This window comes from Haemorhous mexicanus, chromosome 8 (genome assembly GCF_027477595.1).
Source record: "Haemorhous mexicanus isolate bHaeMex1 chromosome 8, bHaeMex1.pri, whole genome shotgun sequence".
Classification (NCBI taxonomy): Eukaryota; Metazoa; Chordata; class Aves; order Passeriformes; family Fringillidae; genus Haemorhous; species Haemorhous mexicanus.
This window is the reverse complement of record NC_082348.1, coordinates 16,677,748-16,749,836: the sequence shown is the minus strand read 5'-3', so window position 1 is coordinate 16,749,836 and position 72,089 is coordinate 16,677,748. Positions and strand designations below refer to the sequence as shown.

The 72,089-nt window shown below is 39.4% G+C and overlaps 2 protein-coding genes across 3 annotated transcripts; both read right to left on the bottom strand.

Annotated features, from left to right (window-relative positions):
- Positions 1 to 13,572: 13,572 nt before the first annotated feature.
- TBR1 (T-box brain transcription factor 1) lies at positions 13,573 to 19,770 on the bottom strand. Its single transcript, XM_059852328.1, has 6 exons — positions 18,986 to 19,770; positions 18,400 to 18,554; positions 17,940 to 18,061; positions 17,433 to 17,591; positions 16,512 to 16,573; positions 13,573 to 14,416 (listed from the first exon to the last, which is right to left on the bottom strand). Exons 1-6 carry the CDS (start codon positions 19,675 to 19,677, stop codon positions 13,573 to 13,575), a joined length of 2,034 nt encoding a protein of 677 aa, XP_059708311.1. The 5' UTR covers positions 19,678 to 19,770.
- A 4,042-nt stretch (positions 19,771 to 23,812) lies between these two features.
- On the bottom strand, positions 23,813 to 70,391 carry PSMD14 (proteasome 26S subunit, non-ATPase 14). Of its 2 annotated transcripts, XM_059852945.1 has the most exons (13): positions 70,258 to 70,391; positions 66,966 to 67,015; positions 65,312 to 65,399; positions 62,417 to 62,468; positions 47,974 to 48,045; positions 47,533 to 47,652; positions 46,350 to 46,420; positions 45,227 to 45,377; positions 33,264 to 33,371; positions 30,125 to 30,199; positions 27,653 to 27,778; positions 26,447 to 26,509; positions 23,813 to 24,235 (listed from the first exon to the last, which is right to left on the bottom strand). In XM_059852945.1, the coding sequence occupies exons 4-13, from the start codon at positions 62,462 to 62,464 to the stop codon at positions 24,137 to 24,139; spliced, it is 933 nt and encodes a 310-aa protein (XP_059708928.1). In that variant the 5' UTR covers positions 62,465 to 62,468; positions 65,312 to 65,399; positions 66,966 to 67,015; positions 70,258 to 70,391; the 3' UTR covers positions 23,813 to 24,136. The 2 variants fall into 2 exon arrangements, with proteins under 2 accessions (XP_059708928.1, XP_059708930.1); XM_059852947.1 differs by lacking the exon at positions 70,258 to 70,391 and having other exon boundaries at positions 65,312 to 65,434; positions 66,966 to 67,012.
- Positions 70,392 to 72,089: the final 1,698 nt, after the last annotated feature.

Genomic DNA, 72,089 nt, shown 5'->3' with positions numbered 1-72,089 from the left:
CAAAAATAGAAATATCTTTTCAAGGTTAAAGTTGTTGTGTAATGACCACCTGGTTTTATTATTATTATTGGGCTAAAACCTGACTTTAGGAGCACACATAAAATCAGAGCAGCTCACAAGGTTCTCAGATTACTCAAGACCAGAACTAGATTAGACTGCGCTAATCAGGGTTTTGAATAACACAAAAATACAAATATATGACAGTTGTAATTCATTAACTTTGGTACAGAAGTTAATTAGAATTTGTGAAAACAATTTTGTGGGTTTTTTTCACCAATGCTTTGTCAAAGGTGTCTTAAGGCTGCTGCCCATTATAAGGTATATATACTCAAGCAAAGCTGGCTGCCACAAACTCTAAAGGAGCATTGCTGATCAGGTACCAGAACAAGGGCATTTAGGCCCTGGAAGCAACAAAAAAGTGCCTGGTTTGATTTCCCAAAGTTAGGGTACCTGCCTGCTCTCTAGCTGCATAAATGCTTTCAAATCTTTTAAATTCTAATGGACTAATGCAAGGCACAGAGTAGCTGGTGCCTACATTTGAAATCTGCTCTCAAACCTCATTTGCAGATTGGCCAGATGGTCATTAGTGTGGAGGTGTTCTCCAGGCAGACTTGCTTTCAGGGCAGGGTTTTTTAAATTTTGGAGGGGGTTGGGGAAGCAGAAAAGGAAATCTTTTTTGGGGTTTGGATTTATTTTTTTATAATTTGGGGGAAAGGGTTGTTGGGTTTTTTTGTTTTTTGGTTGAGATTAGTAACAGCTAGGAAAGGGTGAATAAAAGCTGAACTACAACAGAATATTCTCTGGTTTGGTGTACTTAAGAAAGTGCTTGCAATTTAATCCAGAGAGACCAATAAACAGAAGACTAAAATAAAAAGGCAGAAGGCTGCAGTGTCAAAGTGCTGTTAAAGTACATGAGAAAAGCAATTCACTTGGGGTTCAATGTAACACTTCTAATAATGAGCTTCCCATATTTAGACACAAGAGATAGCAAAATCAAACCCCCTGGAAAGGATACAATACAGTTATACAACAACATAGCAAACTGTATTTGTTTTGTTATTACTACCTATGCACCCTATGGTTTCTTTAGGGAAGATGATATGATATCTTTATACCACAGTGTGTAAAACAGTCTGAAATCTCTCTTTGACACCAGTAATGCACTAAAATCCTTCCTAAATATTGAAAGACCTCCAACTTGATGCTAAGCTTGATCTTACTCATCACTAAAAAAAATAAATGTTTTGTTACTGCATTTCTCTCTGAGAGGTTTTCAAAATCCTTCCAGTCAGTACATGAGATAGGATACATATTGTCGGGGATAAGTTGTTAAAGTGAATTTGAAATGTGCTTCTCAAAATATCGTTTACACATTTACCAGATGGTAAAATAAACATGTAAATTGTTATCGAGTATACACCAACTTTATACTACAATTTTACCCACTGTAGAAATGGTGTAAAAATGTTGAATATAGTGTTACTTGTTCATTTAATAGTTTATTAACATTTTAAATACATTTGGAGGATAGGTTTGCTTTCAAAGAAAAAAATACTTACAAAAGCAATATTTCAAGCCATTAATCAGACCAAATTAATGTACTGACTTCTGCATTTATCATTTACCTTATCAATAACATAATTAACATAATTATAGTTGGTTTCTAAGTATTTACATATGCATAGATGTTGCACATGTTTAATGGTATGGGTTTTAAAAGATAAATTTAAGTTGAACAGAGGGCTAAAAAAGGAATCGTAAGAAGTGTAGTTACCGACATCTTAGTTAAATTATGTGTGTTTTGGGGTTGTCCTGGGTTTGGGATTTGGGTTCAAGAGTTGTTGTGGGTTGCCTCCAACTGAGGATGTTCTATGTGATTCATAAGTAGCTGCTATTAGACCAACAGATCACTGTCACTGGAATTTCCTCTTTCAAGACCCACCATAGGCATTCAGAAATAGAAAGATGTGCATACTTTACATATGACAAAGTAGAAGGCGTGTGCTAACAAACCCTCAAAGAAGAGAGAAATGCAACTGTTTAGCAGTATTCAGGAATTAAAATTTTCAGCTCAAGGAGTAACCCTTGTCTTTCTCTAAAATATGAGGTCCCATGCACGTAATCACTAGCTAATGACCCTGGTAGAAGACAGCAGACAAAGGATTTTGATGGAAGACTGTGGCTTGTACTGGTTATGATTGGTCTCTCCTTTTGTAATTCTGTTTCTACTAACCCAGCACATCAATTACATTGTGCTGTAGCATTTTCTTTCTCACATTGCAGACTATGCCAGCTTCTTTTTTTAGAAAAAGAATTTTATTATTTTGCTGTGCTAGATTTAGGATCTTTCCTCACCTATGACGACATGTATTGACTCAGCATATTTTCAGTCTTTTGCCCCCAGCAGACTCTGATATGCTCATATCTACTCCTTAGATATGAGCATATCAATAAGTCTTCAAAATAGCTAATGACTTCTTTGGTCAATCCACAGAAGGGGCTTGGCTTCTCCCACATCTTGTTGGAATTATTTTTTTTCAGGGGCTTTTCACAGCACCTAAAATCAGTCTGACACCAGCCACGAAGCTCCTGTTTACTGTTGCATAGTGGCTTTACTATCATATGCCCTCAGAAGTAAGGTGTTTTCACATAAATGCGAAAGATACATAATTCTCAGAAGTACTAGCACAGAGCTAACATAAGAGATAAGTTGACCTTATTAATGAATTCTGGAGGAATGTGCATATCTAACAAATATCCTCTATTAGTAGGCGCCACAACATGAAGTCTTAACCAAAATTATCTTTAAATAGTATCGCCCCTATACAAGGAGCTACCAGAAAAGTGACAGACAATAGACTTTAACAAACCTGTCTGGTTTTCTGACTCATATTAAGAAAGTCTGTGATTTAAGATCCGGAGGTCAAAATCTGCTACACACTGGGTGCTTTATCAGTGCTCCAGAAGTCTTCCAGAGACAGCCAATTGCATGTGAGCACTTTTTAAACACCACTTGGAACATCCTGCTCTACAGAATCACAGAATCATCAAGGTTGTAATCATCATCTTCTGGAACCACCAACCCAGCACCACCATAATCACCCCTAAACCATATCCCACATCCAGACTCCCCTTGAACATTTCCAAAAAGAATTCCACCACCTCCCTGGGAAACTTATTCCAATGACTAATCACTCTTTCAGTGATTTTTTCTTTTCCAATATCTAATCTGGACTTTCCCCAGTACAAAGGAAGGCCATTTCCACTCATCCTTTTGCTTGGGACATGATAAAAGAGGCCAGTCCCCATCTCACTACCACCTCCTTTCAGGCAGTTGTAGAGAGCAACCTACCTTTTTTATTATACTCTTCACACAAAGTATTTTGCAAATATAAACAAAAACGTTTGATGATATTGAAAAGACAGCAAATAATAAGGGTTTCATACGGGAATAAATTATAATTTAACTTCATTAAATACCCCAGAATCTCTGGAAGGGTCTGGTTTAGAAATCATTAAGCAGAAACATAAGTTCAAACCTGAAGAAATAGTCTAAGTGGGATAGGGAGAAGATGGATGTACACGGACAGGAGGTGTTCAAAAGCACACAATAACCAGCATACCTCTATTGTGAATTAAGAAAAATATGGGGAAGCTTAAAAGCCTGACTTCCAAACTCCCTTGTGCATTCAAGGCATGCATTGGCTTTGGTGCACACACAGGTACTGTAGACTGAAACACTAAACATGAGAGGGAGCTGCCGAAGACAGCAATGTCTTCAAAGCCTGAGCCATGGAGAACCAAACACCTCTGCCAACTAACTTCGAAGCAGAGCCTGAGCCAACACTTCTGTAAAGACAGGGTGAGCACTGAAAACTTGTAGCATATGCTGCTATTTACATAACTAATTGTAGCATGCACAGTCAAAAAACAGCCTCTAGCTTTAGCATATACATGCAAAATAATTGATTTTATTATGTACAGAAAATTAGAAGCTGTCAGAAACAAAGCCACTAGTAACAGCCGCGAGGAAGAATTTCGAATTTTCATCGCCTAGATTGCAGAGGCTAGTCTTCACACAGTTGTGAGGTTTACAGCTAGAATATAAATCTAGACAAGATTCAGTGACAGCTGATACCCTATCCAAGCTTTCGGTAAAACTGACATACACACACCATAGACTGATGGTGGAGACACTCAGGAAAAATATTCCCAGTCTCCGACTAGCTGTGGTTTGTCATTGCAGGCATTGTAATACAAGATTAAACTTTGCAGAGGGTATTGCAAATGTAATAATAACAACCTAATCTTGCACAAAATAAAATGGAAGAAAAATATGATAGCATGGTATAAAAGCACTAGCTGAGTTGCTCCTAAATCTCTGATGAATAATAAGAGGACACCAAGATGGGAAAAATACAGAAGAAAAACCTGCATTACGCAATTTTTCTATGGGAAAAAAAAAACAAACCAGAAAACCTCAGTGTTTCTCGGGCAAAACAGCGCATATGTGTAACCAAAAAAATATGCATCATAGTTATAGAATGTTCTTCTATCATTCAGAAATAATATTATTTGAGACAATATTTAATCCTATAGATTAGTTCTATATTGGCTTAACATGATGCGCTTTTCTTGCAATTACAGACTGGATGACAATTTTTCACAAGTTTAAACATTTTTACAAAACAATAAATTTTAAGTAGATTATTTTAAGATATCCTCTTGCCATTAACCTTTTTGAAAATGGTGTTAAAATTCTATTTTTTTTTTTTAGTCAAAAAGCTATTACAAATCAAAGTTAGATCAGCAGAGGCCTCATAAATTATAATGCAACACCCATAAAAATAGGACTTCACCTGTTACATGCTGCTGAAGAAAAACCTCAGAAACGGACATTGATAATACAACTAAAAATGCTAAAAATATTTTGCATTGTAGATTCTTATTAAATATGTCGTGTTAAATGTCTTATATGAGGTAAACCCTTCACAAACACCAAAAAAAATGTATGTAAATGTAAATTTAGAAGTTTGGGTATACAAGAAAGCAGCCTTGCATGGATCTCCTCCTCTTCAGTAATCCTGAGCAAGGCTTTCCTGCTTTGAGCATTCTCCACAGAAGGAGCTGCAGGAGAAAGCACTTGTCTCCATGCCCTGGTTCTAAACACACCAAGCCACGGAAGAGCCAGTGCAGTGCCCCCCAGTAAGCCAAAGGATGGTGGAGAGAAAGGCAGGGTCTGGAGCTCCTGGGAAGCTTTGGAGATCGAGCAGGGGAAGAGACCAGAGGCTGCCTGGGGACTACTGGTGTATGTGCATCAGCTTGGAGCTCTGCTGCTTCCCCGCGCAGGAATTCAGCGATCGCATGCATTATCCTGAGCAACTCTGGGAGAGCAGGTTTGGGTTAGCGATAGGCCCGTCTCCTACCTGCCTGTGAAAGGGATCACCAGCTTCCTGCTGTCCTGCCCTTGCACCCACCAGCCTGGCAGCCTTTCCCATGCAATAGCACCGTCATCATCCAAGTGACTTCAGAGAGCTGAGCTGACAGCAAAACAACCCTCGTGAAAAGGGTTGAGTACACAGAACTACACTTGAAATCTCCTAGATCCTTATCCTGAGGCAACTGTAGATATTAAAACAAAGTCAAAATTAAATATAGCTACTGTTTAGCACATTGTGTATTTAGCACAGGCATTGCCCTTGTCCCTCTATAATTGGGAAATGTGACCGCAGTGACAGAACTGCATTTTAATTACCAGGAGGGAAAAAAAAGCCCCAAAACCCACAACAGAGAGTACTGCCAAAGCAGAAGAGACTTGGGCCCTGATCCTACAAAGACTTATGTGCACATATACACTAAACTTTTTACTGTTATAGGACAATCATTTGTGTTGTTTCTCCAGTTACAGTGTATTTGAAAAATAAACATATATCAGTAATGGACTGCTTTGGGATTTGGCCTTTTAGGTTGCATCTGGCTAAATGGCTTATGGGGAAATATAGTTCTGAAGAAATCTTGCCTGCACATGTCACTAAAATGAATTATATTAATTTTATAGGCACATATTTTATTTCTGCCATTACATTTCACATTACTTCAGTTTATATCTGCTTATACAAATGAATCCATTTGCAATTTTAAAAAAAACATTATTTTAAAATAATTTTTATTTATATAGTGATGAGAAACAAGTTTTAAGTGAATGGTGTATAGAAATTCAGCAACTGAAACACTGAAATATTTAAAAATACAATGCTAAATATTAACATCAGAAGATTTTTTAGTATTAAACGCGAAGGAAAAATGAACTGCACTAGAAAACACTTCAAAGAAGGTGAAAAGGATATGGGCATTACAAAATCCTAAACACTTAGAAGAAGAATTGAAATATCTGGTTAACTCCTTTCCACTCAATTTCTGAGCAACACTTTTAAATTAAAAGAATATAGCTGGCCTAAATATTGCCCCCAAAAGGGGGGAAGTTCTTGTATTACACACACCAAATAATTTGCTTTTGATCCAATCATTAAGACAATTAAATTATCAGAATCAGCCTTGGCAATAAGCAGAAAGGAAGCTGCAATTATTCTTACAACCTAAACAGTGAAAAACAAAAATGTAAGTAGAGTAAGAGGATTTCATAGTTATGTTACCACGGGAGAAACAAATTTGTATATCAGTTTGTATATCAATTAGTACTTGCTCCTATTCTTTCCATCAAGCAGCACCTGCTTTGGTTAGTGTCTAAACCACAAGAGAAGACAATCAGATTGTTTCAATACAAAGCAGTATTGAACCACTGAAGCCCACGAAACGACATAACTATACACCAGATGAGGATTTAATCCATGCTATTCTGACCTTAACTCTGCAGCAAATGCCACGCTCAATGCTTAACTGAAATAACTGCTCAATATGTGCTCAAGAATAGTCATTTAGAACGAGCACTGGAGATTTTTCTGTGAGATTTTCATAATTTCTAAACACAGGTGACTATACCACTTGGAGATTTTTGAAAATGTCCCTACCCTCATTATTCATGCATGATAGGTTCCATAGGAAAGTCAGGAACCAATAATAGAAAGTAAATCCCTTTACCTCTTCCTCAATACCCTGCATCTAATTCAAGGGAAAGGTTCCTTCTCCTAATGTAAGAGTAAACTGAGCTTCCAGGAGAGAGTTCACACAAAGCTTAAAGTAACAGCTATCTACAAGCCCCTCATGCTTTAGAAGCCTAGTGGGAAAGCAGTGGGAATGTGGGCAGAGGGGAGATGCCTCGAGGGTTTGCCAAGGGGGGCTGCAGTGAGAGGAGCGGCGCTTTCTCTGTCGCTCAGCTGGTGATGTGCAGGCACCGATCGCAGAGCAAGAGGCAAAACAGGAGCTGCTCCTCCCAGGCCCTCGAGTGGACTTCCCAGGCAATGCAGGATGAGCCACAACTTTCCCCAGGGCCAGAAAGCAGCCACCATATTTCTGCAGTGTCTCAAGCAGGAGGTCTGGGACTGAAGGGTGAGAGAGCAACACCGATATTTTGAGTTGGAAGTCAAAAATGTGACAGCAAACATTTCCACAAAGGAAAATAAGCTTTAATCAGGGTGTTGATCAATCATAAAATACATATTTTAGCTTACATTTATGATTTCAGTTTAATTCTTAGAGGGTGGGTGGGTGTCTTCATCTAAACTAGGACACCTCGCAGCAGCATAAAATTTCTCTCAACTCAAAATATCCGTGTTGCTCTTTCACCCTTCAGCCCCAGACCACTATCTGCTTTTTGGATAAACAAAGCAGCCAATGTGTAACCAAATATGGTTAAAGAAAGAAGCTTACTTACAAAACTCAATTCCATAGCATGGCCCACAGAAATTGACATGACTTTTAGAAAGTTTAATTTTTGTGCCAGTGCCATCAGTTTAAAAAAAATTACCCAAAGAAGCCAAAAAATTATATTTCAAATGACTGAAGTGGGAGCTTGGATGATGTGCTTTGGTAACTCATCAATGTTTCTACTCTATTAAAAAAAAAGATCAAATTATTTAGTGTATCTTAAATCAGTCAGTCACTTCAAGGTACACGACTATCACAATTATTGAAAAAGGCCTTGATCCTGAAAACATTTATGTCTGTGAATTTTTAGACAAGTGAATAGTCTTTGTAGGACTGACCTCTTACTTTACGTTGTTCACACATATGAACTTGTATGCACGATCAGAGACTAAGGCAGAAATACACATTTACAAGCTATCAACATTTTACCTAAAATGTCTCTTAAAACAGATTCAAAGTCATTACCAGCTGTTTCTTATTTAAAGCTTAATATCCGTGTAATAGTATAGACAGTTTAACACAGAAGTATCTGAAGTTTTTCATCCTTTTTGCCTTTGGTTTCAAAAAAAAAAAAAAAAAAAATTGGCCTAAAAACTTATCTTAAGACCAAGAAGATCATTCATACTCATATCAGCCTCTTAGAATTAGAAACACTCCAACTATGAAAAATCACAGTGATAGCATGAATAAAACATCGCTGGTTTTATTGTGTAATATATTTTATAAGGTCAAATGTTACATCTAATCAGCAATGGCAGCCTTGGATTCTAATGGATTCATAATTATCCTACATCCAAGAAGTAAAATATTACATATGCTCAAAATTTTAGGAGTTAAATATATATATTTAAAACAATATCTTGCTTTTTCAGGCATAAATATTTGAACAAATGGGCTTCAAGGGACCACACTCTGAAATAAGAGATGCTTTTGTTTGCATTTCCAGATTAATACCCATTCTGATAAAAGCATGAAACGTTACCAGTAATCTGTGTGGCTCTCCAGACCTACCACAAATATATTATCTGGAAAGAGCTGGGTACTGAATGCAAACAGTCTGCTGCCTTCCCTCTACTTATCACTCTGCTGTTTCAATATTTTTTCTTTGACTTTGCCTCCGTATCTTAGCGAGTGACACATTCGCTACTGAAAACTACATTTTTATTTATTTAATACTTGGAAAGAAAACTTGTGTCCATTCTGCACAGAAAGTACCTGGAAAGTGTACTTTCGTGCAAAATCCTTTCTTTCTGCTTTTCCCAATACACACACAATCTTTTTATGTATCACAGAGATTTTTAAATTGTCTTATGCAATTTAAATAAGATTTCCAAAAACAGTAACCTTTTTACAGGGAAAAATCAGAGCATTTCCAGTTGACAAAGTAATTTTTGAGGGCCATGCAAAGCACCTGAAAAAACAGACTGCAAAGAAAACCATTTTAACTATAGCAACAGCACTCACTGCATAATGTTAAAAGGAAAATTATGCAATTAGGTCTCTTATCAGACATACAAAAATTCAGATTATGCCATTTGGGGGAAAAAGAAAGAAAAATCATTGTTCGCCACATCTCCTTTCAGCACTACCTAGAGGAGGGAAGTGATGACCAGACAGTGAAAATTAAGAAGAACGTGTCCCACCTTACGCCTATTCTGCCAATCTGTCTCAGTTGTTCTTCTAGCTCCATAGGTTTACATGATTTTTTTTCCCTAATTTTTTTTTTTTTTTTTTTTTTTTTTTTTTTTATGCTGACAAGTAATACAAGACAGATTCTTGCCTTCTTAGGATCTTGCAATCTAGTTTAGACATAGCACGTCAAGTGGTGATGAAAGAAGGTTAGGGTGGGTTTGAAAAGATGAGGATTCCAACAGTAAACGATGCAGAGACATCAGTTTGGTAATGTACACATGTTTTGCATGATTCATTGGACCAAAATGGCCAAAGGAACTTAAAAAGCTGTCAAAGGCATCTTTACCTCTGACCTACCTAGTCATCCATCTGCTTCCTCATACTGTCAATCAAAACCCTCCCATCCTTATCACTATTCTATTACACACATTTTCCACAAGCATTTCTCCTCCAGCTCTTAAAAAATATCTTAGCAAACATTTCAATCAGTCATTAAAAACCTTGTTAAAATATGCAATGTGTCATCAAATATGCATAGCGTACTCGTGCAAAATCTGTAGAGCGTAAATCACTGTATTACATTTGATATAGTATTAATGTGAAACATCATAGAAAGTATTATCAATAGGAACTTTGAATTACTTTTTACAGATTGAAGCTTGATTTTGTGTTATATTAAATAAAGGAAGGGCAATTGAATAGATTATTTCACACAATAATTAAATTAAAACCCATTCAACATGCCTAGAATAATAATACAAACTACACGTAAAATTCGTACAATTAATTGCTGTTCTAACAAATTCATACACGGGAGTTTGCTTCAACCAAACTGCACACGCTTCAATTTAAACATGCCGGGTCAGAACCCGTGCATTCGCTCCTCAGTGAACGCAAACAATTTAACGGGTTGGTAAACATGTTTAGCCGATATACAGGTGTGCCTCTAAAAATGTTATTCTAAAAAAATTATAATAGTAATAAAGTGACCTACCGACAGGAAATAGCCTGTTTAACTTCTGCAGCCCTTATCTCTTCCAGTCTCTTGCACAAATAGTTATGGAATTACCCTGTCGAAATAGTTATGGAATAACATCAGCCACTCAGGCACAGGAGAGAATTTTGTTCAGACCTGTCACACGTTACGTATTTAATCCAGACCTGCTGGATAACCCCAGCTAAATAAAACCTGGCGGAGGCTCCCTGAAGAGCGGTCTGTCCGGGTGACTGCCCAGCGGGCAGCAGCCCCGGCACGGCGGCGGCAGAGGGGAAGCGGGCGGGGAACGCCGCGGTGCCTCGGGCCGCTCCCTCTGCCCTCTCGGGGGCAGCGCAGCGGGACAGGCAGCGGCCGGGGGAGAAGGGGCGGCTTTTGCTGGCCGAGAGCGGGGAAGGAGGGTCGGAAGCATGCCATGGGTTATTTAGGGTGCGGGAAGCCCCGGGGAGGGCGCCGGGACGGCCCCTCACGGCGCTGCTGAGGGGGCAGCGGGGGCCCGCCGGAGGCGGAGAGGTGCGGGCGCTGCGCGGGGGGACGCGTGCGGCGCCCCGGCCCCCGCCGCTTGGGAAGAGGCGGCCGGGGAAAGGCGCGCACCGCCCGCACTTCTCCGAGGGGAGGTCCTGGGGGCAGTGCCCCCACGGCCCCTCTCCGGGTGGGGTCCCGGGGCAGGGCCTTGAGCCCCACGGCACCGCGGGGCAGGCATCGCTCCCCGCAGCTGGCACAGGTCGGTGCCCGCCCGGGCCCTCGAGGGCGGCGGAGGCGCTGGGCGCGCAGGGCCCCGCTCGGGGCCCTCACCTTGGCGGGCGTGGAGGGGAGGAAAGCAATTGGGGTGCTCAGGTGGCCCCCGTCAATACCGCGGCAGGACAGAATACCGCTGACAGCTCCACACCGCGCTTAACCCACCGCGGAACCAAGAGTTAGCCCGGCCTGTTACCCCCCCAGCCCCTGCGGACTCGGTCCACCCAGATGCCGGGCCGGCGCCTGTCCTAAAGTCCGCAGGTGGGTGTCTCTGCAGGGGGCAGGGTCCCGGGAAGGTCGCAGAGGGAGAGGTAGTGCTGCAGGAGAGGGGGCTCCGCTCCTGCGCATAGGGCAAGCTGCTCCCCCGAAAGGGGCCCCGCCTTGGGGGCACTGTGGGGCTCCGCCAGGGCAGCCCCCGACCTGGGAAGGCGAGGGGAGGCTGCAGGCGGGCAGCATTGCGTCCCTCGCCTCTGCTCCGCCAGCGATGGCACCCCCGCCCCGCGCCAGGCACCTCTCCCGCCTGCAAAGTGCTGTCAGGGTTTTTAAGCGTCAAACACAGGGATAATTATAAACCTCTAAAAACCGACGGGGTTTCATCTCCCTCTTTCACCCACTGCAAACCTCCACGCTTGGCCACGCGGTATAAGCGCTGTCCCCTACGCTCTTCCACAACCCCCAAAAAAGGACAAACGCGGGGCAAGCGCACCGGCTCCGTCAGGGAGAGCAGCGGCGGGAGTCCCGCTCCAGAGCCTCGCCGTGGGCCCAGAGCGAGCGAGCCCGCCAGCCTCTTCCCCGTGGTCCCACCCGATCCCTGACTTGCAAATCGGCGAAGCGCTTTTTCCAACACGACGTTAACGTTTTGCCAGGTTTATTTTACTTGTTATACACAGACGATACAAACGGGCAAAAACCGAAACATTTCTCAATGGAGCATGTACTGGTATAAATTATTCAGTTCCACAGACGTAACAGAACAAATATAAAAATCACAACATTCGATTTACAGAAGAGTCAAAAATATACACACGTTTATGACCCTGAATTTCTATTAGGAAATTTCCCCGTCGAGTGTAATCTAGACTGAATATTTAGCCCGATGCATATTTCAGTTCGTAATTGGTTTTTTTTTTTCTTCCATATAAAAATGCGTTAATTGTATAGATCTGCTACTCAAAATTCGAAGACTTATTATTCTGCTTCGCCGGGGAGGGAGTCCTGGAGGGATATTACTTCTCCTTCAGTAGTATAATAAGAGATTTACAAGAATGATCACTCTTTCGATGTGCATTTGATTCCCCAGGAAGTCAGATCTCGGTTAGCTACTTTATGAAAAAGTCAATTCCAAAACTAAATGCAGTAAAATATACAACTCACAACTCATCTTCACTGGACTACACTATGGTTACCAACAATTCAGTCGTCTATATCTTTTTTTCTTTTTTTTTCTTTTTTTTTTTTTTTTTTTTAGATTATTCATTACAAAGATTTACAGCAATATAAAGAAAGACGGGGGAACTGCAAAGAAATTTGAAAATAGTTTGTTAGCATATTTGGCACCTGCAGGGACCAGTAATGGATTTGGCACTTGGGGAAGGGGGATTCCACAAAAATAATAATATTGCTGATCTCAAGCTATTCCTTTCAAAGAAAAAATAAGAGGCAGTTAATTTTGGTTCCGGAAGGCGTTATGCTCCTTTAATCGACTTTCCTATGAGACGTATTTCTGTTCTTTTGAAGGGAAAGCTGAGCTATTCTTTAGCTGTGTTAGCCCAGGGCACCACGTAATTATTTCATGCGAGGAATTGGAGAGAAAGTGAGAAACCCATTACCCGCTGCTACAGCTATGGACCACTGACATTTCCAGAGGCATTTAGGAAGAGTGTTTACCTGGGGAGGGGCACGAGGAAGAGGGAGCAAAGAGCAGGGAATGGGGTAAAGAAATTTAAACAGGATCTAAGTTTTGTGACTTAACGATGAAAACAAAACAAAAAAAATCCAAACAAATAAATAAACCGAATCAAAGAAAAGTAATCTGTTACAATAAAATAAATACTATGTACAGGCATTTCACAGGCTGTTTTCCCCACTATTACTGTTTCCCCTAGAATCCATCCGTGGTAAAAGGAAGGAAGCGCTGTACGGTTTGAGAGTCTAAGCATCCTACTGATCAGTGGGTTTCGGTGCGGCAGTGCCCCCCGCGCCCCCGGGGCGCCACCGGACCGGGCCGGGCGGGGAGCGGGGCGGGAAGGCGGCGGCGGCGGCCGCGGCTCAGCCTGCCTGCCTCCCTGCCGGGCCGGGGCACGGATGGGGCAGCTAGGGGCGGGGGTCAGTGCGCTAACGCGGAGGAGTTATTGTGCAAAAGGACGGCGGGCCGGCGGCCGCGCCTAGCTGTGCGAGTAGAAGCCGTAATAGCCGATGTCCTTGGCGCAGGTCTTTTCGCAGTCCCGCTGGGTAAGCACCTCGCTCTTGAGGGGCGAGGAGCTCTCAGACACCGGGGTGTCCGAGGGGGAGATCCGCCTCCTTTTGGCCTGCTCGTAAATCCCAGAATCGGAGGAGTCGATGGACTTAATGGACGACGGCGTCTCGATCCAGCTGGAGTCGGACAAATCTTTGGGCTTGGAGTCCTCGGCGCCCGGCAAGGGGGACCGCTCGGGGGCCAGGCTCTCCGCCTCCTCCCCCAGGTAGGGGTTGCCGGCGGCCATGCGCGCCGCCGCCGCGCTGTTGGGCCAGCAGGAGAGCACGGAGCCCGACTTGCTGCAGTACTGCGGGGGGCTGCGGGCCCCCCAGCCCGAGGGGTCGGCGTAGTAGCCCAGCGGCCGCCCGGCGCAGCCGGCCGCCTGCAGCGGCAGCGCCTTGACGCCCGCGGCCGCGTATGAGAGCAGCGTGGCCGCGTTGCCGGCGAAGTCGGTGGCCGTGTCGTAGGCGGAGGCGGCGAAGTCGAGGCGGTTGTTGGCGGGGGCGACGAACCAGCGCTGCGGCGAGGGGGCCCCCGGGTCCTCGGCTTGCTGTGGGGAGAGCAGCCCGTTGGTGTGGGGCACGCTGCGGTCGGCGCCGGGCCCCGGGCCGGCTCCTGCCCCGGGATGGAAGCGGGACTTGGCGTAGTTACTCACGAACTGGTCCTGGAGGAAAGAGCCGGCCATGGCGTAGCGGGCCCCGGGCACGATCTGCGAGCGGGGCGAGTCGTTGGGGGAAGGCGTCAGTCGGTCCATGTCACAGCCCGTGTAGATCCTGCCCAAGAGAAGGGGAGAGAGCTGGGTGTCCGCCGCAGTCCGGCGCCCTCCTCGGCGCGGCACCCGGCCGAACGCGGCCCTCGGGGGACGAACGGGGGACGGGGCGCCGTCCCAGCGCGCTCCGGCCCTGCCCGGGAGCCTGAGCTCCTCTCCGGCTTGGCCTCTGGCATCAGCAGCGCCGAGGGCCTTTAACGGGGAAGAGGAAAGACGGGGGCAAGCATGGAGAACAAATCTTTCGGAACCGGTCGGCCATTCCTTGACGGGGCTGAGACCCCTCTCTCCTGTCCGAACCCACAACCCAAAAGCGTGGAATCACGCGCGGTGACACGATGACCGGTCCCACCACACGTGCAACAGGCAGCCAGGCCGGTCATTTGCCGCGAGCAGCGTGAGTGGCAGACTACGGAATTCTATCGGCTGTTTAACACTTATTATTGGGAGTCACAGACGAACCATCAACATTTTACTGAGTTTAAATTAAGCTAATCTTTAAACACCTACTGTAGGAAATGTAAAGCCAGACACTTCCAGTGTTCCCTGCTTGGCCTATATATAATTCTCCCATGCTGGGCTGCAATTTGCGATTATAAAAACTTTAATGGATGAATAACTACTATCTGTATTTAATTCAGGCTAAAACTGTGCTTTAATTAACCCTCCACGCCTCCTGGAATTTCTTATCCAAAATAAACTTGGCCCTTAAACAAATTCAACGTGCTAGACAACATTGAAGCTTCCCCCTCCCCCCCGTCTCCTTTCAAGTGACGCCCTATAAAGTTTTTTTCCTATCAAAAAGGGAAAAGCACTTTTGGCTGGGGCCGAAGGCCTTTCCCAAGGCCGCGCATACTCTCGCAGAGCTCCCGGAGAGCAGGCAGGCTCGGCTGCCGCCCTCTGTGGCACCAGGGACCGCCGCTACCCTCCCGGTGGCGGACCTGCTCCCCGCCACAGCCTCGGCGACCCCCGCCCCTTGGGGAAAGAGACCGCACCACAAGCTGCTCCCTGGGGAGAGCTGGAGCTCGGCCCCGGGCCCCTCTCGCCCCAGTTCAGCTCTGGGCACCGTTTCCACCCTTGCCCTGCAAGCCTGCTGCTGGTGGCTGCTGGACCGCGGTCCAGCGCAGAGGCTGAAGTAGGCGCTTAAGATACGCCCGGGTGAGGCGCTCGAGGCCAAGTGAGGCCGCTCCCCGCCACAATTTAGAGAGGAAAATGGTTTTCCTCCTCAAAGCCGGGGGCCCGTCCCAGAGACCAGAGCTTGCAGCGGGACAGGCGAAATCCCTATCGTCTGCTCCTCCGGGTGTATGGGCAGTCCTGAGGCCGCCACCTCCCGCTGACCCAAGCTGGGCAGGGGGATGCCAGGTGGGTCATACCCCGGGCCAGGGGAAGCCTGCCTGCCGGGCCTGCAGGCCGGGGTACCCCCATTTCTGTCCCGAGGCCCGCGAAAGGCGGTGGCCGAGTGTTGATGTCGCCCCGGAGCCGCAGTCGGATGGGCACCGGCCGCCTGCGGCGCGGCCGTCAAGGCCGGGGGTCAAACCGCTGGGGACGCCTCGGAGGCGGACGGGCAGAGGCAGAACCACGATTAAAACTTCCGAGGCTTTAGCTCCACCCAGGAGGGAGAAGGGGAAAAAAATTTAACCCCGGCGAAGAATAAAACGAGACGAAGACATTTCCCTCTGGACCCCGGCTCTGCGGACCTCGGAATGATGCAGACCCGGCGGGTTACTGGAGACCGAGCCCCTGCTGCTCCGGTGCTTCTTTCGGAGCCCTGACGCGCAAGTGAAACGGAAGCTTGGAAAGAGGCGCCAAGATACGTGCCAGGAAAAACCAACAACAAAACCGCCGCAAGTGCCAAAGCGAGATGCGGACTCGGGTGCGGGCAGCGCGGCCCCAGGCGCGGAAGCGGCCTCAGGGCTGCGCAGGGCCTCGCCGCAGGGACAGCCCCCGTGCGGGAGCGGGCGTGTGCTTCCCTCCCGGAGGGCCCTAGAAAAGCCTGACATTACACATCTCGGTGTGAAATGAGCCAGCCCTCATCCTAAATCTCCCCCCTTTGACATGTGTGTGCAGCCGGCAGAAGGGTAGTAAAAATCCAGTTTACTTACGTGTCATAATTGTCTCGGAATCCTTTTGCGAAAGGGTTGTGGTCTATTTTCAGCTGTGTGATCTAGGGAAAGAGAGAAGCAGAGCACACGTTGTGAAAGCCTGAAAAATATACCCTACTGCAGCCAACCTGTTTTTAAAGGACCGAGCTTTACTCTAGTCAATCATACTGCCTTTAAACCGTGAAAAATCAGCTCTGGCATGCTTATAGACATCACAGTCTAATTTTAAGATTTAGGATGCTGTAAAAAGTACGAAAAAAAAAATCAATATTTAACCCCATATTTTGAGACGTGTTCAGCATTCCTAGTGCATGGGTATGAATATACTGAAATCCAGAAATTAGGCAAAACGTACCGCAGAACGGTAACTAGGAGTTTGCATTTGCATCGAGCAAAATAATTAAAGCGAGAATGCGGACTGAACATATGTCATTTGAAAAGGGGGCACCAGTCTGTAGCAAAGCCAGACCACTCCGAAACGCATCCAGGCATTAACGAGCTTTTAATTTGAGGAAGTTGCTCCGTCACCCCCGGCGCAATCAATGAGGATGTTAATTGATCTTTGCAGACTTAAAGCTTAAGCTAACAGCTTAACAGCTAACTAAGCTGTTTCCGACTGGGAGATAAACGCTGCGGGCCAGCGCCCAGCCCCGGGCGGAGGGGCAGGATCGCGCCCATCCTGGCTGGGAGGGCGATGCCGCCGCGGGCACCCGGAGGGGGCTCCTGAGGCGAAGGCGGCCCGAGCGGCTACGGCCGCCCTAGGGATGGCCAGGGAGGGCTGGCATAAAGTGGGGAACGGGGAGCCCCATCTCCCGCCGCCGGAGACCCTGGGTAGGGTGGGCAGCAGCCGGGCCATCCCTGGTGGGCTGCCTTGCGGGGAGCGGGGGGACCGCGAGGGGAATAGACCAGGGAGCTCTTTACATCGGTGTTTTGGTAGGCGGTGACGGCAATGAACTGCGTCTCGGGGAACGTGAATGTCTGCACTCTTCCCGGCTGGTTGGTATCCTCCGTCCCGTCTTCGTTCACCTCCACCACATGCAAGCGAGGTTGGTACTTGTGAAGGGACTGCAAAACCACCATCTGTCAGGCATGGCAAAAGGAGGGAGGGGGACGCGGGGAGAAAAGAAGAAATTAGAGCGAGAAAGACGAGGAGAGCGATGCCCGCTGGCCGCCGCCTCCCCAGGACGGTTGCGGACTTCCCCGGCCGCACCGGACAGCGATGTCCGCTTGGGCGACGCGCTCAGGGCAGACGAGGCCCGTGGCAAAACGAAATGGGAGTACTTTCTCACCACCACCCCCCTTTTATTTTCACCTAACGACACGATCTAAAAAAAAAAAAAAAAAAAAATACTCGTCCTTTCGGAAACGATAGGATTTTAACTGAAGAAATAAAAATAATTCTGGCAGCTTCTGCGTTCCCCCACTGACCTGCCCGTTGTTGTTTGACGCTCCTTTATTGTTTGTAAGTTTTAGTTTCCCAAAGGAGATTTCCTGACGCATCCAGTGGGCTCCCGTGTTGGGGGAGTCGGGATGCATATACACCCGGTTTCCTAAGCAAAACAACAAAAAACACAATCACATCACAGTTCTCGCCTGTACCCCGGTTCTGCTGCTACAACCGCACACGAGGGTGAAGAACCCCGTTAAGAGGACAATATTTTACTGCCAAAACTCCCTTCATTTTAAACGAAAAGGATTAAAACAGCTTTTTCCGAACACCTTTTACTTTCTCCTCCACCCTCCTTTTTTTTTCCTATTAAAAAAAAAAAAACAAAATATCGTTGGCCCATTTGTGTTTAAGAAGTCGCCAGAGCCAGTCCGCAAAGGCATTAATTAATCATTCTCACCTACATATGTGTCGGGAAAAGTGTTAATTGGAGGAACTTGCCTTGTACATTGGTGTCCGCCTTGCCGCAAGGAACCCATTTGCCTCCCTGAAATCTCCAGTGATTGGGGTCCGCCAAAATTACATCCACAAAAATATTGTAGTGAGCCGTAGGGTCGAGACCAGAAATATTAAAGCTTAGGAAAGGGAACATGCGCCTATAAAAAAAAAAAAAAAAAAGGAAAAAAAAAAGAAAAGGAAAAAAAAAAAGAAAAAGGAAGGGAAGAAGGAAAGCAAGCCATCGGCAGCGACAGGCACACGCGGAGCACCCAGCCGTTGTGCTTTATCCTCACTGTTCCCGATAGCGACTGGGAAATAAAAATCAAAAGAAGCCCCCTCCCCGGAGTGCCGAGCTTTCCGCGGGGAAGGGCTGAGTGCAGCGGGCGCGGGAACTTGCGGGGAGGCAGAGAGGGCTGCCCCGGCGGGGACCGGCTCCGGCGGGAACCCTCACCGGAGCTCCCGGCGACCAGGGCAGGGGCCCCGGTGACGGGGGGACGGCTTCGCCGGGGCGGCGGAGGCTCCGGGCGGCTCCCGCGGCGAAGTCCGCGGCTCAGCCCCGACACCCAGAAAGGTCCGCGCGGTGGCTTACCTTCCCTGCTTCGTGATGATCATCTCCGTCTGGTGCCGGTGAAATTTCAGCCAGAGTGGCCTGTTGCACAGGTAGACCTGAGCCTTGCCGGGAACCAGCCCCGGCTGGGTGGAGGAGAACTGGTAGAAAGGTGCCCCTTGGTAGGAATGACCATACTGCTGGGGGTACGGGTAGCCCGCCGTGGGGTAGCCTTGCGGAGAAGAGTTGGACAGGAGGCTGTTATAAGCTCCGTTGGTGATCACAGGATGATGAGCCATGTAGCGGCTGGGGCTGGCGATGGAGAAGGCTGGGTGAGCAGGTCCATGCTGGCTGGGATAAGGGAACATGGTACTAGGAGCAGAGGCAGCAGACTGGGGCTGGCTGGACTGAGAGAGCAGATAGCGATCTGCAGCAGATCCATCGAAACTGTGACGAAGCTCAGAGACCCCGTCCAAGACGGGAGAGAGTTTATTTCTCTGGACGTCCCCTGGTGTGTCCTTGGAGTCAGGAAAATTGTCTGTATCTGACTGATTCGTCATCCCCCTGGTAATTTTTTTCAAAGGTGAACTTCTCTCCAGGTTGTCAGTGGTCGAGATAATGGGATGATCATGCAAGGCAAGCTCAGATCCGCCTGCATGTGGGTAACTGCTGCTCACATTGAGAAATTTCTTGGAGAGCATGATAGAGGGAGAAAGACAATGCTCCAGCTGCATAGCTCTAGCACCACAGTAATAACCCTTCAGTCCCTGGATCTGAAAGGGCTTCCTAGTATCAGAAGCTAGACATCCTGGGACCCACACTAGGCAGAAAGCACTTCATCTACCAAATGCTTCCCAAACGTTTGATTTACTTTTTTTTTTTTTTTTTTTTTTTTTTTTTTTTTTTTTTTTTTTTCCCTTCCTTCCCAGGGAGAAGAGATTGGCCAATTGACACTATGCAGCAATCAGGAAAGACTCACTTTTGATCTTGCTGCTTGTGGAGAGGATGAAACGGCTTCTGCCATTGGTTAACCGCTGACAGTAATTTAATTAGATAGACATTAATTAGGATAATCACCTGGCTCCTGGTCGCGACGATCATGGCAAATTGAAGGAGATGATTTTATTGTGAGATAGAAGGAAGGAAAAGGGGGAAGGGAATCGTGTGTTTGCTGTGAGAGCTCATTATTATGTGACCTTTCTAGCTTTTTTTTTTTTCTTTCTGACTACGGCTGGAAAATAAATCCGAGCCCTGCGATTCCCCAAATATTGCGCGCGTGTACCCCACCTTTGTGCGTCAGGGAGAAGAGCGGGTTCTGGGCGCTTTGGGGAGCGATCGCGAGGGAGCGCCGGGCTCGGCGGCCGCTGCCCTCAGCTCACCCCCGCGGTTTGTCCCCAGCGGGGCGCAGTCCCTCTCCCCCAGCTCTTCTGAGCCATCCCCGGCGCATCGCCCCCACCCTTCCCACCCGTGCCTGTTTCGCGGGGGAAAATACACCCTCCGTCCCCGCTGACAGTGGCCGCGTATCATCTCTTTTAACTTCTGAAATAATCATAAGCCCCGCAGCCGAAGTGCCCTAATGTATTTGCCGCGATGTTTACGGGTTCTTTAGTAAATAAATATTTTATCTGGAAGCCGTAATGCCCGAGATTATCAGCAAAACAGCGTGGAAGGCGTCCACCTCCCCATCCGTCTCCGGATTTCTTTCCTCTCGGTGCCTGCTTTCCCTCAGTGACTCAGTCCCGGGGGCAGCTCTCGGGAGGGGCAGATTTCTGGTAGCGCCCCGGCCGCGGGGTCGATCGGAGCTGAGAAGCCCAAACCTTGATGGTGCTGCGGCAGGAGCCGCCGGCACCCTCTGCCCAGGGGGGTCTCCGCGGGGTCCCGGGCTGCGCTGCCAGGCGGGTGGGGGCCGCGGGCACTCCCAGTGACCGGAGGGACCGGCCGCGGGAACCGCGCTGTGCGCGGCCGAGCCCCCGGCTATTGAGAGCGGGACCTTCCAAGGCGCAAAGATGCGCCTGAAGAGTTCAGGGGACCCGCTCGCCACCCCGCCTTTGCCAAGCACCGGTCTCAATTTCTCTTCCTAGGGAAGCCTGCCCGAGAGTTTAAAAGCATGGGGTTTGTTTTTCGGTTTTTCTGTGGGTTTGGGGTTTGGGTTTTTTTGACTGGGAAGGAGATCTCCAGTTCCATTTCTCTTAGTGTTGTCCCCTTAGTGGTTTGGACTTCAGGTATTTTAGACACCACATCTCTTCCCAGGTGACATCAGCAGCCGGCTTCAAATTTCACTGCCAGCTAAAGCAGCCTGAACCACCTCATAATAAACCGAACCACGGCATAACCGCTTGAAGCCAGACTGAAACTTTGCAAACTCAAATCCAGAGAAGACTAGAACCGGGATGACTTGACAGAATGTGTATTTCAATGCTTTCAAATCCCGTGGCCATTTATTTTTCTGTTTCTTAACTGTGAGCTACTTTGGTTATTTGGTGTTTCACAGATGCCGACATACACGCACTCTCTGCAAGGAAATTATTCTAATAAGACAATTTATGAAGCAAAAAGCAAGCAGTTCACTGTTCTACTCGAGTGGTTCAGCACATGCAACTTTCCATACACACCTTCTTTCAGTGTTAAGAAAACGGTTTCATTATTATCAGTTCTAACTAATGTTTCCAACACTTGATTCACCAGTGCTCACCCTTCCCTTTCCCTGTTTGCAACAACAGAACAGTAATGGACTTATACAGGCAGGAGATGGACCAAAATGCAGATAAACCCTCAGAAACGCTGCCCTGAATTACAGAGCTACAGCCATATAGATGCAGAGCTGCAATGAATTCAGTGGTATACTGCCAATCACATGGAAGTGCTAATATATGCCAAAAATCTTCAGTGCACAACTCCTAAACTGGTATAATAGGGGGGATATGCAATGGCAGGTGGTGTTACAGAATCGTCATAGAATGGAGTGAGGTTTGCTAATACAATATGCCCGTCCTTCACGCTGACAGGTGACAAGGGGTCATGCTGCTAATGAAGGTCTGCTCCATTGCGGCTGGAGGCTCAGAAGGTGGCTGCTTGAAAATCTCTTTCTTCCTCCAACGTCATATATGGGCTGCTGCTTTTCAGGTTACGGAATACACACAATTCTTCCAAATCCTCTGTGTAGCTCCTAAAGCACTGGACAAAAGTAAGGAAGGATGTCCCAAAAACCTGCCTTTTTATTATTCATGTAACATCTTGGTAAAGGGAAAATTGTGTCTCCAAGTTAAATTGAGGAGTGAATAGAAAGCAGGGTACCACAGCACAAGCTTATACTACGGGAGATCTGCGTCTCCAGCAGACTCCCTTCAGCTACCCTCTGCAAGATGTACATTTGTCAAAATTAATTTAGAATATGTAAGACTCACTGGTTTATCTCCCTGCTTACACCAGCCTCTCACGCATGTATACACTGCAGCACTGCGCTAGCTCCTCTCCTGTTCTGCAGTGCCATGTTACCCACGACCTGCCAAACTCTGTCTCCCTTCCCTCGTGGTGTTACACGTGTGTGTGGGAGTAGAGAGCGGCAGGGATGCAGAGCCCCCCTGGCAGACGAGCCCCAGGGCAGGTTCCTCGATCAGCTCCTGCCCCATCTCACCCCGGGCGCGCGCAGCCGGCGACGCGAGGCCCGAATGCAGCCCTGCTCAACCACCCGCAGGTTTGCAGTGGGAATCTCCAGAAAGAACTTCCATTTAACTACATGCAGGCAAATGTGGTTTGGTATGTCTCCATTTTCCCAGTCTGATATTCCACTGCCTACTGTGGGGGCAGAGGGAAGGCCATAAGGAGGGCAGCTGCAAAAATCTGCATGTTTCCCTCTGAAGTAAGTGCACGCTAAATATACTTTGAGAGAGAGTTAGTCTAAAATAGTAAATTAAAAGGCCTCAATAAGAAATTTCAAACAAAAGAAAAATCTTTGAATGGTAAGGTGTAAGTAAATATAGGCATAAGCCAGAAAAAAAGACAATTTAAGGGTTATTTCCTTAGTATGCAAATAAGAAGTCAATTTAAAAAAAATTATCTTCAACAAGAGATGCAGATAAGTTTTGAAATATTTGCCTGCCACTACTGTTGCTCTTTATTAAAAAAACCCCAAACCAACAGTAAAGAGAAAAAGAAAACTGCCCAGACAAAAGAATCAAATCAGCCTAAGCAACATCCAACACTTGAAAAAAAGAACCCTAATGAAAAATTCCAATCAGTCCCTGCCCAAAACTCAGAGTCACTCCCCAAACCCAGATATTTGGCTTTGCCTGCTTCAAACCAAGCAAACCACCGGCCCTCCTGCAACTGTTTCCCCCTCCAGTCAGTAGAAATGGTTTTAAATGTCATATTCTAGTTGGGACTCTTTCCACATATTTATATATATGGACATCTCATGTATGTTCTCTCACAGGAGGGTGGGTTCATGCAACCTAGAACAGCCTCTGTCACTTTCATGTTTATTCTCAGAATACTGCTATTTATGACACCGCTTGTTAGAGTTCTGTGATTCAGTTATCAGCAACTGAATTAATTTCCTTAAGGTCAGTTGTCTTGTGTAGATATTAGGGTTTGAATAATATTCAAAGGGAAGTGACAGAGGAATTTTCAGCATTTTTGGTTTTGTACATCCTCAGAATTCAGCACTATGATTTTTTTTTTGCTTTGTTTTAATCTCCATGAGAGTAACTGGTAATCAATGACAGCCAAATTCCAGTAGAGAATTTTTGCTTTCCTAGCAACTAGTATCTCAGTAGTTTTACAGTGGAGGGAAACAAATGTTTACTAACAGTTTTTCTAGTTTGTTAATTCCCGCTGTCCTTTCTCAAAAAACACTGTCCAGAACTTAAGACAGATTTGTAAATGTATTTTTATTATGTTGCAACAATCAAAATATATATGTACTACTGATTCCCCCCCCCAAATATTAAATGAAAACGTACTCCATTTTTTCCCCACCTCGTGTTCTTGAATGCTTTGGAATCTGTGAGGACCTTGACATAAAGAAACTGAAGCAAATGCACAATTAGAGACTGAGAGGTGTTATAGTGCTGCACTTACATTGCAAATGAAGTCAGATGTCTCCGTTTAATCAAACAGAGCCTCAACAGTCTCTGTTTTGTATTAGAAACAATAAACAAATATACACAGAAAGTATCACCAACAGTAAATCAGTTATTTAAATACAACTGTGTCCAACATAGCAGCTAAACACTGGACAATGTTTGAGGTCATCAGCACATCCACATGCTCTTCTAAATGACGTTTAGGGTCCTGAAACACAAAGGATGCCATGAGAGGAATGACTGAAACACGTCTCTGAAAGATTTCATTTACTTCAAGTCTATTTAAGGTGTCTGTGAGTTAATGAACACAGGCCAGTAATGCTCCTAAATTTTCCGTTCTAGGAAGACCTAGCAAATGACTCAATTTCCATGAACAAAATTTTATTAATCCATACTAACAGTTAAGTTGAGGATAGGCTTAGGAAGTAAATTTCTATCCAGCATATCAAGAGTAACCGTGGCAGCTGTGAGCTAGTTTTAAGGACAACACACAACATGTGAATTTTACTATACATCTCACTAAGGCCAATATTTTAATCTTAGTTCTGGTACATTGCAATTTGTTTTCAGATCTTTGCAAATGTGTGTTCTAATCCTGTGAAGATTCAGGCATCATCTAACACAGTCTTTGAATAGTTGTGTTGACTGCAAGAAAATTAATGTATCTATACCCACAGAAACATGAACAATGCCCTGTCAAATGCTCTTAGGAATTGAATGTTAAGCCTGAGCAGTTTTCTGAAAATACATATTTTTACACACTATTACTCAACTGATGTAGGCATTTGTGGGCATCTGCATGCAACAATAAGATTATTTCTGGTTGAAAATCATACCCATAAACTTCTTCAGTTTCACCACTGATATGAAATAATTAATCTCCAAATACTGCAAAAATATGAGGCATACCTCAAAAAGATGTCTAAATTTTATTTTAGTGCTACTGTAGTAATTCTTGTGTGTAAAGAAATTAAAATATGGAAGACAATCATGCATGGGAATTATAACTTCTTCAAAGATAGAATTATGTCAAAATGTAATGAACCCATCTAAATTTATACAGAAGAGTGCTACTGAACCTGTGTATGCTGCCCTTCTGAAATAACTCCTTTTCAAAGATCAGACAGTTCTCCAATATTGTTTTGGTTCCTAACATATTATACCCCTAATAACATAATATCCCTATACTGCGAGTGGCTGCTTGTTTACAAAGCTTTTTATCTAAGTTGTGTAAAAAAACCCCACTTGAAAATTACTTCACTGAATCACTCTTTTAATTTAAAGGAAACTTAAACATTTTATCAGAAAAAGAATTCTTTTCTTTCTGAAGAACTGTATCAAAATAGAGTTTTTTTCACGTATGCGTAACAACTAGTGAAGCTCAAGTTCTGTTTGAGATGACATCATAACCCTTAAAATACAACCTTCTTACATATTTTATATGTATATATTTATGTATGTGTAGGTGTGCATAAACTCCATTGTTCTGAATGCTACAAAAATATATGAGTGACTGAACAATAGTGCAGATGTGTTATGACATTGCTGCTAGAAGCTGACACATAAGAGCAATCCAGAATCTTTTAAATTCTTCTACTGCTACTAGCAATACAATAAGTACTGGTTCTTTAAGGACACACTAGATATTTTAAAAGCTATTTCTTGTTTTCATTGCCCTTCTTGAACACAAGCTCTTACAAATTTCCTTTGCTCTCCTCTTGCTCACAAGAGCACATCTCCTCAACCTTTATATGGAAATCAAATGTAGGAATAGTTTTTTGTTGAAAAAGATAATATTTTGTTTTGTTTATCTTTTTTGTTTAAAAAGATAATATATCCCAACATTGCAAAAGGATGGAACGAATTGGGTGGGTGTTTTTGGTTTCAGCTGTGGTACTAAACAGTTTTCCTCAAACACCAATACAAAGGAACTCAGCCTACCTGCCAAGTGTGTCTGAGAGCTAAGCACTGACAGTGTGTTCATGAACTGAAGACAGGGGTGAGCTGGCTCTTTACATGATAATGTACAAACACACTGCCCTCACCTCTGTTTCCACGATCACCATTTTTTAAGTGTCTCCACAGTTTGGGTCTCCCTGACACAGACTTGGATATCTTTATGTCTCTTACAAGAAGTTAAAACAAATGAAGACAAAAAAGGGAAAACTACTAAATTTGGACACTGTTCCTCAGCATATAATAAAAACACATATAGAACACAGCTTGCAGATATTCTGCCAATTACCTACAGTCAAAGGCCCTGTTCCTTGCATGACCTCCAACAAAAATAAATGTATTATTTGAAGCATTGAGAATATCATGCATGTAGAACTAAAATCACCTCCGCACATGTAAAGAATTAGTATTTAGAATGAACGAAGCATATCATTCCACCTCACTCTAATTCATCACACCTCACCTGCTTGCCAACATTTTTTATTGCCAGCTGTTCAGGTGTCATCTTATCTTCTTCTTCAACAGCCTGTGAAAAAAACACAGAAAAGGTCAGTGTTTCAGATTTCATTTACTTTTCCCCCAAGCCACAGATTCTCAAAATACAATTCTGTTCCTTAAAAAAAAAAAAAAAAAAAAAAAAAAAAGAAAAAGGAAAAAAAATCAAACAGCAACACATTTCAGAAAGTCAAAAGGAAAGGTACTTCAGATTTTCAGCAGACGTGGTTTTAATTACTGAGTGTTAGTGCACAAGATCAAGGCAAATACTTATGAATGGTTTTATTGTCACATATTTACCAAAATGTTAGTAAGCAAAAATCTTAAATGAGCAGTATCAATAGTTAAAGACAGTTGAAAACAGTTAAAATAATAAAACAGAACCAAACCCAGCATTTCTATATGGTTTCAACTACTGGAGATTTGATCCCAATTTTTGTACTGTTTAAAGGCATTTATTTTAATATATTTTGATACTGTTATGTTGCCTTCAAATACAGTGTCTTCATAAAGTTCATCCACTAACTTAACTAGTTAATGTAATACTGAATTTTGGTTGTAATGACTTGTAAGGAGTTAAAAAAATAACACTTGATTACTACTCATAGAATGCTTGCTGAGTTCTAGTATTTGTAAGAAATATTTCTAAGTGTGTCAGTATCAAAACAGTACAAGCAGCTGTGATCCCTCTTACTTACAACACCAATAACAAATTTCTTATATAAACAGAACATTGAATTGGGCTCTGGAATGCATTCTAAATACTTATAGCCTATCTACTAGACTGACACAGATTAACAACCTTTACTCTGCCACAGTGATCAAACAGTCCTTGACTGAAGGATTGAAAAATTTGACTCACTGCTCATTTTGATCTATAGAAATCTCATATTCTTGACACTAAGTAGAACTACAAAATCACTATGATTACTCACATTTCAAAGCAAAGCATGTAACTAAACACTTTTACAAAAGTTTAGGGCAAAAGTCTGGTGGCAGTGCCTGAGGAGCTAATCTGGCAGCTTCCCACAGAAACCATACACAGCTGATGAGTACGAAATACAGTCATTCTGAACAGAGCTTGTGATAATCAATTCCTTTGGAAATTAGGTAACTAATTTCTTCACTTCATAAACACAGCTACACTTCGACTATCATTATGGGATATGAATACCTTGTTGTAATTCTTAGCTAATTCTAACATCTCCTTCACTACTGTTTCATTGAGTTTGCAATGTTCACTGTAGTCCTGAAGTGTCAAACCTTCCATCCAACTCTTCTTATGCAAATTTAGCAGCATCTGCAAGACAAAACCTCTTTAGAGCATTCACCACAGAATACTTTCAGAATACTATGAAGATCTCTTTGACAGGCAACCAATTTATAGTAAGAAGGATATTAAAAATAATAGATCTTACAATGTCAGTGTTTAAACAGAGGAAATACAATAATAAACTACTCTACTAGAGTAAAAGATAGATTTGCATAATTTTAAAGATTGAACTTCTTGAATCCTAAATATGAAAATGAGGCATGAAAACATGGGTCACATTTACTTTGACAGGAACACATAGATTTGTTTTCTGTCATTTCTTACTTTTGCTGCAGGTTAAAAATGCACAATGGACTTGTAGCAGGGCTAAGAGAAAATGGAATACTTTAGCTGCCATATAGTTGAATAGTTGAAGCTTTTGGCCTCTGACGAAGTTGAAAAATATTTTAATGCTTGGATTAAATTAATAAAGTAGTTACACAGGCTTCAATGATTATCTGATCTGTTTGCAAGCAACTGACAGTTTTGATAGAACAGACTCTGAAAGTGACCAAAGCATGACTTGTGTGTCTTTGCCTCATACTGAATTAGCGAGCATAAAAACATAGGATAAGATGTGCAGAGATTTGGTGGTGATAAATGCAGGCACTATTACATATATTTGAAAGGCTTTACTTGACACTTTCATGTCATCTTGAAAGAGCAAAGGAACAGCTACAATAGCAATTTCTCTATTTTCATTAATAAAGGAAGTGTATTTTGTGGATCTCCTGCACACTTGATGACTATAGGCAGGACCTTTCAGCAAACAGTTTCAGCTTGCCTTCAATTTGTGAACATTTCTGAGAACTGGTAAACCCTGTAATTGCAATCACCTGAATTCATCCTATAGAGTAACTGTTTCATCCTATGTAGAGCTTCCAAAGCAACCTGGCTTTGGAACATGTGAACTGAGTAGAAAGTTTGTGTCATAATTTGTGTTAGCAAGATCTTAGCTGCTGACAGAAGGAGTCGTAGGCAAACTGCATATGGACAGTTTAGCTAGGCTATCTTGATTTTAAAATTAAGGTTTGGTGTGATAAGCTCCTAATCTAATACATGAAGCATGTACTCTTCTTACTACAGATGGAGATAACAGATCACCACCATCATGAGGGGGGTTTGAGATATGTATGAAGCTGCCTCATGAAAGATGTGAGAGAGAGTTGTTACCTCACTGATTAAAGTCTTCCTAACTTGGTCAAGATTATTCTCCTACTTGCAAAGGTAGTAACTCACTTATATAAAGCCATTGACAAAAACACACACTTGGAACTTCAGACAAGACTGGATTTGGCCAATTGTTGCATTTGACTGGAAACAATAACACCCTGGAAGCCTCATGGACATTTCCTGAGAGAGCTGGCTTTGTTCTATCAGTTAGTCTTTTCACTAGCAGTGAGGTCTTGGAAGTCTGATACTGCACTAAAAATGGTCGTGCATTTCACACATTCCTTCCAACTCTTTCCAACTCCTTAATTTGCACACATATTCCTCCGCTATTTGAAACTGGGTCTTTTTGTTATTACTTGCAACTCAGAAAGTCTGAATTCTGTGAAAAAACTGTTCTGACCATTTCATCATAAGCTTTGAGATTAATTTATAACCCTAACAAGGCCTTGAAAGTGCACAGACATATCAGGGAACATACATAGAGGACAGAATCTGGCTTTTCAAGAATTAACTTCTGTAGATGATGCATAAGCCTTTTTTTCTTCCTTTTCGTTTTCCTGGTTGAGACTCAAGCTAGATTTTGCATGTAACCTGAAGAAGTTTGATGCAAAAATAGCAAAAAACATTTGTTGTCAGTAACTCCGTAATATGTCTTCTGTAAATGCAGGACATCACTACTTCCTGATATTCAGTGACGTCTTGGGGAGTTGCAATCATACCAACTGGAAGTACCTTCTGTCAAAGTGATTACAGCAAATAAAAACCCAACATCCCTTGGCTATACATCCCATTTTAGAAAGCACAGTTTAAAACTCTCCTAGCTTCAGGAATTCCAGCCTGTGAAAACTGAAGGCAGCTAGTATGTCTTTCAGCTTCATCACTGAAAACTTGAAACTTTTACCAACTTAGCTACAGAGAACAGCATGAAAACTTTCCATGAGGTGGACAAAAATGTTGTCGAACTACTCATATCGTCATTGGACTGTGGTTTTGGAAGGTTTTATAACAATGGCTGTTCATTCAAGTGCTTTCTGGAAGAGAAGCCACCTATTCCAGGAGAGTTAAAACAATTACTGAAAGTAACAGCCATTGAAATCAGAACATTGCCACAATATTTTGTATAATGCCTGTAGTACTATGAATTAAAGCTGAAACAATTACCTTCTGTTCTAGTTCATTCTTCCTGTAGTTGATGGTGATGGAATAGTAATGTCTGTTTAGTCCATGGATTAGTGCCTGCAAAATTTAGGGGAGAAACTGAATTAAAATCACCCATTACTGAAAAGAACGGATATCAGAAGGAGAAAGCTCATCTCAATAAAAACATCTTTACATACCACTCAAATAAATGGATGAAACACCAAGGAAAAAATGCAGAGATTACAAGGAGATACGAAGTAAATATACCTGGTTCTATTTCTCCTTTTGTGTTCATTAACTGACAGTTATGTTTTCTATTTCTAAACCACAGATTTTTTTTCACACAGTAGCAACTATAATAAGAAAAAATGGTAACTGCCTTCAAACATTTAACCGATACATATGCACAAACATATTTCTCTCAAATCCTTCCTTTCTCAATAAATTTGGTTATCACTCCTGTTAAAATACTCTGTTACAAACAAAAGACTATTTGCTATCTATTTATTTATAACCACTGTCAACATTCCCAAGTTCATTCTCCAGGGTACAACATGAAGAGGGATTAACTGAAGCAAGCAAAAACCTCAGTTAGACAATGTGTATCAAATTAACCTTGGGTATTGAAACTAATTTTATTTTTTAACTCTAAATGAAGAAAAAAACCCCCACCTTTTTCACAACAAGTATGCCCTCTGCAAATACAATCTGATAACTGACATTAGTTTTAGTGATAGCTGTATGCATGTATTTTCTGTTTTGCTCCCTTGCATTAGATATTTCCTTTTACATTTACGACTTAAGGGTGAATTGTATGAATATTTGGGGAGGTAAAATTCTATGATCAATTCTTATCATACCGAATAGAGTCTATTTTCAAATAGAAATTCACATATGAAGTTTAAGTTTATAAACAAGATAGAATAAATCATACATAAAGTATGCTGAATTAGTGATAAATCTGCTTGAAGCATTCCCTCTATTTAAGCTTAAATATATATTTAAAGCTATACAAAATGAATGTGTATTTGCATCCTATGCAACTTAATATTTCAGCATTACAAAATTATCTGTATGAAAGCTGAAAATGTTTTCATACATACATTTTAAACAGATTTCTATTGCAAGCACACATTCAAGGATAAAAACCTACTCGAAAAGTTACGAGAATTAGCACTTCCATAAAACCATTACTTGTGCAATGTATTTTAATTAAGCTTGTAAAATACAGGTTTTATTATCAATAACAGAATTTATAGTTTAAGCTATTAACAGTAAGTAATTTCCACTGCCATTTTTGGTGTTTGTGTATAAACTCATGTGTAGATATTTAGGAAGTTTTCTTAAGTTCTGTAAGTTTGCCTTCTCCCACTATCCTCTCCCTTTCCTCCCCCCTTCCAGAAACTACCCTTTAAAAGAGTGGGCAAATGTAAAAGGTAAACAACTGTTAAAAAGGCTGTTGATAAGGGAACTCAAGGAGAAAACACACACACAAAAATGGAGCGAAGCCAAGGCATGTACTACTCTAATATTCTTCTTCCTGAAATTTTAAGTAATGTCTAGAAATTCCTGCTTCTAGTCCAGCTGAAATCAGTATTTAGTTTGCTTCTGTCCTCAACTGAATTTTATTTAAGGCTTAAAATAAAAGTAATATAACACTGCAAGAGCTCTTGCAGCTTTTAGGAACAGAGTACCATTTAAAATTATGATTTTTATCATAACAGTGACATTTGCAACAGCTCATTGCCAGCTTGTAAAAAATCAACACAAACAAAAACTATCCATTTCAATAACAGAAACCCAAAATCCCGTGGCCAAAATATGCCGTGCTGTAGTGACAGTGATCTTAAAATAATGAAGCTGAACAATACTGCAGGGGTTTCCAAGGGAAAGCATTACACATGGTCTAGAAAAGCTCAGTTAGAAAAGCCCTGAAACATGTAAGCATGGGCTTGCTTACATCCAATCAAGAGCACTAGCTGCTTATTCATACTCATTATTGTTCACAATTTTGACCAATTCAAAACTCAAAAGTAGACTTTTACTCAAAAGTAGTACATGCTTCTGTCCTGAAGCAGACACTCTTTAATTTTAAGATGCCTTTTTGCTAGCATTTTTAGAGTTTCAATGTAGTAGTAACAAAAAACCAACTTATCTTTCGCCAGATAAGGGTTTGGTGGTCTAGGACCTCTCAAAGGATGGCTCTCTCAGAGCACAAATTCAGCCATTATTTCAGTTCTGCTCTGACTAGTGGATGGTCTTTTTCTTGGATGTTTACCTAGCAAAATATTACTTCTATTGTTCAAGTAATGGAAACAAAAGCAGGAACTGGGCTTCATGGTTTCAAGGACACATGCCTTTAGAATACATAGTAAGGGGGAAAAGTTTTTTAAAGAAAAAAACAGTGAGGCAGAAGAATGACAGGGATAAAAACATTAATCACTCCAGAGGATACTTGTTTCAGGATAGAAGCTATTTCTCAAAATAAAGGCTTGCTTCAGTGAAACCAAAACTTTTGTCTTTTTAGTGAAAGTCAACTTCAGAAATCAAACTTTGAATACGTAAGTTTCACAAATGTGTATTCAAAAGCAACATTACATTAGAAGCCAATCAAGCATCCATTTTATCCATTGAATATCCTCCTCCACCATTTTTTCAGCAAATTACTGCATTACATAAAAATCGGGGATTAATTATTTAAAACACAAGGTTTAATCTAGATTACATAATAAGCAAGAACCTCTATAAACTTACAGTAAAAAGAAAAGAGAGAACTTTTTCCATAATTTATTTGTGAGTAACTTGAAGAACGATGAGATGTTGATAAGTAGCAGTTTTTCAGCAGGACTGAAAACAGCACTTGTCTTGCATCATGTTACGTCATCTATTGTCACTTTAAAATGTTTGCATTTCCATAAATTTATACTTCAATCTTTGCTGTACACATTAAATACATGCATTCACACTTAGCTCATTTAGGGCTCCATTTTAAACCCCTCACATACACATGTCCATTGATGAATCACATCAATTATAATTGCATGTGGAAAAATGCAACAGAGAGAACAATAAATAATTTGTAACCTACTGTTTTAAATACCTTTCCCAAAAATTGATAAACAGACCTTACAATTTACAGGACTAGCAGCACTAGGTTTACCTGGATAGATGGCTTGTTTAGGTGACCCAGATTTGAAGTTGTTTGTCGTGGTTCATGTCCTAAGACCATCATATTAGCATTGATCAATCTGAAGGCATCAATAACAACCTGTAAAAACAAGATGTCAAGTCAATTCTTTTTAGAAAATGCAACTAATAGAGCCAAGCAACAGTGGACAAGGCACAATCAACTCTCATCTGTTTTTGGCCTTTATCCAGAAAATCATTTAATTATAATATTAATAAAAAAGAACCTCCTGCTGGCTATGTGATCAGCACACTACACTGCCTTGTATTGTAAGGTGACACCAATTATTACTTTTTCCATGGAACTCTAAGTTTTATATGCATTATATCACCATATAATATTGAATTTTATGTACACTTACTCTAAGCCTCAAAACTATGCATATGTTTGTCACCTAGATCTTATCCAATCAAAATGAATGACAGAGAGAGACTAAAACTGAAAGTGAGCACAAGCTAAGGGACCAAGTCTAAAGCCCAGTCCTGTCACATCAATTATACTACCACAATACTTGAAATGACAACAAAATTATAGCCAGCAAGGAACTTGCCCCATGTATTCCCTTCTAGTCAGATGCTTTTTGCTTCTTGTGACTACGAAAGGGTCTATAAACTGTCTGATGGATTAAAAAGTCCTTGTCAGTGTCATGCTCAGGAGTAAAAAATAGAGTAAAAGAAAACCAAGGTCATTTATGATTTAAAGGTACATGGTAGGCAGTATTCAGCGCTATTTTATTGCAAATAATGTAAACCCATCACTGATTCTTACTCTGTCTTGTGCTAAATTTGTCTATGAAAATTTTTGCAAAGAGAAATTCATGGTCCCATGCAAAAAACTGTCCAAAACCTATAGGAGCTGAGACAGACCTAAGAACCTACCAACAATACACTCAAACCCACTCTTACTGTGAGCTGACCAGCACAGGTTTGTAACTGCAAGAATAATTCTTGTTTAGGTTCAAGTCTTTTAACTGGACCAGAGCAGGTACAGCCTTGCACATCCACTAAAACAGTACCAGGCAGACTTCGCAGGCATCTTGTCTGCATGTCTGGAGAGTTATTAACTTAAGTCTCCTTTTAACAGCTTTTCTATAACAATTTTTATTCTTTTCTTCTCTGTACTATGAGTTGGACAACAGATGCATTTACATGGCTGGTTTGACATTTTGAGGAATTAGACTTGAACCTTGTTTACACTGAACAAACAAGAAATCAACCACTGTCACTGAAAGTCTGAAGAGAAAGTGACAGTCTCCCACCTTGTTCCAGCATTTTCCTCTCCATTTACACAAATATTAGTAACGAAATAATGTGTAGTTTTTAGGATTAGAAGAAAAAAACATTGAGGTCCTTCATGTGGAAATGAAATTATTTGGCAAGTATTTATAGCAAAAAAAATCATCATGTGTAAACAAAAAAAACCCCACAAACTTATCACCAGTTGTGATTTACTTTTGAGACCCAAGTGAGACAGTGGTGTTGACTGAGTGTCACTCAGGGCTATTGCTTGGTCTCTCAGCTGCTGGCCAGATCCACCTGCATATGCCATGTTTTCAAATTGCTTGCAGAAATCCTTTCAAAAAAGATCTTCTTTATTAAAAACGTTCAGTTGTGACCCAATTAAAATGAGTTACCAGCGATTTTTTTTTTGACAACAAAAACTCCACAATTCAGATTTAGAATGCAGCAGAAGTATGCTATCTGATACCAATGCTACAAAAAAAAGGAATTAGATTTAGAATAATTCTCAAAAATACCTAAAACAGTTACTATGTATCTATACATTCCTTCTCATAACATAAGAAGTAATTGGGTTTTTTCAAATTTTTTACAATTTTTCTCTATCTTCGAACACTTGTGACAAGCTTTTCTATGCATCTTTGCATTCCATTTTAACCAGATGCTCTAATTTATCAACATCTGGAAATGCCCAACCATAACAAATAGGCAGTATAAATTAAAAAGTCAAGCAAAGCAAGGCAAAAAAAAACCCAAAAAAGCACACCAGCAGTTCTCCAGAGACCAGCTAGATAATGGAAAAAAACCTAAGCAAGCAAGAATTTACCCCGAGGAGCAAGAAACATGAACTTGGCAGTATACTAGAATGACAAGGAGTTGCTTTGTAGCTTAATAACAGCCTCGCTTCTAGGCCCGAATTTAACTGAGCACTTTACTAGACAATGTTGAGCTTATCCAGAAAGAATGACATTGTCCTGCATAGATTTGTTTTGGGGCTTGAGCCATGTAAAATAAAAAAAAAAAAAAATTAAATTTTTTTTTTAAAAGAAAATTCAACATTTTGGTTGGAGTTTTCAGATTAGTTAAATTTCTCATTAAAATATGAGAATAAGTCCCTGAATTATTTATGAGTGATACTGAATACTGCTCAAACATCTTAATTCTGACCAGAAGTAACTTTCATTATGTTTTGGGTACAAGCGGCATGGGAATACACTGCACTCTCTATCTCTCCTCCTGATGAGAGATTTCAAGTATTTCCTAAGTAGAAGAAATATAAATCTAACAGAAAGCAGTATGAAAAACTGAAATCACAAATACCAAATATTATGCTTTTAAAAAGGATAAAATTACAACTCCTACAACCTCAGAGGGGTACAAAAAGTAGATGTGCAAATGCTATTTTTCATCTTAGTTGCACTCTGATGACCAATGGTAACTAAATACTTTAACTACACTAAGATTAAAGGAATTTGCTGCTATCACTATAGCAACCATCTTAAAGAAACTAACATGCTCAGCAACCTGGAGGCTAAATTTAGACCTAATACACAATAAAAACATAAATACAACAATAAATTCACATATTAATTTCTATGAAATGTAGCTGGTTTTTGTCATAGTGAGCATAAATCAGTCCTGCCTTTAGAGGATTACATAAAAATAAATAGACTCATTAACGTCCAGTGTACTAATGAGCAATGGGTGAAGTAGGTGTTAATTATGCCACAGTAAGATCCAAGAAAAAAGCCCCAGTGAGCACTTGGAGGTGTGTACAAGTTGAAGTCTCCTCTCTATATTTGTGTATTTCGAAGCACAGAATGATGCAGACTGATGACAGAAACATGGTCACCCCCTATTCTATGATGGAAACTTTAGACACAGTATTTTGAACAAAGAACTTCTAAGGATTAATTAAACCCAGCACAAACCACCATGCCGTTGCTTAGATTTTTGTTGTAAAAAGTCAGTCTTTCCCAACCAAAAATTTTAAACTTTCACTGTACTTAAATTACCTACATAATATAATACAGCGTGTACTCTTGTAGTAAAAATTTGTTTCCAAGCTTCATGCTAAATTCCTTTCCTAAAAAGACATTAAAAAGTTAACCAGAAGTCTATGTTATTGGGATGTTTTCCAGAAATTTGAAGGTAATTTTTTTTTAAATGCACTTCCATACTGCAACTCTTTCACCACTCTGACCATTTAATTTTTCCTTGTGTAAGTGTCTCCAGACTTTTCAGAGGTCATTTCAACAGCAGACAGCTTATAACAAAACCATTAGCAGTTTGGCTAGCTTAAGGAAACCTCTTACTTTCCTTTTTTGTTTATTATCACTGCATGAATCTGCAGCATATGAGAGTTTATAATTTCTCAGGCTTGTTAAATTCATGTTAAAGGTCTGTTTTCTTGTTGAATAAATTTTGTTCATATAATGCTGCCTATTTCATATACTGAGTCTTTAATAGCACCTTTGGTCTATGCGCAACTCACAGATCAAAACAGAGGACTAAAATAGGGGTTGATGATGCTATTTACATGTGTGATTCCTGCTGTCTTCTTGTTAGTAGCTTTAATATAATAGAAGACCTTGTCTGTTTTGTAATTAACACATCTTTACTGGAGAGATATTTGGAAGTGATTGCTGTGAATATACTGGTTAGTAAAATAAACACAATCACACACCACTTTCTGTTATCAGACAAATTTGTGAATTGTACACATTATACTCCAGATCAACAAACTGTGATATAACAGCCAAGTAGAAGACACATTTATATAACCCTTTATTTTTCTGAAAATATGTATTCAATCTGACCTTGCAAATATAATTAGCTTGTGGGATGTGTGGATTTCAGTACCATGGATGCTTTACTAATTGCAGTTCTTGGAAATAGATACTAAATATTTGGAAGCTGCCAATACAAAATAAAAACTGCATCTTTTTGTACATCTGTCTTAGCTTCAAAATGCATAATAATCTAAAAAACAATAACTATGCAGCATTTTTTTAGCATTTGCCTGGGGTCAACAGCCCACGTTAGAGTCCACAGAAAGTATTTTTAGGATGAAAATTTACAATTATGTCCTGTGTAAATTTCAGGACAGCTATAATTAATATGATTAAAATTTACTCACAATCTAAGATGAGCACTGGACACCTCAACTGCTAGCTAGACAAAAATCTGGCCTCTTATCTCCACTTATCTCCAAAAATCTCCTCTTATCTCTATTTGTCTCCACGCAATTATTAAAAATAATGGCTTGATGAAAATTTAGGGTATTTAGTAGCCAGACGTTTTTTGCTTCTCCTGAAACTTTAGTTTCTTACTATCAGACACTGATAATACTTGAATATTATCAGTTACTCTAAAACAGTCATCATAAATTTGTGGGGTATTTAAAAAGAAAAGATTAATTCAAGAGTACTTTACACACTTGATTCTTAAATCCCTCCAATATTAAATATCCAAACAGTGCTGAATGAAATAGCTTTGTTTTTCAAGTCCCACTATATTTTAGTGGTAAACTTTAGATAGCCGTAAGTCAGTCTTTATTGTTTAAATTAAAAAAAAAAATCTAACATCAATATTTTTCCAGTGAAGAATCTATGGCATATGGTGACTATCTTTAAAAATGCATTGTATCCTTGGAATTCAAATAGTGATGTATTGTTTATGCCATATGTTTATGAACAAACATACCAGTGCAAAAAGACAACTGCAGAGGATAGAGTGGTTCTGCAGGTGTGGAAAAAGAAGTAATGTCCCATCTAAAACCGCTTTTATCACCTGCAACTGACCTGTTATCAACTGCTTAGTTTGTTTCTAGATTCTTTAAAAATGAAATGGAACATGTGACCAGAGAAGTGCAGCTCAGGTTTATGACCATTTCGTTATTTATGCTGCCATGCACTGTTAGACAACTACAAGTGAAGAACATCTTCTGTCCCCTGCAAGCCCACAACATAAAAAATTCAAAGAAATCATACTTTTTATGCCATTTCCAATGAAAAGCACTAAGAACTGAAACTGACTCATGCCAAATGCATATCACTGAATTGCTGTGATTGTGAGTTTGAAGTTTGCAACATGGAAATTATTTATAAAATGTCAATTTTAGCTCTGGAAAACATATTCCTAGGAGTATGTGCATTTTCCTTCTCTATCCTTGGAGAATTATTTACTTGTGGTCACATCTGCAGTACAACTTCAATATCCATACTGGAAAGGGAAGAGAACTACAGCATAATACATTTATCTTGACAAGTGAGGGCATGCATCCATAACTCCCAAGTAGCTGAGCCACAAGTTTTAAAGCTATATGCTTTAATGAAGATAAATGGACTATTCTACATCCACCACAGCAAAAGGAAATTAAACATTTAATACTTTTCAATTAAGTCTTAGAACTTTCTGTTTTAGGGAAGGGCATGAACTCAAGTAACCTATGTAAATGATTTAGTAGGTAAACATATATGACTTAATTAAATCATAAGTCCAAAGGACATTACAGAACAAATTTTGGAACATTAGGATTGATACTAACAATTTCAGCACTCCATTAAAAAAATAGTAGGCAAAATATGCACAATATGTTAATCTGGATATGTATAACCACTCCAGAAAATGGAACAAAACAGTGGTGCACGGGCAGTAATAAAACTATGCAGTTTATGCCTAGGTTTACACAGCCTGAACTGAAAATGCCAAGTGGCCCACACTGTGATGCAGACACAATTCATCTCCCACAAATATGATTATCCAAGCAAAAGAACATCAATCTTTACTGAATCAACAGTGATCAAACCCAACACAAATACACAACTTCCTTACTCTCCAAACCAGGCTCCTATTGAAACTTAGTTCTTGCCTAGATCAAACCATAAAGTTTCTGTCCAGTCAATGGCAAGAAACAGCACGTTACTGTGAGAGTATCTAAATGTACAACACACTGTGCATAATGTCCAGAAAGATACTCTTGATACGTCAATCAAAATTACATACTGCAAAGTTATGTTATCCATTTCAGAATTTTTCCATTTACAATAGGAAAGTATTAGCAAATCCAGTTCTAACAATGGAAGTTGTTCCAGGTATAAAAGATTCTGACAAAACTGTAGGCATCATGTTCTAAAATACATTTTCCTCTACATGCGATCTGCATAATGATTCACACTAAATAGACACATCTCCAAAGTAGTGACAATACAGTCAATTCACAAGTTTAGTTGTTTTTAATTACTAATTTCAACTGTGTTACTTATTTTCAACTGTACACTGAAGACTGTTGAATTCATTTGTGTCTAGGAGAGACTAAGGCAAACTAAAGATCAAGACAAGTGCATGAAGTGGGGAGGAGTTAGGTATATTAAAATTTAAGTCTTGCTAGGTGGCTCCAATCCGCTTACACTTCTCACAAACTTAATTCTTAATGGGCTATTTTAAATTTCAGGCATTACACTACTGTCTCCACACATCTCGTTTCAAGGATTGCTCTTCTTCTGCCTTAAAAAACAAAGCCTCTTTAAACCCTGTGGTTAATTCAAACAAAGAAAGGAAAAAGACAAGTTCAAAGGAAAAATAACAGCACTTTGATAAAAGAGTGGAGTTTTAAAACCATGCAATATTTCAAAAAACTGTTGTAAAACATGCTCAGATGAAGAAAATCTTGTAGCTAGATGGTAATTCCAATATTCAGGAAATTAATTGTTAAATCATGTCTGCTATTGGTTTCAGTGTTTTAGACTAACATGTAATTACGAAATTCTGAAACCATTCACACACACATTTGTCTTGATAAACAGGGAAGATTTGCAGCACAAAAACAGAAGTCACCAATCTGTAATACATGGGCAATTTAATCCAAACTGGAACATAAAAGTAGCAAGAGATCAAAATTACTTGGAAATCACTATTTTCATGGTCAGCATGCAGCAAAACGACCATCTATTACTCTGAAGAGTAAAAAAACTGAAACCAAGCATTAACAGACCTGTAATACTCATATACATCACTAATTATGCACGGGTTGTCACTTAGATTTACAAGTACCAATGGACAAAAAAGGGGAAAGAGGTTGCTAAAACAAGTCCTCCAGCTCTCCTCAGGGTTTTCATTTGTGTAAGAAGGATAAAACAAGAATCTATCTTTCTCTCTCTCCAGCACAATAAGAGTAACTTTTTTCATACTTCAGAAATTACTAAAATAACAAATTATAAGTTCAACACATTTTTACTCCTTTTTGAATAAAATTCTAAAGATCTCATAAGCTGAACAAAAGCAAGCAATTTTCAACTACCAATAAAAAGAAACTGCCTGCACAAAATGGTTTCAGGCTACAGCCCATATTCTGTCTCTGTGAAGAAAAAACCTTCCAGTTCTTGAAGAGGTTGCCTGGACCACAGGACAAGGTTCTTCAGTGATGCATGTGGCAGGAGACAGTAGTAATAAACTAAAAGAGCATCTGCTGACCATATGCATACAAAGGGAAATAAACAACTGCAAGAAAAATAAAATACTGGAACAGGAATTGGCATGAGGCTGTTGAATCTCAAGACTCAAGTGGACAAAACACTAAGTGAGCTGATCTGAACTCAATGTTGAAACTGTGCTCATCACAAAGTTGGCCGTCTAGCCAGATGATCTACAGAGGTCAAACAGAATTACTTTGATTTACCACGCTACCCAAATGTACATATTTATTTTCTCTTACCATCTGAATGAGTTTAAGATAAGGATAAAGTACCACAGCAAAATCCTCTTATGAATGTGGCAGGATCTGGTTTTAAGCACAAGATTAAGATGCATAGCATATTTGTTTCTATCTGTCTGAGGTGACAAACAGAATTTATAAAAAAGTTATTGCAAAGACAACTATTTTCCTCAACAAACAATTAAAAAAAGAATTTTGCCATAAACCAATAGATCTTCCTACAAATACTTCAGACAGTGCCTTGCTAGCAAAAAATATGGCTAAACAGAAATGAAAGCTCCCTGTATGAGTAAGAGATTTTGCTACCAACCCTGCTAAACACCACAAGTGCTAACAAGTTTCTCAGATGTACAAAATGGACTTCAGACAATTTTGGATATTTTATCAATCCCTGTGCAAGAAATTATTAATTAAGGGAAACCAGTTAACTTTCTCAGAAGAACAAAACATTTTAAATGGTGATTGCGTTAAAATAAAGATCCAAAGTTTAAAAAAGGTCAAAAAGGAAAACATCACCCTTTTTTTTTAATATTAATTTAACAATACAGTGAGTGCAATGCAGTAAGTTAATGCTTTTGGAGTTAAAGCTACTATGTTACAGTGGGTTTAGTATAGTTATATTTTCCTTAAGAGGTGATGAACAGCTGCTAAGTTAAGGTCCAAAAAACCACATTTATTTTTAACATTTGGCAAAGGTTTATGATTCTCTGTACAGACATTTCAAAGTGTATGTTGGAAATAAATATGAAATGTCAATATTGAGCTTTATTCCAGATCTTTAATGAAATTACTGCTTCTGTGAAATATGTATTACTTCTAAATATGTATTACAGCTTCCATTGCACAGATTGGAAAACTGTAGGGGATAAAAGAAAAGTTTATTATTAAATATAAAATGAAACAACAGCTAGCCAGGTTGCCCCACTAGCCATATTTCAGCTTACTTTGACCTCATTCAAAGAAATCAAGCTAAAAAAAAAAAAGTAAAAAAAAAAGCTTTTCCTTTCTGGGTTCTGAGACCACTGACCTTCAGTTAAAACCCACTGCTCTGCTGCAAGTTTATTTTACAGACAACTAGAGCACTATTAGCCTAAATATTGCAAAATATGGTACACAGACATAAAAAAAACCTAATATGTATGCAAGAATATGTATGCAGAGTAGTAAGATAAGTATTTAGAATTACTTGTCCTTCATGTGTCCTACTATATTTATGCAAAAATATCCCAGTCCTAAAATGGTCATTAAAACAGTTGGCATTTAAACCACAAACCTACATGAGGGGGTTTATTTTTATATAAGGATTTTATCTGACTTTTTATGTTTGCTCATTGGCTTTAAGACATAAAATGACTGGTTTGGTTTTTTTAACTGATGAGAATTACAGGTATATTTATTTTCAAACTGCAATCATACATCCCTGTGCTACACAGAAAACGTGTATGGAGACAAGGCAGTTAACAAAGAAGTTAACAAGTTTTCATTTTCTACAGTAACAGGGCAAACTGCTTTTTAATGTTTTAGCTAGTCAGGGTGAACCTGAGATTCCTCATCAGAATTCACTGCAACTTCCTGACACATGAAAATAACCTCTGCCCCAGTTGTTCTTCACTAGCGCAGCCATGACTGCTTCACTGACCACAAACTATGGCAATTTATATGGGCATGGGCCTGCCCTGAGGCAGCTTTAAAATTAGCTAATGTGCTATTTTGGGCTTTGCTTTTAAATACATCTAATCTCAGACAAAACATGCCATATTAAAATCTTCTATGCCACATGTTCACTATATTTTTTTGCCAGACAGTCCTGCTAGTATAAGGTATAATGAGTAATGATCTTGGACTCATGTGCTAAAGCTCACCAGTATAATGGTTACTACACCAGCAAAATTACCTCTGCAAGTGGCTCTTCATGCTGGCAAATGCAGATACTTTCCTGAAATAGGCTGAGCTCGAGCTCTGTAGCACACAAAGAGGCTCTGGGTGCCATGATAAGTTAGCCAGGCACGGGAAGCATTGGAACCACACCTGAGAAACCCCCTTGAACAATAACATATCTGTTCTTCTCTCAGTTCATCTACAATCCAAACACTTTTTAGTGTAAGTGATCTTGCCAACCAGGATCATAAAACTCGAACACATTCCACATCTTCCAAATCAAGAAGTTAATTACAAGTGGTATTCATAAATTGGGAGATTCTTTTTATTTCTAAGCTTTAAAGGATGCACTTGCCAGAAACATGACAGATGTAAATTTTTTTTAACATGAAACCTGAGAACGTAATTTAATCTGACTGTAGCAGCTAAAAATGTGTATGAAAAACAAACATTACAAGACTTCCAGTAATCTCAAGTACTGGCAGCAATGCCATAAGAGCAGCTGTAACTGAGAAATGCTTAGATGGACAAAAATTTATTCACATTCAAAATAAATATGCCAAAGATTACTTTATTGAAGATCTCAAAGATTTCAAATCTAGACATCTATGTCAAACAACAGTGGCAATAAAATTATTATAAAAAGAAGCACTTAGTGAGCAAGTGTGCAGCATGACTTATTGGGAGGCTTTTCTTCTTAATAGATTTAATAGCTAGAGAGGTCTAAATTAATTACTAGTAATAGTCTTGACAATTGTTTTTTGACAAAACAAAAAGAATCCTATTTCAACATTTCTATTGGAGTGGAAAAATAAAAGTTCTAGGAAAAATAAGTTTGGAATAATTAAGTGTTCTACTGCATCTTACCCCCACCACAAGACTACCTGTATTTTCTTCTACTCTTTAAGCAACTTTAAAAGGTACAAAATTTATACAGATGTCTAATACCTTCCAAACAACCAGAACCTAATAATTTTTCAATTGCCTGTTACATAAATGTATTTGCTATAAAATTCAGAATTAAAAAAACCAAAACAACTGAAACAGCAACTGTAGCTTCAGAACATTCTGCTATGAAATTAAGTGAACTCATAGTGTTTGGTATCTTTAATAAGATCTGCCTCACAGGAAATATGATACTACAGCTTTATAGAAGATGAACACTTTTGAAATATTTATAAATTTACATGAATATCATCCATATATACCATGACGCATTTCAATAATTATTCTACAGTACAATGGGAGTGCATGCTCAAACAAAACACCTCAGCAGTATTTTAAAGCAGTAAACCACCTAGCCAATTTCTGTACGTTCTGTAGTTTTTCTAATCCACTCTCCCTGTGGTTGAGCAAAATCGAATTGCCTCTCACATTTGCAGACAGCTCTGTGAAGGTGATAATAGAGCTGCTCCCTGCTGTCATGAGGCAGGAAATAGGAAAATGGCATATGGGGCTAGAAAGAAATAAAAAGAGAACTAAACAAGAACAAAAGAGATTTCAACAAAGGACAACTATAACCCAATATGCTTTGCAAGTTAAAATCTCTTTTCATAATAATTTAAGGTACTTAATCATTCATCTGCACATTTCTCAAAAATTCAAATGCTTGATACCAACTTCTTGTTAAAGTTTTATTGCCCAAAACATTTGGAATAGAAATTTTAATAAAAATCATCATATGCAATGCCTGCAAATCAATGCAATCTTAGTAACCGTGTCAAGGGGCTGAACTTATTCCAATCTGTTAGTAATTGATCTCAGAACTTGTAGCTAAAATTTAATATATAAAACAACGTATACTTGGATTATTAGTTGTAAACCTGTTGAGTGACACCTGAATAGCAAAATATTAAGAGAGGATTATGATCATTTATGTGTCCTGACAATATCAAAGACTTCCAGTCTGTTTAAGGACTACTTATGTAAGCTACAGAACAAACTGGAAGTGATCTTTTAATTTACAATGAGATTTTGGTTTCAATTTTTTTTTCTTTTTCCATACAGTATGGGCCTCCAAAAATCAAGTACTTACACATATTTACAGTGCTTATGTATTAAATCTTACTGAAGTACCTTAAAAATAAAAAGCAAGCCTACTATACCTTTCCTTTTACACTCTGAATGGGATCCACCACCACAGCAACAGCTCTTTCTGATAAGGCTTCAAAGCTCTGCTGAGTATTGATATCTACACCAGACAACCAACAGCCAAAGCCAGGATGACTGTGATACCAACCAACTACCATCTCAGGTCTGAAACAAAGAGGACATTGAAATTTTTAAAAATATAAACACTTATCACAAGAAGAAACAGGAACGTATCAGGGCATAAATTACGATGAGCTGTGAAAAAAACACCATTAGTAATATTTAAATTACTCACTATAGTATGGTGAAAACATGGACATGAATAAATGCGACAAAAGAGGGCTATCATTAAGGGATACACATTAGCAGTGGTAGATCATGCTTTCAGTTTTTCACCCTGTTACCACACCTTCCCTGAACCAGTTTTTACCCTTTCAGCACTTGAGTAAATATCTACTCTTTAACTCCTTGGCGTCGAAGGTTGAATTTTCACGGCAGAAAGTCCATTTCAGACATGGACAACGGGAACCAACGGTGGGAAAGGATTAAATATCAATTAAACCAGCAGTAGAACTAGGAACTCAGTCAAAAAGCAATTTGCACTGTTCTGTTCAGCTGCTGAGCCTTTTGCTAACATTAATTTTGAAGTTTTTCCCACAGTAAAAGAATTTGTGCAAGCAGGCGACAACTGTTGAGAGGTAGGAGTGAAATAAAAATTTGTTTAAATACTAGGATCTTTTGCAAAATTATTTTCTGTTTCTTTTAACTAAAATTGCTCATGAGTAAGCTATAACTTCAAAAATTTAAAAAATTTTATTTAAAGGGTTAAATCAAAAAATCAATCTTTTAAGCAGGTGCTGTGTAGTAATCGCAAATGCTAAACTGAGCAGCATTCTGATCTTTCTGGGTGATAATCAAAGCTGTAGGTTTAACAGGAGTGACAATCTCCTGACAATTGAAATGCGTGAGGGGGACTGAATTACATGCTATGCTACTCACCTAATTTTTGGGGCAATTATTTCTTTTTAAACATTATTAAAAGCCCTTAGATCACAAGTTTTGCAGAAAGCCAGCCGTTGCTTCTAAAAACCGTGGAGGGAGTACTTGTGACTGTCAGCCCTCTTTACAGTGCCTTACCTTCCCGTCTGTTTCAGCATATCCAGCATTTTTGCTTGAAATACAGGATCAACTGCCTCCACACTGACACCCTGATTTAAAAGACAGACAAAAATCATAGTAACTGTACATGAAGCGGTATTATCAAAAGACAGACAAAAATCATAGTAGCTGTACATGAAGCAATATTATCTTTTAACTTGTAACTTCACACAAACAAAAATATTCATAAGCATCTGTTTAAAAAGGCAACCTGAATACTTTAGTACTACATAACAGAACACCCTAAAACGCAAAATAGAATTTTTAGAAATGTATTTCAATGTGATTTTTTAAATGCTGAAAGAATATTTTGAATTGCCATTTAAGTAATCTTCACTATGAGTAAACATGATTAAATAGGCATAGGAATTCACCTTTTTCTCCTCTGTTTGGTCTGCAAACAGTGGCCTCTTGTTTGTCCCAAGTTCAGCTCTACACGTTTTATTCAACATAAATATCACATATTGACTTTTTGCAGATTTTTATATTATGCACATGAATAAACTCAGAACAAAAGAATTTGAAAATTTCATGGAATGCAGCTCTGAGTTACAAAGGAATTATCCCATGCCTGTTTCAAGAACATTTCATTCCAGTTACACAAAATAAAGCACCATAAATTCCAATTATGCCCCTTGACTTTTCACCTCTTTAATCTGTTCATAAAATGGTTCTCAAAATTTAAGCACTTTTTTTTTCAAATCACAGAACTATTATTTAAGAGACATGCAACTAAGATCTGTCAAAGAGAGCAAGTTTGAAGTATATAGCACCACCACAATTAAGGGCATGATACAATCAAACCTCTTACACTTTAAATATTTCCACTGACTCACAGTATATGAGTTTTGAAAGTTATCAATTTATAAGTCTTAGAAGTCATGTAATACACTATATTTATACATAAAAAAGGACACAATATCTGCATATATTGCTATACACACTTAAGTACTAGCCTTCACTCAAAAAGAAGTTTTGACTACATTTCTTTTTACTGAAACCCTTTAACCATTAGACTTGTTTGTATTATAACTCACAGCTTATACCTTCAGATTGCTTCAATGAGGTAAAGCACAAAAACCTTTTAAAAAATAAATTTACCTTAAGGAAAAAAAACAAACAAGCAAATAAAATTATCAAGGTCTAGATGTGAAGAACTCACCGTTCCAGACTGTGGCATTGCAAAAACATCAATCACTCTCACAGTATAATCATCAACAAATTCCCCAAGCATCAGACCCATAACTTCCATAGGGACACCGGCACGACCATGCTTCAACATCTGGAATTAAGACCAAATGACACCATATGTTTAACAGAAGGTTCAAGTCTGATTTGAGGTAGTTTTTTCAGCCTTTGTTGATCTCTAATTTGCAACTTGTAGCACTTTTGGAAACTGTAACAAACTGTAAAATAGTTTAAAAAAACCCAACAAAAGAGAACTAATTAAAAGAAGTTTCTGACTATTCCAATCAGTATTAATTTATTTTTAAAATAAGTCTGGCTAGCACTTAGGCAACACAAGTCCATTAACTCTGGACTGCTACCAGGTGCTCTAACTTCAGCATTATACTCAGACATAGTATGTACACAGAACACTTACTTTCAGCAGTGCAAGGGAAGAGATATAAACCTGTTCTGCTGTATCGACCGCAGGAGCATCTGTTGGTGGCCCCTATAAAAAGAAGAAACAATTATTTTCACCATCATCGTTATTCTGCAGTTTCTAAACATTTTCTTTTGTTTTACATATTGCAAAACACTATAGAAAAATGCATAGGTAATTGTGACTTAATGAGTTAGATGTAGTTGTTACAAACAAAACAAAAAATCGCACACCCAATCTCCAAAACCTTCTTTACAGCACTTTTTGTCACTAATATTATTTTGTAATAGATCACCCAGCCATCATCCTGTCACCCCCCACCCCAAACAACACAGTCTAAAGAGCAATCTTATCAGAGCCAGTCAAATACAAAGCAGGCAAGTGTTACACTGGATACAAACCTGTTACAAGCCATTCAGGCTAAGAGTCAGATAAGTTTCCATTAGTCAGCCTTGCTGCAATGCTAACCTTCGTCAGCTGTAAAATATGGCCAGTTCTCCAATTAACTATGTGTTTCTTACAGTGGTGTGAATGTAAATGCTGCTGGGCTAGCATGATTAACTGGCACCAACACAAACAGCAATTTCCCTTTGCTTCATCAGCTTTCAGCTAAAGAGGACTTGCAGATAAAGGCTATGGGAGTACTTTGCAGATACACTGGTACAGTGAGAGAAAAAACGGACCTCTGATCCCTAGGTGGAAAAGCTGTGAACAAAATACTTTGCTCTTTGCCTTATGAGTAGTTATTCAAAAATTAGCACAACTGTCCCAGGTGTGAATGATTGGTTGAAACAGGTTCTGTGTACTGTTGAAATTGAAAAACACAGGAGGTAGCAGTTTAAATGTCTCTTTCTAGAGGAACAAGAGAAATATTGCTGTTATATACAGAATTCCACATGAGTGTCCCTCATTACAGACAATTAACAGCATATTCATTACTTTATTACCGAATTTCCACTGAAAAGACACAGCTTACTTCTGCATGAGGTGATGCAAACTTAGAAGGGCAACAAAAAAATTAATGAAAAAAAAAAGATTCTCCATTTCAAGTTAAAAGAGGCAAAATGGTGCCTTTACTGAACACTTTACAGATTTAGAACTTTGAGTCCACAGTTAGAAGAAAAACTGGGGGAAAAAAACCTTTTGAATAAATTCTTTTCACTTCAAGTGAAAAAATTCAACTCAACCTGCATTCTCATGACATCAAACAAGACACAGGGATCAACACAAGCCATTACTTCCTGAAGATAAAACTGGATACTTAAGTAATCAACACATTACATTTGTACAGGAATTATCCTTTCTGCATACTCTGATTTTCACAGACACAGAAAAACATCTTAAAGCCTTAAAGACAGTAAGAAAATTCAGTTGTGGGTTTTTTCCCCCTTAAAGTCAATGAATCAGTGAGTTCTACATTCAATCTTTTTATTGTGAATCTAATCTTTGTATTTTGAAACTCACATATATGCATGGATCTGTCAACTATACCCACTTCCTAAAAGCTTAAAACCTCTATTTCCAACTTTGATACTGCTGACCATCATCTCTCAATATTTGCCTTTCCTCACTTCTTACTACTCACTCCTAATTCTTCTGTCACTCTGGTCTTTTCATCAGCAATCTTCCAGCAGGCTTCCCTGCTTTTCACCTTCCATAGTATTCTCACCAAAGGTCCATTTTTCATCAACCTCACCCCTTCATCAAGTATTTCCCTGGCCTAGCCCCAGCCCAAGAGTGAGATGCTCCAGTTGAGATGTGCTCCTCTAGCATCCACACTGAAACACTCTAAAAGCAGTTCTTCAGAACATTTCCCAGAACCAGATGGACAGAGCACCTTCATCACTTATCCCGAATTTTCTGCAATTAAATTGACTGGCAAAGCTTCAAATGCCCAATCATTTTGCAATGCTGTTCCCATGTTTTTTCCTCCACAAACATGTCAGTTTACTTTTTAAACTCCATCTCTTCTACTTTAAGTCTATTCACTTAGAAGTGTTCGCTTAGAATTTGGAAAGCACAAAGACTCATGTTTCCACTTAATGCAAAGAAAAAAGCCCAGGTGACCTGAGTTTTAATTTTAAAAGTAACTTACTAGTTTGTTAACAAAACCCTTTTATCATTCATAATGCTCTCCCAATTTTCCACCAGTTGTAGACCAGAGATGGTCTGAAGGGAAGATAAAAATAACTCGTAACCTTGTGCTTTAGGAAGAGCCCTAATACCCATGCTGTGATCACCCAATGCATTCTACATTTGTTCCAGATTTTGTTTAACATTTCACTGTAAGCAACCATCCCATTATGCCATTCAGTAACTTTTAAAATAAAGACTAGAGTAATAAAAATCTCCCCCAGATAAGCACAAATAGTTCCATGATTTCTGGAAGGCTAATCTTGCTGTTTGACTGAGATTAGCTTCTCAAAAATCAGGAGGCTTGAACTGAAGCTTACTCCACAGACTATGGCTCTTGGATGAGTCCTCCTCTAAGAAATTTCTAGTGTTTGTTAAAATCACACTGACACCTGTCCTGCAGCTGAGGCATTAATCAAAGCTCTGTCCTCTATATAGCTGTCTGTGCCCTCAACTTATAAAAGCTCATTATTCAAAACTTTTCTCATTTTAGAGATCCGTCAGTAGATTCACCACTTACAGGGAGGAAACAAATTAATACATTTTGTTTCTGTAACAAGGCAAACGAATCACCTTTAGTTTAAGTGAAGCTAGGAACTAAAGCAGGTTTTTTTCCCTTATTTTTCCTTATGATTTCTATATTCCTTGGAGCATCCAAATGCTCATTTACCTTGATAATGGTGCAGAAGAGGGCATACCTAATATGATAGTTCATCAAATCTTTAGGCATTCTGTCAGATAAAATAGGGGTTTTTCCAAAATTTACATTGAATTCCCGTTGCCAGCACCCATAGACAACAATTTATTTTCAGCATAGGAAACTCTGCTAATTCATAAAGGAATTCTTCATTGGTGCAAGCCAACTTGCTTAACTTTTGCTATTTTTTTTAAAGCCATAGTATTCACTGCAAAGGATTTTACATACTAAATGTGTTTAAATAGATATAAAAATTACTACATTAAGGATTAGGAGGATTCAACAGCATATTTCACTGCTTCATTTTAAGCACATGCAAGACATAGTAAAAATATCAAACATGAGTTTCCACTCTTCTTGTGCAGTTCAACCAATTTACCTGAACTTGTAAAAATTAGCTAATGGTAGTACACAAGGCAGGTTTGTTAACTCTCAGTCATCTTATAAATACACAGCACATACCAAGTATTTCCTTGGTCATTGATGCTTCTTTGTGTGACCTCACTATCTCCTTTCCATCTGCTCTGCTCTTCTTATAGATTTTAATTACAAGCTAGATTATGGGAAAATTTAAGTCCTCATTGCACTGTACCAATTATGTGTATTAATTTTCATGTTAATATTCCTTCTTTTGTTTTGAATATCAATTACAACAAACTGCTCAAAAGAGTACTGAAATTCAGGAATCCTGAGGAGGAAATGATCCGTAGGTCAAGTTTCACATTATTTTTCTATCAAAGATAAAGTGTCACACATTTGTATTTCTATAGAAAATTCTAAACCAAAGTTCATCAAATTCATAACATAAAACCTTCAAAGATTTAACAGATAAAGCCAAATGGAACTTGGGTCTTCCAAGCAGTTTACTTGACTTTAGATGATTTGAAAACAGAGACATTTGGAAACTGGAACCAATTTTTTCCATCTCTGATCACCTCCATTTCCACAAATGGCTGATAATGTAACACAGCCCTGGAGTGACAGCCCCAGCTTCTGCGTGTTAGTTACACAGTATGTGGGAGCCACCTATGAGTTATGTGTTTTGAGATCTCTTTGGCCTGTTTCTGGTAGTCTTTCACAAAAGTTTACGCATTTCTTTCATCAAGCAAAGAAGAAGAAAGATTTTATTAGCTAATCTCTACATGGAGGCAAATATTTTACACTGACCCTCCACAGCATGTGCTATTACCACTGTTCATAAACTTCACTGCCTGCCAACTTTAACAAAGAAGCACCAGCCTTACGAAACAGAGCACCAAATTAAATTAACTGGTATCAGGAACCCAGACAAGAAAGCATTTGAGTCTGCAATGCAAAAGAGCTGCTGGTGGTTTTAGTTACACTGTCATATTCAAAGGACAGCTATCTCATCGCACAGTTCTGGAAGACTGTCCATCTCACTGCAAACCAGTGCATATTGCATACCTACAGCTTTATTGGATTCTTTCTTGGAGAACTGGAGAAAAATTAGGTTTGGAAACTGCAAGGAATACTGAACATTCTTTTTCCCAGCTATGCATATATAAGCTGGATACAGTAATTATTAAAATTAAATAACTGCTGTAAAAAATACTGTTATGCGTTACTGAAAAATGGATGCTTCTTCTGAATCAACTCTATGCTCCCAGTCACTGAAATGAGCTGCCTGAGGGCCACCTCATAAGCCCAACCAAGCTTCAGGATTGTTTTTGTTTAGAATGGCAGAATTCCAAGGTCAATAATAATTGATAAGATTAGTTTACCACTATTCAAATAATTTTTTTTTTTTTAGTAAAACTTGTAAGGAAAAAGAATCACATGCAAGTTATGGACAGAAAATTACATTGTAATATTAAATTATGCATGTTACTATTTTTGTTTCAAATAGTTAAAGAGAAGATCCAATATAAAAAGCAGTCCTTTACTTGGGTAACCCTTGTTGACGAAGTGTTAAAGGCATTTGCCATTCTTACAGGATAAAAACTAACGCCTTGAAGTGTTACCTACTCAGGCCTTTTAGCAAATTTGTTAACACTTTTAGGTATATTACTTCACCTTTCTCTTAGTGTGAACCGATATAAATTATTTTGCCAATTTTATTATTAAATGTGAACTAAGGTGTCATTTTAGAGCACTGCTCTTTATTTGTACTATTTTAGATTTACTCAAATAGTTAGAGAAAGCAGACTTGATTAATTACACAAGGAACTGAGAAATATTCCACAAATGGATACACTTTCCATTGCTTAAATGGATTTTAAACAGTGCTCTGGTTTCATGCTAATAGCACAAAAGATGATTTTGAAATACATCACACCTGTTTCAAAAAACCCCCAGTTTTTCAGTAATAAAAATCTAAAGGCAGTGAACTTAAGTGCTGTAAAGCACATCTCAGCTTTAACGCACCAAACATCATGTTACTGTGTAAAATAAAAGAATCATTACTACTTCCATTTATTTTTGCAACTGGAACAATTTAAGCACAAACACAGGACACACAAGCAAACAATGATTGCTATCATGTTTTATTTCTTTCCCAGTAAGCTAAAAAAGAACCTTTTAATAGTTTAATTTTGTGAGTATTAAACAACTAGTGTGAAAAACAAGCTGCATGTAAACTATTTCTACTGCCTCTGCTTCAATGACTAGCTGAGGCAACCTGTTATAGGAGGTGTTAATTGGCAATAGGAGTACAAGTCAGAAGCATGTTCCCCATCGTCCTAACCCAGCAAGGCTAGGTCATTAAAGTGGAAATGAATTCTTTCATGCCGACTTAACCCTTTCACTACATATTTTCAGCTGTTATATCCAGAGACAATTGAGAAAGATTAGCTAAAAAAAAAAAAAAAAAAAAAAGAACAAAAACAAAAAAACAACAACAAAAAAAAGACACCCCCCCACCTTGGATTACTTTTGAATTTATTCATCCCACAATTTTTCTTCACTACCCTTCTCTACCTCCTCCAGAACAAGTGTTACAGGTAAAGATGACATTTTATTGTATAGGCAAGGGGGAGAAAGGCAACTGAGGTATAAACGCAATGACAATCATTATAAATAATAATTTATCATATTAAAAGATGCATGGAAGGATGAGGCACCTAAAGTGAGCTTAAATCTTCAATTTTGTGGAGGTAAATTCTACTTTGTGTGTATAACTTCGTACTAGGGAAATAAACCATTACAAAATACTGGCTGCAGAGAGGACAAACATGAGCAAGTGTGCAAAGGAGGTAGAGGTGTTAATGACAGTAAGGCCTTAAAAGTTCAGAGTACCACTGCTCTTCTCTACTTTTTGCCAGTAACTGGCACAACCTGCTGATATATTGATATAAAGAATAAGAAATTTCTTAGATCAGCACAGTGTTTTTATACACATTGCTAAGCCTAAAAATCTAAGCAGAGTTGGGATTGTGGAACCATTTTCTTCCTGTACTGAGACAATACACTTCTGGAAATTACCAACTCATGTTCCATCAGTGGAAGTGGCAAAGGGAGTGAGGCATATTCTGGGATCTCAATGGTTCTAACAACTTTGTCATGACAATAACTAGAAATCATGTCTTGCATTTTCTGCAGTACAGGAAGTTAACATGATCAGCCATGACAGAGAAAATTATTGTGGTCACACAAAAATATTAAAAAATCAGTGAGCTCAATAAAAAAGGGAAAAATATATTACTTTGCATTGTGAATCACACACTAAAATTAGTAGCAATTTGAAATTTTATTGCTATTTTCAAGCTATTACATACACAATTTTGTAGTTAGTTCCACATCAACAGGATTAGATTTTGAAGCTACCATTATATCTAAACAGTTTGTATGTTTAGGTCCATTTTTATACCAATTATCAACAAGCATGCATAACAGACCACAAAATACCGTAAGTCTCAACAAACAGCCTAGATTTCTTGAAGGATCACATTGTCTTGTTACACCATATGTCAGATGAAATAAAAATTGCAGTAATATGTTTAGTCTCAGAGACTCCAAAATGGAGTAGGGATACTAAGGAAGTATTGTGACATCAACTGCTACCTTAAATTAAAAAATCTCTGAAAAAAAACCCCACCTTAACAGGCTACATAAAAACTGTCTCAGTATGTTTTACAAAATTCTGTCTCCTAAAAAAAGTTTACCCAGGTTCACATTTACAACAGAACTCCACGAACAGCAACATAGATGGACTTGAAATATGTAACATTTCCCATCTCCCTTCCTCTTCAAAACCAAAATTACAAAACAGAGAACTTTGTATAGCATTGAGCAGTTGGTTAAACGGGTTGGGATCATAAATTTGCCAACACCTCTTTGGTGCAGAGCCAGAATTTTACTGCTTAGCTTTCTGCTTATTTAGGATTTTAGTTTCTGTGGGGCGGTGTTCTGTGGTTTTCTTTTTTAGGGTGTGTGGGGTGGGTTTTGGTTTGGTTTTTTGCTATGGTTTTGGCGTAGGGGGTTGCTTCTGGCTTTTTTGGTTGGGTTTTTGCCTTTTTTTTTTTGTTGTTGGTTTGTTATTTGATTGTTTTTAACTAAGCAGAACTTCAAACAAAAATAGTCTCTAGTTTAATGAGACACAGAACATTATTATTAGAAAGAAACATTTACTAATCAATATTAACATGTATTCATGATTTAATATTACTTAGATATATAACCTTGATGCAATTTGCAATAGTCAGACTTCCCACAGTGTTCCCAACACTACTGCTGCATGAAATGGCTGCTTACGTGTAATCCTCCCTGGGTCAGTGTTTCATCTGTCTTTACCCCATTTAATCTACACAGTCATTGGGATACATAACTCAAAGGGGCAGGTGTTCTGTATTACTGCAGTCAGTATTCCTTATCAAGCATAAGGACACTTTGGATTAAATGACCTTTAAATGTCTCTTCCAACACAAACCATTCTATGATTCTATTACATCATAGAAAAAAGCCATAAGATTAGGGACACAAAACAAGTTCTCAGTAACACTGTACATCTTTTTGAAAAGAGCTATTGTTTTTCACATCCTCAATCTACTGGAAATAAAAAGAAAATACAGAGGTCAATTTAATTCCAGAAAAAAGCCACAACTAACCTGTTATCTACTCCCATCAGCATTACAGAAGGTATTGGGATTTAGAACTGAGAGCCTCAAGGCAGATGACAAGTCAGCACCAGTAATTTTGTCTGCCTCCTGTAGTCTTGCTTCAATGCAGATTTTTAATTACTTTATTCTAAACACAGTTCTGCCAAGAAGGCAGGGTAGCCCTCAGCAGGTTCTGCCTAAGCTCACCCTAAAGTACACTTTGTGAGACAAAGCAGTTAAAGATATCTCCTCAATATGAAGAAGAATGCACTGGGTTCTAGATGCCTGTAGGTTCAGTATTGTGAAGAGCTGGTCCTCTGGATACAAGCAGGTGAACTGGGAGACTCGGTGGAAAGATGCAGCGAGGTCAGTTGTTTGCAACACTTGAAAAAACAACCAAGCAGCCAACAGCCACAGCCCCTCCAAACCACACCACTATAACAAAAACACTTCCAACTTCATAGGAAAACTAAGAGGACTCTTCTACACAGTAGGAAGAAAAGAGAAACCCTCACTCAAAGGTGCTGCACAGTAGCACTGCAACTTAATACTGAATTGCATGGGATTTCAGAAAGAAGACAAAATTTCCAAGAGAAATAAATTAAATTGATCGCTATAGGGTGGCTGTTTCCTGCTTGCAGAAAGGAACATTGCAAGAGCATAGCTGCAATGCCAAATGCACAAAGATATTTATTCTTCTTTACCCTTTCTTCCCTATGTTCTTTCTCATTATGGCCACACTCCTTTGTCCAAGCTCCTTTGCCTCTTTTGGAAAAAGTCAAAAGTCGGCTGGACTACATTGGCAATTAAATTGAGGAGAGAGAATCTAATTGCCTAATTATTAGAAATATGGAAGTTTAAGAGCTGAGGCCAAGAAGAGGCAGCTAAAAATGTTCTCCAGAGTAAAACAGCAGATCAGAGGAAACTGTAATGCTCAGACACAACCCACTGGCTTTTTTAGTTTTATGTTTGTTTGTGATTAATATGCAAAACATGTCTGTAGTGCAGCCATCCTACTTTAAGACAGCCTTTATAACACAAATAACACAGGGTTTAAGTATGGCTTCTCCTAAACCAATTCTTTCCTCTCCCAATTAGCTCCTTAGGAGACAAATCACATTACAATGACTCAACTGTACTTCAAATGTATGAGAACTATACTCTGCTTTGCCATCCCCAGCAACTTTCAAACAAGCCTAACATGACCCATGGAGTTACCATCTCCAGCAAAACCAGACCCTGGCCTGTGACCCAGGCCACACATGGATCCTAAATGTGATATGAAGCTTTTGTTGAACAGCCCTGTACTAAAACACTAATCAACGCAGTAAAACACTCATATCAGACAGTGAAAGCAAGTGAAACTGCACAGTTATTATCTCTAAGGTGGTTTTCTTCTTCTTAAAACAAAATCATATATTTTGCATATAAAAACTGATGCTGAGACTTTCTGGAAGATAATGCAGGTAATTAGGTCTTCTAAACTTTCTATGGGATTTCATGTTGGATATTTCTGATGGATGAAATGAAAAATGTTTGTCATTGAGAAAATTCTTTTATTCCTTAAATAGGTTGACAGCTTCCAGGGAAAAAAAAGTAGAACTGGAATAACCCATCCAAACCGTACACCACCTCATCTACTGGGAATTACATTCGAGTTTTAGAAATAGTAACATTCTTCGTACTTGAGAACTTTGCTGGAAAATGTCTCAGAAGCAATGGCACAGAAATGATGCATCATTTTACGGGCTATAATTCAGACTTATTCCCCTGGCAAAATATTCTCAAAAGGGGTATCTGAAGCTTCAAATACTTATGAGAAGCAGACAACAGTATACCACCACAATTCAAACCATATAAAGCATACATACCCAGAAGACACAGAAAGGAGAAAGTCACACAGCTAAACAGACACTGAGATACCAGAACACTCTACAGCTTTACAATGAAAAAGGTACTTAATTAAAGACAACACATTTACACCCTTCAAATTAAAACCCAAGCTGTTTCAAGATTCATTGAACCAAAATAATTTTCAGTAAGATGGTAAAGTGTTGCAGTTTTTCCTGTTTGGATTGTTGGCCTGGTTTTGGGTTGTTTTATTGTTTTGGTATTTTTTGGAGAGGAGGGATGGGGGTGTCTGGGTTTGTTTTGGGTTTGAGGTTTTTTATTGTTGGTGGATGTTTTTGTTTACATATGGAAGATGTAAGTTGCAAGAAAAAGTCATGCACTCAAATGACACATCAGCTTAATGAAGTAACTCAAGGAAATTTGCATCTGATTGTTAATTGGGAATGATCTACACAGAGCCTGACCCTCCTCTGTCTGCCAGACCATCAACTCCTCTTTGGAAGCCCCACAAAAGAGTGCATTGTGCTGTCTCCTCCAACAGCCACCCTGACTAGATTAGCACATGAAGGAGAACTTTAGACCAGCAGCAGGTCTCCCAAGTTCCAATGGTGCCACAGATTTACTAAACAGGAAAAGCATGTTCTAAAAAACCCAAGATCCTATGAGGGGAAAAAGGTTCCACAGCACCAAGCAGTGCAATATTTGAAACCTCCTAATCAAAGTGACAGTTTTCAAGTGCCATTTACAATGCCCTAATCTGGAAACATCCCAGCTAACCCATCTGATCAACTATTTCACAGATGGAAGCACTTGATGGCTAATTGGCAAGTCCATGATTCAAATAAAATAGCTATCCGCACTTCTTTTTCTATATTTCAAGTCAAGGTGTAAACACTCCTTACAAGACACAGGTCAGTTCTCTGTCTCCCCCTCACTTCCCATTGGAATTTTTCCCCTTCCCCTCTGTCATCAAATACGTTAATTCAAAAATACAGAATCACTTTTATTTTTCATTTATTGTACTAGAGCAGTTGTCTGCACTAACAGAGCAGTGTAAATGAATATTTTCAAAAATCTAGCAAGTAATGAAAAATTACTTTAAAAGCCTCTTTCAAAAGTGTCATTATTTCACTGCTTTCTATCACATCTGGATTCAGAAAAACAGCATGTGCTAATGTGGACAAGAACTTGCTTAACTTGAATTACTAGTCTGTAAGTGATGGAGAGAAAAGCTTGGCTACAAATGCACTTAATTTGCTCCCACCCTTTGCAGTGGGATTGCCTAATAGAGGCATATGTGGAATTGATTTCACCAGCAAACAATAGTTCAGCATACAAAATGAAGAGAAGTGTTGCTCCAAATTCCTGCCTGCTACATAAGCAGAATGCTTTTACGTACCCCACAAACCTGTTCATTTGTCTGCAGCAAATGTACAATGCAAATCAAAGTACTAAACCACTAGTGAGGTAGGCAGTATTCCAGAGGGCCAAACAGAAAAGAATGATTCAGGAAAGAGAAGATAAGTACAAAAACCCAACATGACAAGGGGCAGAAGGAGAGAGAGACTATGTAAGTGAAGAAGAACAAGGGCATTGCCAAAATCTTAAATCCCATGAACTACAGGAGCAAAATTGAAGTCATAAGATTTTCTTTGAGACATCACAACCCTTTCAATCTTTTACATCTTTTCTAAAAGGCTTCATTCATTCATTTATTCACTCATGTTATGCATTTATCACAAGAACATAAATTCAAGACAAAACAAACTTATGGACCAGGTACAACACCAGTCATGTAAGACAATTTCTGCATGAAGCAGTGCTCCAAAGGAGATCATACTTCTGGCATCAAGTTCAAAACTAAACACAGGTACCCTGCCATAAAGAGAACACACAATTAATGACCAAGCACACTGTCAGAAAATACTGTGAATGGCTTATGCGATGCCAAAAGTTGTTAAGATTCTCTTCCCTTCTCTTCTCTTGTCCACCTCCTGCCCTACTAAGACAGCCCTTTGCCCACCTATGATTAAAAGAGAAGAAACGCTTCAAGATTTCTAAGCCACATGTCACTGAAAGTTTATTGTTGAAGTATCAGTTTAAGATTACTTCCTTAAAGATTTGTTTATTAGCCGTTTGAAGACAGGCTTAAGGTAGATGGGATTTAGCACTGACCACCTCTGGACACCTGAGGGCCAATCAACCACTCAAAGAGCAGCCTGAAGGAGCAAGAAGTAAGGAAAGAGAACTACAAATTCAGTGACAGCAGTTCTCAAGTGTAATACACTACACCAAAAGACTTGAAAAGCATATTGTAAACACATGAATTTAAAGTGCATTTGGGACGACATACCTGAGTTTGGAAATTAAGAAGCCCAAGAAAACCTAAATGAGACAATAACCAGAAGAGGTAATTTTGCCAAGGGGAAAGAGCCAAGTAACTGCTGCTGAAGAAACTCAAGCAGGTCACTGAGAAAGAATGCCTTGGCAGAGATCAAACAGAAACTGTGCTCACCAAGCATCTGCCAGCACTTTAACATCAGTTACAAAGCAAATCAAACAGACAGCAGACTTCATGTGATGCATTCCTCTTGCTAAGCAGACCCCAAGCCACAAGAAAAAGCAATCTCCAAACTATGTGATAAAATTACTTTGAAAATGCCTCTTTTTCTACCAGACTACATATACAGATGATTCTTATGCTGGCAAGAATGGCTCAGTCAGATGTTTTTACTATGTTCAACCTTTAGAACAACTGTGACACAACGATAAGAACAAAAAGTTCTGTTGCTTAAAACACTCTAGTGCAAACAAATGGTAATAACTTTGCTTTCTAGCGTTACAAAATATACCCAAGAAATACCTTCCTCCTCTCTTCTATCTCAAAGATACCTGATTCACTCCGGATTTTCTCTCAATCTCAATTATCATCAATAGATACTCAGAATGTAAGTGACCTTTCAAGGTCCTTTGAAACACATTATTTTAAGGACATAAAAATATTCTATTTGAAAAGCCTTCCTGCTGATTCAATAAACCAAAAGATTGCAAATGTAGTCAAGACATCCAGTGCAAGCAGCAACTTGAGTAAAGAGCAATTCAGTTTTATGCCTTTTTTTCAATCTAACATATACTCATCAACTCGTTTAAGAGACAATTCCATATTTAAACAAACACAGAGCAGCTTTGCAGGCCAAAGCTACCAGAGGAGTTCAGCAAGCTTCCTCCGAATGTTATGTTCTATTGTCTGCCACAATTTTCTATCAAGCTTCAAGTTAAAGATGAAAAATTCAGAAAACAGCAGAGAGTTAACAGTAAATTTGAAAAACAGCTTTGATAAGCGTCAAGTTCAGAGAGGACTAAGAAGTGAAAGCTTGAGAGATTAGACTGCACAGATGTTAAAAAAATGAAGAGTCATGAAGCAGGCTGGCAGCTCAGAGGAACAAGAGAAATAACTGTTTAAGAAAGTGAAACTAAAAATAACTGAGGGCGGCTTGAAGATTCACTAAGAGAACGTGAATAGAATTTTAGCTATAAAAAGGGGGAAAAAATTATGCACCAAAAGTTACAGCTTATTTGGCAAAACATCTAGAGTCTGTAGATCAGCCTAGAATATTTCACCAAATGCTTCAGTATTAAACTACTCCTGTAGTTATACTGGACACAAACACACTATATACAACCAAAAGAAGCTTTGGGTCTAGCAATTTCAACCAGCCCAGAAGAAACCCTGGACACACATCCTGAAGCCCAAGACATACAGAAATGAGTCCTCCAGAACCAAGAATCTGGATTCTCAACTTAGAAAGAGACCAGGAGGCAGATGAGGAAACAGAGAAAGGCCAGCTACTGCAGCCAACCAAAGGAAAGGACTACAAAGGAAATTACACTGGAGCCCACTCCTTAAGGAAATAATTCTTCCTACAGATCTCAAACAAAGAAGTTCCTAATTATTTTTTCCCCTGTATCTACAGCAATCAGCACAATGTAACAAGATCAACTTGATTTTATTTTTGAAGACTGCTGGTCATGACAGTTGATCAAGGAAAAAAGCACTATGACTTGCTGTAAAGGTAGGAGAAGCCATACAATGTGATTAGGTCTCTCACTGGAACAGGACAGCTGCCAGGGGGGCCTTCTTGCTGTGAGTAGTTACAGAAGTGAGAACAATCAAGAAGAGGAGACACAATAAAACACACATACAGGTAGCTACAACTACCCACAAGTGACAAACTCAATTCAAATTACCTCTTGAAATTTACATGTACTTCAGTATCTTATAATGCCCCATTCACAATGTGATCCAAGAACTGAAATATGTAGTTTATGAAAGAGCAGTGGATGTGCTTGGCTATTTAGAATAAATACTCTTCATGTTCTGAAATTCCGTATTATCGGAAAGTGTTTTTTAAAAAAATGTGTTATGTGTTTCCAACGATTTTCAATACAAATTTTAAAATGCTCAGACACAAAAAGAAAGGTTTATAAACATTCCGTAAACTTAGTGCCAACACATGTACTCATTCACAAAAAAAAAAGCCAGGTTGTAACAAAGATATGCATACACACATGAAATCTCTTGAGTCAAAGATTATTACTATGAATAACGTTTTTTCAATGCTGTTTTAAAATATGATAGCATAATAGAAGAAATACTCCAGAATGTATTAATTTTAAAGAAAAGATTGACAAGCTATATACTAACCTGTCCCAGCCCAGGCATACCTCCTCCCAGTCGCAGAAGTCTATCCATATTTCTAGAAAAACAGAAACAAAGGAAAAATGTTCCCAAGCTCGAAATGTTTACTAAATTGTTATCTATATAATTCACCTTCAGTCACTCAGTATGTCAAAAATATTGGTGGTAATTACAACACAACATCAGACTTCCTGTTAATTAACACCACATATTAATTCAAGAAGCTGTCTTCCATGCTAATTAACAGACTTTGCTTTATTGCTTTGGTTTTGGGTTATCCCCATTTCTGAAGATGAATACTCTTGTCAAACTTCTCAAAACTTTCCCATCAGTCAATTAATTGGGGATTTTTGTTACTTATGATCAGTACCTACAGCCAGAAAGTTCCTAAAACTTATTAGATACACAATTGAATTTACTTTCGTTTGCTCAGGAATCATCAATAAAAATCTTAAAGTAAGGATTTTAGCATCCTCATTAGTAAGTTCCGCGCTAATTAACTTACAGCTTGTCAGTTATCATCAAAACTACATGTGAAAGACACCAAGCAGATTATGGATCTCTGAATTAGCATCAAAAGCTTTTTTTTAATGAACTCATTATACTAAAAGAAATACTGTAAAGTAAACATTTAATGTGTATATAGTTAGAAGACTAGTGACAGTACAGTCATTTAATACATTCCCAGTCTTGCATGTGCCATTGTTTTAGTGCAAGATTATTCCAATCAATGAAATGTCTTCCTTAAAAAAAAATAAAAAGCATCAGTTTTTGTATCTTGTACGTTTCAAGGGGGTGCTCCCCGGGAATAAAGGCTGCTAAGGTGCCCAACCAAAAAAATTACACTGCTGTTTCTTTCTTTACAGTTTCTTCACTTTCTGTTGTTGAAAAGACATCTACAATTTCATGGTGGATACCTAGGTACAGGTTCTGCCCCAGCTTTAACAGAACTTTACCTCACTTACTTGGCTTTTTCAACTTCTTAGCTCGATACAACAAACTTATCCATAAAATTTAAAAAAGGCCTACTGAATATTAATTTTTAAACATCTGTTTTCATCAAATCAAGCAATTTCCAAGGCCTACAGAAATCAGAAAATTTTACTGGCTTATTTTATTTGTGTAACAGAAGATACAAAGCACAGCATCAAAAATTATGGTCTTAACTGGACAAGTTTTAATACAACACAACAAAGCCTGTTCAGGCTTTGAAAGCAATTGAGAACAAAATACATTCATCGTTCAAGCAGATGTCACATTACACATAAGAGAATTATATACATTATTTCAGATTACACTAATAATACTTATTTAATAGCCTTCTTCTGAAATAATTATGCCAAAGAACTTGAAAAATATATTTGCTTTGTACATGAAAAAATCTTCATGCTGAAGGTGAATGTCACCATCATTTTCATAATTTCTTCTGATATTTGCTAGACTAACAAGTTTTATTTCAGTATAAGGTTAAAAAAAATAGTTTAAGCTTCTAAAAACATAAAGAAGCAGCATTTTACTTCCTACTTTAATAACTTCTTAACAGTAGCCAAGATACATTGATCAGAAATAACCTGCTAAATTCACTTTCCCAGTTCAGTGAACTATCAGGTTATTAGTTTAATATGATTCACTCTCTTGATTTTGTAGAACCTGCAAATCCAACAAGTGCAGCTTCACCTAGCAGTAAGTACTTTCTTAAAGCTCCATTGGCACCATATAAATAAAAAATGAGTTTATTAAAGGGTCAGTGGTTATGCTTCACTTCTTCACTAAGTCATTGACACCAAGCTTCTTTTTTAGAGGCAAAAGCTGCACACAGTGTATATTCTTTTCTATCCTGAACTACAATAAATTCCAAATCAAGTTGGAGGATTTCCTTGGAAAGGTCAAGTTGCTGTTTAAAGATATTATGTAAGCGTATGTGAAATGGCTTCAATAAAACAGTCACAATGTTACCACAAATTAACGCCAACTACAGTTCATGTTACCCCTCTGTGGTAGATACTCCTCCATTGAAACCCACAATGATTCATCTTCTGTGACTAAAGAGGGCTGAAGAGTAACTGAGAAGTATATTTAAGCTCCTAAAACTATTATTTTAATCCATCATGGTTGTTCATTTATTTTAAGAAACTTTTAGTCTCTACACTGGTAACCCTAAAACTGGTAGTTCTGACAACTACAGCAACTTCCATAAACTGATGAGGTACATTACCTATGTATATTTAAGAAATAATAAATAAATAACAAATCCTATAAGAGAAGTAAAAAGCAATAGCTTGTACTAATTAATATTTCATTTACACAGTTTATTCCAGTTTCTAACCGAACAGTATAGTACATCTTTTATAAAAGCCATATATTTTGCCATATCAGAGTTGGATTAGACTAAAGTGTTAAATAAACTGACTATTTATCAGCATAACTTTACAACAAAATCTCACTGTATTACAGACACCTAACATTTATCACAGAACAGTCACTGAACTGAGATATTCAGATTTTCAAGACAGCAGCACAGATAGAAAATCTCCAAAACACAGTTCTAGATGCACTGCAAATTATTTCACTAGCTCCACGACATGATTCTGGTTAGAGTTTTGGCAGCTAATGCTTTACTTGCCTATTTGCAACTGAATATGCTCTAGTAGGCTATAGTCTATACAGACCTAAACATGTTTGTTTACTGAGATGCATAAACATCTGAAAAATTTAAGTTAATGAAACACATTCACCAAACCAGATTTTAATTTTTATTAATACATCTAAATATTATTTCAGCCATAAATTCCATTTCTCAAACAATGCTTTTGTAAACCTTAGAACAGCTTAAGAGAAATTTTTAGACATTGATGAAGCTAACTTTAGCCTTTACAAATAAAACAACTATACATTTCTAACCTGGTGCTCAGCAAGAAGTGCTCACAGAACAAATTCGGCAGCAGCTCCCACTTTTTGACTGTAAAGATCACACCAGTAGGTCTCTTTCCTGCAGAAGGAAATAGAAAGGAGAAAGGCAGAAACCTAGTAAAATTTAGAAACCGTGGCACATGTAAAAAAGAAATGTGACATTGATAAGCTGAAAAAGGACAAGGCACAAAGAATGTTTACTGGGCTTTTTTTTTCCCTTTTACCACACAATTCCTTGAAGTGGTACATGCCATCTCTCACTCAAGTATCCATAATACTGCAAGAAACTTCCAATTTTCTCAACATTTTTTAATATTAAATTCTCAAAATATTTTAATAATTCATTTAAGCAACTTAAAGCTAATTGATCATTTTAAATGCTGTTAGAAACTGAAACCATGGTCTTTTTTTATTATTTTAAAAGCTCTTGCTATAGCTAAGATGCCCTAAACACCAAGGGTAAGAGCAGTCTGTGGGTACAAAAAGCCTTCCTGTTTATTTCTGCAAGAGTGGTTGGTGTGATTGGAAAAGTGACAAAGATCTTCAGGTTTGCCTGAATTCAGGTAGAGAAAGGCTGCTTCACATTCAATTTAGGAGTTGAAATTCATGTTATCCTCCTCTCTGAGAACACTACCCATTAATTACCTCCACTCAATCATTCATAGAGCAGTGTTTTGAAACAGATCTGTGAAATGATCTATGGCTGTGATTTGATAGACTTTTTTTCAATGTCAGTGTTAACATAAGGAGCAATGAGGAAGCTGCTGCTGCTCACCAACTTGATGCTGCTTTCTCAGTACTGCCAGGACAGCCATTTGTGCAGTCCTGCAGCAAACTGAGAGGCTATCAAAAACGCTGGGTTTAACCCCGTTCACTTCTCTGAGAGGCTTCATGCTGCATCCCAGAAATAGCTGTCTTGGCATAACAGAAAAAGAGGTCTTGGAAAAGCTGATTGCTTGTAACACTAATACAGGCTCCAAAAGACATTTCTGTCAAATCATTCTTTAAGCTAAAGCTGCTCAGAGAATGTCTGTGGGTTTCGGGGGTTTGTTTTAGGTTTTTGTTTGGGTGGGGGGGTTTTGTTTTGATTTTAGTAACTGAGGCAATTTAACAGAGACCCTTTTGAAGCTTATCTCAAAGTAGTACAAGAGCAAAGGAGGATGTGTTCACCTTCCCAGAAAGTTGGAAGAGACAGAGCAAGTCAGAGTTTCTCAGTGCTGGCAGGCTGGGGTGGAAATCACTGACAAGTTGAATGCAAAGTTACTATCCTCCTGCCAGTTCTGCAGAAGGAAATGATCCAGGAGAGACCACAAGAGCCAGTAGCACAGGCTGCAACAGAACTGCAGCTATTTCTTCATCTAGGCCTGAGTTATTCAGCTTTAGAAACCTGACCACCCAGTGGTCTTGCATTCCCTTCCCCACTTACTACAAAGATATGAAAGAAACAAATCTCTGTATCTTGGTTTGTTCCCCAGTGAGACACAAAAGAAGCTGAGAATCTTACCTCTGCTACAAAGTGCAAAAAGCTGGGCTGATTAGCAACTTCTGTTGGTTTTTACCCTATATTCTCACACACACACTTACATTATATATACATATAAATAAAAGCCAGAAAAGTAAACAAACAGTTCACAGTAAATCTCACCTCTTTTCCTTCCTAAGTTGGCAAAAGGTATTTTGATTGTTTTCTTCTGTCTGCAAGGAAGAGTTAACAGTCTGTTTAAAGCATAACTTTAAGGAAGTAAATGTATCAAATAGTTCTGTATTCATAAAAAATACAGAAGGACAATTATCATAATAAACTTGCATTTTGGTGCATTGCAGGATTTGGATGATATGAACTCATCACTGAAATCAATACAATCACTAATGGCTTAAAAAGAGAATTAAATAGCTTCTCTGTGTATGTATGTCCTCGGTTGGAAACATCATAAAATAAGCCTGGTCATTGGATGTTATTTGAAAAGCCAAACTTCCATTACTGCAATTTTTATTTAATTGTCCTTACCTCAAAAGGGAAAAATAGTTAATATTAATAATGCAGTGAGAGTATACACAGAGCATCTCAAAACTGATCTGAAAACAGAAATCTTAAAACCCATGTCTAAGATTTGCTCCTAATACTACTGTTAGGTAACTGTAATAATTGGAAAGAGTTGCCCATTTTGGAGAGCTCTGGTTCACCACTCAGTTGTTCACTGGTATTTTCTAGTCACTTAAATTCTGACTTTTAATAATGAAAACATTTTTTCTTAGGTAGCATAGGGATGAAGTTATTTAAAAGGATCATGTACAAATGTGTATGCACATATAGGTATAAACCAATAGCTACTGTGTTTATACTTGGCATGTTGCAGCATGTATTTTGAAATCAACTTGAAACAGTCTTAAATTACTCTATCTCCTTGCATGAGACACATGAGTTTCACACTACAGTGCACTATTTTTATCTAGCAGTAACACTCCACGATGTGATCCCTCAATGAGAGATGGTTCTCCTGGTTTGGCAACTTTTGAGTTAGTAGAGAAATAAATATCAAAATCAGCTTTGACATACACAGAAAACAATGGCTACTAAACTGCCCTATTAGTGGAGGGAGTATCAGGCTACACACAGGTGACAGCAATTTACTTGGCAATTTGTACACTGAGAGATTTGATGCAAATCATTTCATCTTCGGTAACTCAGTTTCTCCACCTGAGACTACATAACAAGCTTTGTTCAAGCACCTCCCTCCCCATCTCCTGTTGAGGAGTTACACGCAGCAATAGATCAACAATTTTATTGACTGTGCTCAGAAGTGGCTCAATGGTTGCAGTTTTTGGTGCAACTGCAACCATTTCAGCTTCACTAGGGATGATAAACAGCTAGAGAAGTAAATCAGCTGAGAAAGTGTACACTGCAGAAAAACATTACTTCACCAAGAAAAAACCTCACTGCAGTTAAAGTCATCAAACCTGAACAGAGACTTCACATGTGAAAAGGTGGGGGAGAGGGTAGCCTAGTCTATCTTCCTATACATTTTGTATGAAAAGAAGAAAAAAATATACATGTTACCATCAATCCTAAGTAATCTGTTCATTAAAGCTAGAGTTTAATCATGTCATGCATGAATGCAGTCTCAGTAGTGCAAGTCCAGAGTTACACGACTCTTGCTTTGCTCCCATAACGTGCTCAGTTCTGTAAACCCAGACCTGAATCTCAACAGACCCGAGCTGGACTAAGTAGTTTGCAGGCCAGTTTCCCAGATTCTGCTTTCTGACTTCCAGAGGTACAGCAAACCTAATTCTACTACATTCATTGCTGAGCTGGAGTTACTTCAGTAACACAGATTCAAACAGACTGCTTTAAAGCTACTGAAGTACATTCACTTACAGATAAGCAAAGATTCATTAAAAAGCTGCACCACCACAGAAACTGTCAGAATTAATTTCAATTTTATGCAGCACATGAAGTAATGGCCTTCTCTGAAATCTGCAGAAAGGCAAGCAGACACACAACTATTGTGGAACTATGCAGTAGACCAGCAAGTACTCATCATACTAGTTCTCTATTACTCAAAGTGTCCTTAACACCAGCCCTTTCCCATCATCCTAGATGTTACAAGGTACTTATAGGTTCAATTAGTTTACACTCCATAGTTTTTGTCAGGAGTGAATCACTTCCAAGAAAGTTGACAAACTAATTTACATACTGGTATTATTTACAAACTAATTTATATACTGATATTATTTAATACTATTTTTAAAGTATTCTCTAACTTATAATGTTCTAAATCATAGTTTTCAAACAAATATTACAACAGATGATGGAACACAACATTTCCCATTAAGCTACAGGCTAAACCCTGCCATTCAAAGTCACACTAAGTGATTCAGAAGCAATTTATATGCTAGCCAATTTCTGAATTTCTTCACAAACAGATATTTTTCATTGTCTCAGTATGGTCACAAACCAGTGAATGCTCAGCTCCACAGAATCTTCTTCCAAGTTTACTCCCCACCTGAGGCATACAGGACACCCTGGACTCCCAGGGCTGACTGCTTTTAGATGAACACAAATTTGTCAGACTTTTCAGCTTGCCTAGTACCATTTCAGTTCTATATAGCTTTGAGATACATTTACATAAAACTTATTTTTAAAAAGTAAATCTCAGTCCCTGTTGGCTTTCTGTTTTTCCACAGCATACCGAAAACAACTGCAACTTTAAGACATGACGCCAGCAGACTGTTTACAAGTATCCAACTATATGACACAAATTTGTTACAGAAACATTACTTAAGTCAGCTGCATACTAGAAATAGCGCTGATAATTTTTGATTATCAGTTCTTCTCTACTTAATTCTGATTCCTTCCCCTTCACATATCCCAGCCAGTGCTTTGCCTCCACATCCCCCCCCGTGCCCCTCTGACTTCAGCTGCACTGCCGGGGATCGGGCCATTGTTACACTCCGAGAGCAGCTGCGCTGCCGTCCGGGAGGTGCCTCTGACAGGGCACAGAGCACGGCTGCTGCCCGCAGCACGAACCCGCGCCGGGCGCTGCCGAACAAGGGCGGCCGCAGAGGGCCGGGCGGAGGCGTCCGGGCCCTGGGGCCCGTGCGGCGCTGAGGCCCGTCCGGCTCCAGCGGCTGGGCCCCCGCCCTGCGCCGCTCCCCGGCCCCTCTCGCCGCCTCTCCCCAGCCCGTTCGCAGCTGCCCCCGCTGCCCCGAAGCGCTCGGACTTCCCAGCGGAAAGGCCAGGGGCCCAGCGAGCTCCCCCGTCTGGGCCGGTGCCGCCCGCCAGACCCGCCCTGTCCCGTCCCGTCCCGTCCCGTCCGCACCGCCCGCGGCCTGCCCGGCGCTCGGGCCGACTCCCCGGGCCGCGTTCCCGCCGCCGCCGCGCAGAGGCCGCCGCGGGGCCCCTCAGCACCCTGGCGCGGAGGCGGCCTGGCCCTCACCTGGGCCGGAGCCGCCCGGGCCGCGGTGAATCAGCCGGATCTCATTCAAACCGAGCCCTTCCCGGTTCACAGGGCACCCGGCAGCGGCTTCCGGCCCCGCGGCCGGCGGGGAGGAGCTTCTGAGAGGGGAGAGCTGCGGAGGGGCGCGGCCTCCGAGTGGAAGGGGCCGAAGTGGGACGTAATAAGCTGCTCTGCTGTAAAGTGCTGCGGGTTAACTTTGTCCCTTTGCAGCCGAATGTCACCAGTACTGAAACAACGACACGATAGGATGGCAGAACCAACAACTGAGTCATCAAATCAATAAAAGAATGATTGCTGTAATAGGAACTGTATCACGTGCACTCCTCTCAAAAACAGTGTTAAAGAAAATAGAAGGATTTGGAGAAGAGAAATATGAGTGGCCATATGTGTAAAACCAGCACAAGCAGAAATGGAAGAGCATGGGTATTGTGGCAAAACAATAGAGACATACTCACATTAAAGCATGCATGCTGATGAATGGTGCAAACTTTTCTGGTGCAAACAGAGAAGCAAATTGGAATTTCTATTACCCTTATGTTAACCCTGGAGCTGTAAATTAAAAGAGGAAAACACAAAGCCGAAGGAGTACATTACCAGACAGCCCATGAGCAAGTTAGAGATCTCAGTACCCCTTGTGAACTTATTATGGCTAACAAAATAAAAATTCCTAGAAGTTGATTTTTATGTAGATACTGAAATACTGCAAGTATTTTAGAAAGTATTGGGACAGCTTAAGAACCTATACAAGCAATTTATTATGACTCTATACAGAGTTTCTGCCATGAATGACCAAGAAGAGCATCATGGTTTATTTGAAAGCTTCTTTAAAGACCAAGAAAGTAATATTAGAAGATGATCAGCATTTTCTGCTCACAGACCAACTACATGAAGCAGGTGAAAAGGTACTAAGTTGTAAATTACATGGGAATAACCTCAGACAGCTATAGTCACTACTTCCACAACACTGCAGCAGACACAGAAATCTTAGTTTTTTATAACATGAAGTTTAAAATTATTACCAAGAAAGAGGAAGGGAATCACCATTATATGGTATTCTGCTCTTTAAGAGGGGCAATGTTTTTGAAAAGCAAAATAATTTTCCATTTGGTTTTTGGGGTAGGCTGAGGGAATCTCAAGAGTCAAAATTTCCAAAAGATTCTTAAAAAGCTAAAGATTTAAAATGTGGTTTAAATTGTGGGTCAGTAATTTCTTTCTACATTACTAATGCAAAACCTATTAGTGTAATTTATTGGTGCACTCACAGCCAAATGACTCAGAAACAAAGAGTAAGACCTACGTGTGTCTGTCTGTATGTGTGTGTTTATCTGGGTATGCTTGTCTCAAACAGAAGAAATCTTGCACCCTGCTTCAAACAGGCTGTTACAATCCTTCCTCTTTTACCCTGGCAAAGCTTAGCTCCTGTAGTCTTGAGACTGTATTTTGAGAATTGTGCATGTCTTAATGTTCTCAGAAGTCATTATGTGGTCAATGATTTTTCTTTTGGATTAAATTAATGAGGCAAAGTACTAATTCAGTGGATTGAAATGCATTCTATATTTTGCTGGGTTTTGCCATGATTTTGAGAGCAATCCATTTGTTCCTCCATGTTCACTAGAATTCTGACACCTTAAGGAGCAATACCCATTATATTTGGGTTCTCATTCTGCAGTCATGTGTCTTTAAAGTACCCTGCATTTCTGAAAAAAGAAAGAAACATAAATATTTATTTGTGAAAAGTGATCATTTCTCTTGGTTAATGTGTATAATAAGGAAAAACAACATAGTTAAATCTTAATAATATGCCTATACCC

Bases quoted from the DNA above. Each gene is read 5' to 3' on its own strand.
- TBR1 (XM_059852328.1), bottom strand. From the start codon at position 19,677: ATGCAGCTGGAGCATTGTCTTTCTCCCTCTATCATGCTCTCCAAGAAA. The intron at 18,062-18,399 runs GCAAGTTCCTCC...TGTTTTGCTTAG, and splicing joins GGCGGACACCAATGTACAAG to GAAACCGGGTGTATATGCAT. The intron at 17,592-17,939 runs GTCAGTGGGGGA...CATGCCTGACAG, and splicing joins CGTCAAACAACAACGGGCAG to ATGGTGGTTTTGCAGTCCCT.
- PSMD14 (XM_059852945.1), bottom strand. From the start codon at position 62,464: ATGGATAGACTTCTGCGACTGGGAGGAGGTATGCCTGGGCTGGGACAG. The intron at 48,046-62,416 runs GTTAGTATATAG...TTCTTTTTATAG, and splicing joins GTATGCCTGGGCTGGGACAG to GGGCCACCAACAGATGCTCC. The intron at 27,779-30,124 runs GTAATTGTTTCA...TTTGTCTTGCAG, and splicing joins AGAATGAACTAGAACAGAAG to ATGCTGCTAAATTTGCATAA.